This window comes from Humulus lupulus, chromosome 8 (genome assembly GCF_963169125.1).
Source record: "Humulus lupulus chromosome 8, drHumLupu1.1, whole genome shotgun sequence".
Taxonomy (NCBI): domain Eukaryota; kingdom Viridiplantae; phylum Streptophyta; class Magnoliopsida; order Rosales; family Cannabaceae; genus Humulus; species Humulus lupulus.
Genome location: NC_084800.1, coordinates 69769384 through 69841472, shown reverse-complemented (window position 1 = coordinate 69841472; position 72089 = coordinate 69769384). Strand labels below are relative to the sequence as shown.

Genomic DNA, 72089 nt, shown 5'->3' with positions numbered 1-72089 from the left:
ATTGCTTTATAGAAATATAATTGAAGCCAAATGTTATTTATTAACATTATTCATATTTGAGAATTTGCCGAAAGAAAAAAATTAAGAAAAATTCCAAACCCTTAAATTAATAAAATATACAAGAAAAACTTAATTATTAGTTAGGAAGGAAACTATGACATTTATATAAGTCTATATGCATGCTTTTTATTGCACAAAATACATGCATATAAGTGATTTTCATACAGAGATTCGTAAGTACAATAATAAAACCATTAAAGTACTTACAAGATGCATAGCGGAACAATAACTATACCATTTTGATTCCCTAACCTTATTATGTTCTTGTTGAATGCTAGATATTGTAAGGAATCCAAACCGCTTTGAAACAAGACCACAGTCTTCCAAGTCTTTTTTTTTTAAAACAATCTAGTGTTTGTGTGGGCAAGTCTCAATACATGAGAAGAAAATTCCTAGAGAGAAAACTAAAAGAGAGTGAGCGAGTAGTTATAGAATACTAGTAATAAATTTTTTACCTTGTCAAGTTCAGTTCTTTTAATGCATTTTATTTTAGAACACTAGGCAATTAGCTAGGAAATAAAATACGATTTAGTTTCCCATTTTAATTTAATTATTTAATAATTATAATTAATTAAATACTTGTCAAAATTAACCAAATATAATTTTGACATTTATTTAATTTATTTTATTAATATTAATATCAATCTATCAATATTAACAAAATTATCCCAATTGACTATAATACTATCTTTTTGAGACTTTGCAATAAAATCCTCAAAGTTTCTTCTATTTCTTTTCTCACAAAATATCAATAAATAATTTAACATTACTTATTTCCACTGAACTAGTCAATATGATATTTTTATAATTAATAATTAAATTAATTATTCAAGACTAATATGTTCATTTTGATAAGACATGATATGGGGACCATGGATCCATGAACTCAAGCTCCAATAAGTTACCGTTAGTTTATTTATAACAAATAAACTCACGACTTTATTAATTCCTCGTGACTCCACTATAAGCTTAGAATTGCACTCTTGAATTCATAGAACGCTTTACACCAAATGTAAATACATTATCCATTGTTTTAATCATAACCGTCATTCAATCCTCTATAGAGAATCTACTAATGAGACAGGTGCAAATTACTATTTTATCCTTCATTGGTATTTTATCCTTAACTCCCATTAAGTTCCTTGTAAATGATATTTTTGAAATTTAATTACAGAAATGAGTACTCTATCATTTAACACTTGAACCAAGCTATAAGGAAATCATCATTTCACTTCTTAAACAGAAGCTATAGATTTCATGTCTATGATAAATACTCCCACTCAATTATACTACTAGATCTCCAATATGTAAGTATGAACTAGTCTGTAGGGTAAGCTGGTAACGAACAAATCAAAACACTTGAATAATACAATTAACCGAATATTAATCACTCAGAATTAAGATTGAATTTACTCATGATCAATGTTGTGATATGATTAGATTAGATAATAATGATACTTACTTATCTTATCAATAATCAATATTGGTCCAGTCCAATGTAACAAAATATCTTATTAACTTGGTCAATTTTTGGATAAGACATCACACCCTGAATGTGTAAGTAGATCATATCGTAGATTACGAAATTAGTGAAAATCCAATACACTGACTTAATCTTATGACTAATTCTTTTGAACATATAATTACAATTATAATCACTTGTGACCTAGTCACTATAATTATAATTATTTATATGTTCGAGATTTTATAAATGTTTGTATTATTCCAATAATCATGTAATAAAATAAGCAAGCAATACGGTTGTTAAACTAAATAATTTCTATTTCTTTTATTGACAATATAAAATTGCGTTACATGTCCGACATAGTTTTGTAAGGGTATAAAACTCAATAGTTACTTTCCAACACCCCTTTCCTCTTATACTGACTCAAACTCAGCAGCATGAATTTTGGCATGGTATGAATAAATGCATATTACTCTGGTGGTACCATGCTCTTGAAATTATCTTCTTATTAAGTACTTTGTGTTCATGCTCTACCCCTTTCAACCACCCTAAGTAGGTCTATTTTGGAGCTGATTATTGTTGAAAATTTAAGTGTAGTGAAAATTTAATTTTTGGGGGCTAATAGCATTTTTATTATTTTAGGAGGCTTACTTATTGTTTTTTCCAAATTTTTAAACTAGAATGATAGAAGAGAGCAAAGATTTAAGGGTCAATGTTGCCAATTGTGTATACTAATTTGATATATTATTTTTATTAATAATTAATTGCATGTTAATGTGTGTCTTGTATAGGTTCAAGCTTGATGTGAGTTTTCTTTCTGAGAAATACTTGGGACACTCATAAATTAAACACAAAATTTTCACATAATGATATATTATTAGTTGTAATGACACAATTTAAAATAATGGATCTCACATAAAATTTTTAAATTGTTAAAATTGATGACATATCATTGTGCCTTATTTGAGTGTATGTCTAGCATTTAATAGATGAGTTATGTTAGACACAATAAAGTAGAATTAATTTTAACCATATAATTAAAAAATGCATTAGTCTAAACAAATTGCTACAGGGCACCACAACACCACCATATATTGATTGGTGTAATTAAGTAAGGTGTCCCACTTGTTTTATTTTAAATTAAAATATGTAGGATCCGATACTAAATTGCACCAATAACAATACACCATATCAAGTGATGTTGGACACTACCATGCTCCTTAGCAATACACATTTTGTTGTGTAGTAATTTAAAAATGATGATGAGAAATTTAAGCATATGTTTATCACAATTAAGATGTCATAGTTAAAATATATGCTGACATTAATAAACATTGAAAAAGTATGTATTTCTAATAATTTTGGACAAATTTGTCCCTCTCATTTCTCTCAAACCGTTTCTCATACATTTTCTCTCTTTAAACAACGATTGTTTCTCTCCCTCAAATCTGTGTGGTCGACGACGTCTGCAAATGAGGATAAATGGATTAGGGATTGAGAATGGGTTTGGCAGTATAGTGAGGGAGTGAGAAATATGTTAGAGAGTTTGAATGATAGGGGTATTTTTGTCCAATAATGTGTAGAGAGCATATTTTTTCAACTTTAAACTATGTTGACATATTTTTACAATAAAGCATACTAAGAAGCATAATAAAGTCTCTAAATTCCCATAACAATTAACATTTTAAAGAAGAAAATTTACTTGTCAAGTCGTCTCTAATTTTGTCTCACGATAGTTTCACAAACATGTGAACATTAATTTTGCAGCCGTGTATCATGGCTTTCGGTACTAGTTTATTTTATTATTTTCCAATTTAATTAAAAACTAAATTTTGAATTCAGTAGAGCTAAGCTTATTTGCTGGTTGAGAATGAGAAACAATTGTTGTAACAGTACAGTAATGGTTGTGTAATAGCTAAATACGAGTAACCGATAATTTATATTATTGCCAAACATCCTTTTAAAACGGAGTTAAGAATCATTAAAAATCAAAAACAGCTGAAACTATATTCTACCAGTCTTTAATCTTTATAATACACAACAATTATTGCTAAATGAAGTAATTTGCTAATTACTTCTATTTTCAAACTTCAGTCACTATTGTTTAATTTTTGGTATTTATATAATATATCTTTTGGTTAGACAATAAACTTATTTAGAAAGAATGAATGATTTTATTCTTTGTATTCTTTTTCATTTCTATCCTAATATCTTAATAGTAATATGGTTTATTGAAAAAAAAACTATCAGCATCTTCAATTCATCAAATATATATTTAAAATGTTATGTCTTTTTTCGCAATACATCATATCACCACATATATATGCATGGTATTTTCTACCAAGTTGCTCTATATATACTCTATAGTATAAAAGTCAAAACATATATAATTAATGTAAAATTCAAGAAGAAAATAAGAAGTAGTGGATACTCCTCAATATATATATTTTTATATAATAAATGTGTAGGTAACAGAAATTTTTGGTTTTAATGATTTTTTATTTTCTTAATGTTAAATTTAACGGACTATTCTTATATTTAACAGTAGTTTGTAAATACTTAAACTTAAATAAAATAACATAAATAATTAAAAAAAATTAAAATATGATATTTTTGAGATATTTTACCATGATAATTATTTAAAAATAATAAATAATTGAATAAATTTAAATATGATATTTTTTAGATATTTTACAATAATAATTATTTAAAAATAATAAAATCATACGTTTTATAACTTAAATAAAATTTAATTAAACTTAAACTCAACAAATTGCTTTTTCAAAAAAATTAGCAAGAAATTTAAATTTAAAATCCACTTATAATATTTAATATTACATTAAACATATAATATATATATAATCACTTCCAAATTCAAATTCTATAACAAACATAAACTTAAACAAAAATAAATAAATTATTTAATTAAAATAAGATATTTATTTGAAATTTATATTACATTAATATAAATTTAATAAAAATAATTAATAAATTCTATAAATAAAACTAAACAAACGTGCATATTGTACATATGAAATAAATATAATTATAAAAAAAGAAGAGACTTATTATTATTATTATTATTTTAAAGATAGAAACAAACATTAAAATGGAAGCTACATACACAAACAAGCCACCCATCGTATACAAACAAAAAATATATAGTTGTATTTTTCCTTTTTAGATACGAGAATCTGTCAAATAAAACGCTTATTCTCTTTGATCTTGCAGTACATAATTAAATTCCCAAATAACAAAAAATATCTCACTCTTATAAAACAACTTTATTCTATAGCCGTTGAGTATATCCATTTTAATATTATTATTTTGTTTTACTTATATTATTGATGACATAAGTGTATTAATAATAGCAATTAAAAACGTAATTAATTATCTCTTTCTCTAGAACTCCGATGTACCGATACAGTACACAATTTCAGTGGAAAATAAAAATAAAACTTGGTAAAGGAAAATCAATAAAATGTAATTATTAATTTTTTTATTTCTATCATATATCTTAATTTAACATGTTGTTTAGCAAAAATATCTTAATATTACCTGTGTCCGTATAATAATAAAAAGAAAATGTTAAAATTAACTGGTAAAATCAATAAAGGAAGTTATTGATAAATTTGAGATTTTTTTTTTCATTTTTCTACACCATTTTTTTTAATAAATGGTGGTTCATTACTCTTTTTATATGTTGCGTTGACCTTGGGTTGGGCAAAACAATATAAAAGAAACCAAACAAGTTGAGTTTATTAAAATATATATATACATAATTTCGTCGGAGAATACAGGTGAATCTCTTCTATTTAGGAAATGCCATTAGATTAGCCAAATAATATATATGATTATATCAACACTAATTTCATTCAAAATATCCGATTTGCAAATATATGATTAGTACCATAAAATTATTTTAATTTACATAAAAATAAAATATTTATCTATTTTTTTCTCACTTCTCAATTCATAACATTTAAACCCCCCGAAAAAAACGAAACCTAAGACACAGAATAGCAGACAGGGCATCATGAACAACAACACGTTGAGCACCGGCGACCAGGTTTCACCAAACCTCTTCAGGTACGGCATAGGAGTCTCAGTCGGAGTTTTGAGTCTAATCATAATCGTAAGCCTCTTATCCTATCACTGTACCCGAAGGACACGCTTATCCCGGCCCCCAAACAGAACCGCAGCCCTCGTCGTCATCACCAATAGTAGGGACTTCGATCGCCTTCATCTGGCCGAGCAGGGCTTAGACGACGCCGTTTTGAACAACTTCCCTGAGGTTATGTACGATCAGGCTAAGGTCCACGTGAATAAGGGATCCAACGGTCGAAATCATGAGTCGTCTACGACGGGTTCCAGTTGCTCCATATGCTTGGCTGATTATAACGACTCTGATTTGCTCCGGTTGTTGCCGGACTGCGGTCATCTCTTTCATTTGACTTGCGTTGACCCATGGCTACGTCAGCATCCCACGTGTCCTATTTGCCGGAACTCGCCGATTCCGACTCCGTTGACCACTCCCTTGGCCGAGGTCGCTCCCTTGGCCTCCCGTCGAGGTTGAAATTTGTCTATATAATAATTTCAAGGCTTACTTTTTCCTTTTTTACAATTTTTTTATTTTTATTCTTTTGCTAGAGTTTTATGTAAATGAATAGAGATTTGTTTCCAGTTTAATTTTCCATCAAAGATTTCTTTTTTTTAAATGTGAATGATTTTCTTAAAGAAATTGGAAAACATTTTGCAAATAATGAAAAGATGAGATAAGCACGCTTTTAGGTGACTTTGTCACGCTTATTAGGATTTTTTTTTTTCATGTAACTGTTACGGATCCAAATCGTGCTCCCGAATTTTTTAATTTCTTAAAATTTTCTCATGAATTATTCATTTTCGTCTAATTTCACTGACAGAATGGTGATATGGCAGTTTGGTGGCAGATGTGTCAATACCTCATTTATAATATAAAAAAATAAATAGGATTTTTGCCCCTGAACTATTACCATTACCAAATTGTGCCTCTGAATTTTAAAAATTTAAATTTAAACAATCTTTTGAATATTAAAAAAACAAGAAAAAAAACCATTAAAATAAAAAAAAAATTCCTGGTGACAAAAAATTGGCTTGTGTGTTGGACATGCATCAGAATGAGCTCAAAGTTGGTCGGGTAGCGACATCGTCGATAGACTAGGCTCATGTGGGTCCCTGGTAACATTCAGTTTTGGTGTCGCCTTAAGTTAAAATTTTGTATAATTTAATTTAATTTAAATGAATTTTTAGTTTAATGTATTTTATATTTTCTTTTTAATATTCAAAATCTATTTTAAATTTTAGAATTCAATGGGCATAATTTGGTAACGGTAAAAGTTTGGGGGGTAAAATCCTATCTATTTTTTAAATTATACACGTGGTAATCCACATCAGCAGTAATGTCGCCATATCACCATTCTATTAGCAAAATTGAACGGAAGTTTCACATTTTCAGTAACGTGAATAGTTCAGGGGGAATTTTAATAAGCCAAAAAATTCAGGGGACACAATTTAGTAGTGGTAATAGTTCAGGGAGAAAAAATCCTAATAAGCCTAAAAGAAAATGAAATTACATTATGGAGATGTCTAACTTCCTTTTAAAACTTAATCCCCTAAAGTTTGACTTGTCGACTTGTGCATTTGGTATTCATACTTCCTTCTTACACATTACGAATCGTTTATAGTTAGCTATAACACTTAAAATGACAAATGAACTCGTAATGAGCTTATTTCACACTGTGCGCAAGAAACTGATAGACTTAAGCATGAAAAGACCGAAAATGCTCATGTTGAACCTACCTCAAAGAGAAACAAGCGAAAGAGGTTTCATGATAAAGAAACTATAGTGAGAACTTCACAACCCAAAAAACAAAAGACTCAGGATGTTACCTGCTTCTTTTGCAAGAAATATAAGTATGTGATGAAAGAATGTTCCAAATACGTCGCATGAAGTATAAGAAAAAGTAGACTTTTTAATATTTGTTTGTTCTGAAGTTAATTTAACGTCAATACTTGGTTGGTAGATTCTGGTGTAACTAATCAAACTTATTTGAATAAATAAATTATTCTATGTTTTTGTAATAATTCTTTTCATTTCTATCTTCATAATGATCATGCTTGATGCTATTTGACACATTGAGATGTCCAACACCACATGAGGTGACACCCTATAATTGGTTAGCTATACTTCATAATACTTATTAAATTCAAATATGTGGGATCTGATATTAGATTGTACCAATAACAATATGCCATCTCTTTGTGGTGTTGAACACCAATAATACTCTTTAGCAATTCTCATATAATTAATCTAAAATTCAAGAGGAAAATAAGTAGTGGGTACTCAATATATATGGGAAATAAATATAATTATAAAAGAAGAAGAGATTTATTGTTATTTTTGTAAAGATTGAAACAAACATTAAAATGGGAAAAAAATTGAAAACGGAAACTTCATACACAAACAAGCCACCCACTGTATACAAACAAAAAAAATTTAGTTGTATTTTTCCTCTCAGAAACATTAATCTGGCAAATAAAACGCTTATTCTTTGGATATTGTAGTACATAATTAAATTCCCACATAACAAGAATATCTGGCTTATAAAACAACTTTGTTCTATGTCCCTTGATTACATCCATTATTATTATTATTATTATTAATAACAATAAAAAAAACATAATTATTTATATCTTTCTCTAGAACTCCGATGTAACGATACAGTGCACAATTTCAGTGGAAAATAAAAATAAAACATGGTCAAGGAAAACCATTAAAATGTAATTTTTATTTTTTCTTTCGTCATCTTAATTTAACACGTTTGGCAAAAATATCTTAATATAACATGTGTCCGTATAATAATAATAATAATAATAATAATAATAATAATAAAATTTAAACTAACTAGTGTTTTGAAAATTTTGAGATTTTTCTCGTTTTTCTACCACATATTTTTTCAATAAATAGTGGTTAATTACTCTTCATATGTTGAGTTACCTTGGGTTGGGCATAATAACAAAATAAATAGAAACCAAACAAGGCAAGTTTGTTAGAATATATATAATTTCGTCAGTTAGTAGGTGGCTAGCTACATTACGAAAAGGAAATGACATAAGATTAGCCAAATAATATGTATGATTATATTAACACTAATTTCATTTAAAATAATTCACTTGTAAATATATTATTAGTACCATAACTAAACAAGCAAATCACATTTTATTTTACACAGAACTTTTTCTAGTTACATACACGACGAGGGACACCCGGACAGGTGAGTTTTCCATATGGCTAGCTAGCAAGAAACTTTCACAAATATAAAATTATTTTAATTTACATATTTTTCTGTATCACATTTAATAATAATAAAATATTTATCTATTTTTTCCCACTTCTCAATTCATAACATTTAAACCCCAAAAAATAGTCAGAAAAAAAAAAAAAACAAACAAAGACACAGAATAGCAGACCCGCATCATGAACAACAACCCGCTGAGCCCGGACGACGACGTTTCACCAAATCTAGGCGGATTCAGGTACGGCATAGGAGTCTCAGTCGGAGTTTTGAGTCTAATCATAATCGTAACCCTCTTATCCTACTTCTGCACCCGAAGGACACGCTTATCCCGGCCCCCAAACAGAACCGCAGCCCTCGTCGTCATCACCAATAGTAGCGACTTCGATCAGGATCATCAGGCCGAGCAGGGCTTAGACGACGCCGTTTTGAACAGCTTCCCTAAGGTTATGTACGATCAGGCTAAGGTCCACATGAATAAGGGATCCAACGGTCGAAATCATCAGTCGTCTACGACGGGTTCCAGTTGCTCCATATGCTTGGCTGATTATAACGACTCTGATTTGCTCCGGTTGTTGCCGGACTGCGGTCATCTCTTTCATTTGACCTGCGTTGACCCCTGGCTACGTCGGAATCCCACGTGTCCTATTTGCCGGAACTCGCCGATTCCGACTCCGTTGACCACTCCCTTGGCTGAGGTTATTCCCTTGGCCTCCCGTCGAGGTTGAAATTTCTCTATATAATAATTTCAAGGCTTACTTTTTCTTTTTTTTTTTACAATTTTTTATTTTTATTCTTTTTACTAGAATTTTATGTAAATGAATAGAGATTTGTTTCCAGTTTAATTTTCCATCAAGGATATTTTTTTTAAATGTGTTTGCTTATGGGTCAAAATGATTTACATGCAGGGATGATCTTAATTTGAAGTAAATTTAATATCAATATTTGTTTTTTTTTGTGAATTAATTAAGATAGAAATAAATAAATAAAAAAACTCATACAGCTGCCATTTGCTATGGTTGACAACAGATCAAACTGCCGTCTACGCTCTTACATTTGGTATTTATTGCATTATTAATTAATTTTTATTAGAGTAAATTAAAAAAAAAGTAAATGTGATTAAATATAAATATGATTTAATTATTGCCTTTTTTTTTGTCAAGATTATCACCATTTTTCTTAAATAACATTATTTCAGTTTATATGCTTTATTAGAAGCCTACTGTATATAGAATCTTTTAGATGCAAGAGTGAAAAGATCAACCACAAATTTAAAATTAGATTACACAATTTAGATCAGTAATAATCGTTATATTCAATGTGTACTTAGTATACAAAACAAGTAGTGCAAATATACCACCTAATCCTATTATCTAAATCTCCTAAAAATACCTATTATCTAAACATTATCAATAGTTTTTACTTTATGGACAAATAGATATCCTATTAATAATAATAGGTAGAAAATTGACATATAATTAATATCACGTGACAAGTTGGTATCCCAACAGTCACAATGTTTTTAAAAAGTAAAAATACTGTTGGAAAATATATAGCTGTAGGTTAAAAATTAACCCATCGGCAGTACAGTCTCTTAATTGTTTGCCAATTATTTTAATAATTTTCTGAGCCCATATTATAATATCTTATGATCAGAGGTCTTTTATTAGTGAAATTAATTGTCCATAACATATAGAATCAGTATTTGTATTCAAAATACTTTTTAATGAACAAATAGAATAAAGAAAGGAAAAAAAATCTTGTGGGGAGAACTAGGCAGCAGGCAAAAGGTGGGGAAGAACTTATACACTATAATTACAAAATAAATTAGTTGATATATATAAATAAGTAAGGATATATGCATCCAAAATGTGGGCATTGCTTTTTAAAATTTAAACAAAGTGATGGTTATTACGTCGAGCATAAATCGCTGGAATAAGTTATGTCAAAAAATACTCAATGTAATTCAAAATTATTAAGTTGAGCTAAAAATCTCTAATTTCTTTTTTCTTAGGTATATCTCAAACCTTTGATGCTTGACATAAAAATATCTTTTTTAGTAGTGCACAAGTTAAAATAATACAAATATATTAGATTTTATTTATTTATTTTCTAAGTGAATGTGTTGTTATTGTGATGAGTTTCTAAGACATGGTATTTTCTAGCAGTGTGTGTGTTTTTTTCCATAAAGAAATTTAATTTATAAAAATTTCCAAATTACTAGTTGTTTTATATATAGATCACTCCTATTGCCAAAAGTTATTTAATTATATAGGTAACCTACGGAACTCAACTACGAGACATTACGTAATTTAACATAGTAGGTTACTCATTGTAATAAATAAGTGGATTTTGTAGTAAACTTAATTATGATATAATTTTTTTTTGAAAGGGGTAAACTTATGATATTATTATACTATAAATTACAAAATAACTTACTAATATGTGTCTTACTTTTCATGTAACCATTTCCCACTTACTTTATAATTTTTTTTTTGAATCACACTTACTTTATAATTCAAATGACAAATTAATGACATTTGGTTTACTTATATAATTGAGTCAAATTTAATTGTAATACCATAGACTATATATATATATAATATATATATATAACATGATCACCAAAATTGGATACTTGCAAATTGATGGGATATACCACTTTATTATCTTTTCTTGCTTCGGTATTAACTTACACCCTTCCCGTTTAATAAATACAAAATACTGCATATATTTAAAAAAATTAGTACAAAAATATTGGGATTTGTATTTTTTTGGATCCTATGTTTTATCTCATTACCTGTTCTGTGTTTAGTAAAATAATTCAAATAAGACTTTAAACTTTATTTTAATGAACAAAAAATTGAATAAAACAACACAGTTGTTAAGCAAAATAGTTGTGTTTTTGTTTTGAGTTGTTAGTTTGGTGAATTACACTACAACAAAATAGGCATTTAATGGCTATATGAGGGAGACATTGTAGACATTTAATGTCTCCCCCTAGGGGAGACGTTGTTGCAGGAGCCATCTAAAGTGCCCCTATGATGTCTCCCATGGGGAGACTTTGTAGACTTCCAACGTCTCCCCCTAGGAGACATCATAGGGTGTACGTGTACAACCTATGACAAGTCTACAAAGTCTCCCCATAGGAGACGTCATAGGTACCTACAACGTCTCCCCCTGGGAGACGTCATTGGTTTTTGTAATTTTTTTTAAAAAAATAATTAAATAATTATTTTCAGTATATTAATTAATAGAATTAAATATATTAATTTTTTTTTGAAATAGAATTAAATATATTAATTAAAAAATCTAAATTATATGCAAATTTAAATTGTGAATTTTCATTAATAAAACCGAAATGTGTATATAATATGTTTTTGCTAGCTAAATATACAAAATTGTAATATTTGTTGTTAAACATACAAAATTAACAAATATTACTCTAGCTAGCTAGACATATGGTAAGAAATAAAATGTAAAAAAAAACCTAATATGTGGGACGATGACTTTGAATTATCGGTAGCATATGGTTCGCCCAGTGTTGTCGCAGTTCATTAATATGTGCTGGTGTATATGGCATAGTGTTTAGCTACAAAAAAATACAAAGTAAAATATATTAGTTAATTATTATTTAATTATATATACTTTAATAATAAATAAATTATTAACTTTGCATAAATTTATATATACATACATCTTTCTTCAAGTAATATCCAGGTCGTGGATGTTCAATGTAATCCTTCAACATCCTTATCACATAATATCCAAATATCACTTGTCTGGTTGGTGTGGACACTAATATTTAAATAAAAATACTTAATATAAAGAATATTAGTAAAATTCAACTATAGATTGTCAAAATAATTAAAATTGTAGTTAGTTACTTTAGGTTGCACAATTTATATATTATTTGGAATCTCGGGATGTTTTGGTAGACTGGTGTTGCGATATTTTTGCTATGCAAGTGCACACAGTCGCAATTTGTAATAGAATGGTAAAAACCAAGTATCGTCCTCAAGGACCGATTTATCAATTACCAATCAATCAATCTTTTTTATTCTATTTGATTAAACAATTTTCAGAGATTTCAAATAAAGAAGAATACTAGCAAAGCACAATGAAAAATTAAACAAAATAACAGAGAAAATGAAATTAGGACAATTATGATCCTCTATTTTCCACCCTTTTATTTCCTAATGCAAGAATTATATCCCCTTCTCCCTATTCAACAAGTTGCAAAAACAATTCATAATCTGGTTAAGATTTACAAAATTCAATCTAAATGACAACTTCCTATATTTCTATGGTAAGTTGAATCATGAAGAAGGCATTAAACACGCAACTCAGAAAAATAGGCAAACAATTTAGATACTTTCGTTCTAAATTGAATTTGCATCCAAACAATCAAAACATATCAAATTTCACTTTTCAGATTTCAATTTGATTCATGAAATAACAATTAGAGGTGATCAATCAATAATTGCACAAGTAACACAGATTGTAAGGAATTGAAAGAGATGAAGAAGAACATCAATTTTGCATTAGACCATAAAAAGGGTTTCCAAAAGATTCACATAATAGCCCTAAAGAAGAAATTAGCCCATAATATTCATTCTAGCAATAAGAGAATTCAATTACAAACATAAAAATTGAAGAAGAAGATGAAAACACAGGAATGAATCCTCCAAAATAGTCTTCTCACTCCCAGCCGTCGTACCCTGTTTTGCCCTCTTTCTGTCGCACCCTATCTTTCTCAAGAATCCCTACCAAAATTCTCACGTGAAAAGACTCCATTGCCCATCAAAAAGTGATCAGATAAGTCAAAAATCGCGACACCAGCGCTGTAGCGCTAAAGTTAGAAACAAAATGGGGGAAAATTTGGGCACCAGCGCTGTAGCGCTCTTATCGTAGCGCTGTAGCGCTAAAGTCAGGAACAAACTTCCTGAAAACTGTGTCCAAGCGCTGTAGCGCTGATGTTGTAGCGCTGTAGCGCTAAAGTCAGAGCCGAGCTTCTTCAGAAATTCTTCCTAGCGCTACGGCGCTCCCTTAATGGCGTTGTAGCGCTACTTATAGAACCCAAAAAATTCACAAATCCGTCTCGATTTTGTTCCACTTTCGCTCCTTTTCATTATTTGTATCACTTTAGCATTAATCACCCTGAAACATGAACAAATGAGCATAATTCCGAAATAAAATAATCCTAACTAATGAAAAATAGCCTAAAAAATTAGACCATAAACGAGCCTAAAACTCGTTTATCAAACTCCCCCAAACTAAATATTTACTCGCCCTCGAGTAAATACCAAGTTAAACTAACAAAAAGAAACAAACACAAAACGAACAAGCTAAACAATCATTACCATCTACACTGCTTTGCCAAAACTCATTAAATCTCAATTGCAATAATAATAACCAGAATTTCAGCTCAATTGCCTTAAAGTCCAGTTTGTAAAGTTCAATTAGGGAAATCAATAATGTATCACGAAAATGACTGCAACACTTGGACTCTATCATATATGCTCAACTCATTCCAGACAATTCCACAAACCAATTTTTCAATATGCTTGCATTACTTAACCTTCTCCACTAATGTCAATAACACGTGTTTTGAAATCAAAAGGACTTTCACGGGTTATAGCGTTAGGCTTAGGCAATGGTAGATGAAATTGTCATTTAGGCTCAATCATTACCATAAGCATATAAACTTTACACCCAATCTTGATATTCACAACACAATTTAACACAACCCAAAGATCCTCTTTATTTCCAAAGATTGAGAAATTTAAACACTAGAGAGTTTTTTTTTTTTTTTTTATTTTATATAGACTACCTTTCCCCCAAACTTATGCATTTTAATGGGGACATCAAAAGAAAAGTAGTTTCTCTCAAATCTCTTCTTTTTTTTTTCTTTTTTTTTAAATTTCTCAATCTTTTCTTGAATTTTTTTTTTCTATTGCCAACACCAATATACAAGAGTAACACCCATTATAAATCAATCTCCTTTTATATTTTATAAGCTCATGGTACAAATCTAGGAATGGAAAAATAATAAGGTATTCAGTTAAGCTCAAAACAAGTGTTTAACAATAAAAGGTGAACTTTTAGGCTCAAAGAGAGTGTCTAGGGAAAATTAAGTCAAGGTTGGCTTGAAAAGCACAATCGATCCAATAAAATTGCCTAAATCACTTTTCAAAACGCATGTCATCAAGGATTTCGCCTCAAAGGCCAAATAATGCAAGTTCTATCAAATTCAAATTGTCATACCACCAAACCTAGTCAAACATATATAATAAAATCCAAAATGTTGCATTTTCAAAACATATTAAAAATTTCCCACAAAACCTTTAAATTAAACTCTAAAACAATTGAACCAAGCACACAGTTGAATTCAATTTTCTTTTCACGAGCAGAGACAAAGCAACAACAGACAAGAATGATGGCTTAACAGTTACAGTAAACAACCACAAAAACTAACACAAGAGACTAAAATTGCACAACTAAGCAACACACAAAAATAACCCCCCCCCCCCCCCCCCCCAAACTTAAGATGCACATTGTCCCCAATGTGATAAAGAAAAGAACAGAGGAAGAGAACTTACCTGACCAGCCACATCAGTATGGCGGTGGTGGTGGTTGGAACGAAGGACCTTCAAAAGGCTGAGACTGCAGAGGTTGAGGTTCAGGAAAACCAGCAAAGGACGGGGGTGGAGGCGGAGGGTAAAATGGAGAGTACGGTGGATAGGGCGGTGGTGGAGCAAAATAAGTGCGATCCGATTCATCTAGCGACCAGCGGCTCACCAAATTATTTAATTGAGCCACAAGACTCACTTCATAATCATATCGCTGGCCCAAATACTGATTCACTATATGTTGCTGTTGAACCACATATTGATTTTGTTGGATTAGATAATCCAACTTGTCATTAACTTGCTGCAAACTTGAATTGCTACTGCCACCCAATAATACTGGTTCAACTTCTTCCTCCACATCAGCTTCCACACGGCGCTTTCCCTTTTTTCTTGCCTGCGGCACATACAGAGCAGGCTCAGGATAGTCATTCATCAAATTGATGGACAATGGTTGTTGCAGCGACTGATAAATATCAGTAACAAATTCCGGAACACCAGCCTTACAGCACAACATCGTGATGACGGATCCATGGGCCAACCCTCCAGTGGTGTGCCCTTTTTCAATAAAATTAATGTTGGCCTTGATCCAAATTCCCGGATTAACACTCATGCCCATCATCAACGCGTACATCAATAAGACTCGATCTTTAGTCATATCAGACACATGACTAACCGGCATAAATTGAGCACACACAAAGAATGCCCAAAATCTCGCCTCAATGTTAAGTTGGCACGATGCTATACTCTTAGGGAGACTGCCAGATAAATTCCAGGGAGCACCTTCAAAGCATAGTTTATCAGCCACAGCCGCAAAATCTATAGATCCATTCAAGAACTGAGCATATTCCTCCTCCGCTTGTTTTATGTGCGGGGCTTTGAACATCTTATTAATCGCTTCAGCAGTGAAAGGCACACGCTTACCTCGAACAAAGACTGTATCATTGCGTTTATCTCTTAAGTTCGCATAAAACTCATATACCAATGATACATTAGCCTGTGCCAGTTTAGTTACAAAATCTCCCCATTTCCTATTCATAGGATTTGCCCGAACCCGTTCAAAAATCTGATGAGCAAAAGGTTCAGACTAAAATTCCACTTCACGCTCGGGAATAAAAGGCTTTCTGACAAATTTCTCATACCGCTCCTGAGCCTTGAAATTGATAAACCTAGTCTCATCGTACTCATGCTCAGAACTATCCTCCATTGGTTGAGACGCAGATGCTTGTCCCTTTCCTTTGTCCTTATTTCTACCCGCTCTACTCTTGGGAGCCATTATCTACACTATTACCAACCCACAAGACAGAATTTTGACAGCACCTCCCCTACTAATGGACCCTTTTCCTCTTCACAAACAGTTACAGAACTCACTCTTTCAAACAAATCAACTAAAATCCCCAAACCCAAGCCACAGATAGGATCCACCCTCTACAATCAATCAAAGCAAGCCAATCCCAAATACCACAAAAATCTGAGGATAAAAGGGTGAGAAACCACTTACCCAACCTTGCAATGGACTCCTTTATGCTTGAATTAGAACAACCCCTTGAAAATTTCCAACTCCATCAAGAAATTAAATCAGTAAATTTCTAGGGTTTCAAATGATTGGGGAAATTGGAATGGGTTGGAGAGGAAATCAAAGAAATGAGAGAAATAGAAGAAGAAATGAATGAAAGAGAGAGAAGCAGTGGTGAAATTTATGGGAAGAGGTTGAAAGGAAGAATCTATGGAGCTATGAAGGAGATGGGGGAGAGGCGATATGGGAGAGAGATGGGGGAGAGGCGAAATGAAGAAAAAAAAAAATAGAAGGAATGAGGGAAAAAAAAAACGAAACCCCTCTATAATTAAAAAAATAACTGGTCATAGCGCTGTAGCGCTAATACGCATCTGGGACTCTGGCCTCTGGAACCAGTGCTGGTATAACAGCGCTGTAGCGTTGGTAACCCCCCCCCCCCCCCCCCCCCTGAAAACTTATCTTCTCTGAGAATAATGCCATAGCGCTATCAGTATAGCGCTGTAGCGCTATGGCACCTCCAATCACCACATTTTTTTTTCACGATTTTCACGGTTCAACCAATACATTAAAATAAAAATAACAAATTTCCTTCATTGTTCAAAACAAAATAAAATGAATTGAAAATTGATAACTGCCTCCTCAAAGCGCTGTCTTTAACGTCATTTAGCCGGACGCTGGATCCCTCTTCAAAGAGGCTTCAGAAGGAGGATCGACTTTGCTTGATCAAAATTACCACCCAAATAGGGTTTCAATCTCAGGCGATTGACTTTAAAGGAATCACCTGAGTTACCCCGAACTTCTATAGAACCATATGGGAAGACCTGAACAACAGTGAATGGTCCTGACCATCTTGACTTCAATTTTCCAGGAAAAAGTCTCAATCTTGAATTAAAAAGAAGTACCTTCTGCCCTGGTTGGAACTCTTTCCTGACTAAGTTCTTGTCATGCCAAGCCTTTGTTCTCTCCTTATAAATCTTGGCATTTTCATAAGCCTCATTTCTGAACTCATCAAGTTCATTCAGTTGCAACGACCTTCGTTCACTGGCTGCACTCCAATCAAAATTTAATTTTTTCATAGCCCAGAATGCCCTGTGCTCCAACTCAACTGGTGGATGACACGCTTTACCAAACACCAACCTGTAAGGAGACATGCCTATTGGTGTTTTGAATGCAGTTCTGTATGCCCAAATCGCATCATCTAACTTCTTCGACCAATTTTTCCTCGAACTGTCAACGGTCTTCTCAAGGATGCTCTTGATTTCTCCGTTTGAAATTTCAGCTTGCCCATTTGATTGAGGATGGTAAGGCAAAGCTTTTCGATGATATACTCCATAACGAGCCAGCAATGCATCAAGTTGCTTATTCACAAAGTGTTTCCCTTCATCACTAATAAGAGCTCGGGGAGTGCCAAATCTAGTAAAAATATGTTTATGCAGAAAATTAAGCACAGTTTTACCGTCATTGGTTCTAGTTGCTGCAGCCTCCACCCATTTGGATACATAATCTACTGCCAATAGAATATATTCATTGTTGTAAGATGGTGGAAAAGGCCCCATGAAATCGATGCCCCATACATCAAACAGTTTCACTTCAAGAATCCCCTGTAAAGGCATTTCATTTCTCCTCGAGATATTACCAGTTCGCTGACATCTATCACATGCCTTGACAAAAACATTGGCATCCTTGAATAATGAAGGCCAATAGAAACCACTTTGTAATACCTTGGCCTCCGTTCTTGATGCTCCAAAGTGCCCTCCACATTGTTGAGTGTGACAGTGATTAAGAATGGACTGCATCTCTTCTTCAGGAACACACCTTCTGATAATCTGATCAACACAATGCCTATAGAGAATAGGCTCCTCCCAATAGTAATGTTTCACCTCAAAAAAGAATTTCTTTAATTGTTGCTTTGACATTTCAGGAGGCACAATCTTGGCAACCAAGAAGTTCACTATGTCAGCAAACCAAGGGACAGCTAAAGTCTCACTTACCCCAAACAACTGCTCATCAGGAAAGTGATCATTGATTTGCACTGCTTTCTTATTTTCAGTCTCCTCCACCTCAAGTCTAGAGAGATGATCAGCTACCACATTCTCACTGCCTTTCTTGTCACGAATTTCCATGTCAAATTCTTGAAGCAAAAGAATCCATCTAATCAGGCGGGGCTTGGCATCTTTCTTTGACATCAAGTATTTAATGGCAGAGTGATCAGTGTAGACAATCACTTTGTTACCAATCAGATATGGTCTAAATTTGTCACAAGCAAACACAATAGCTAGCAACTCTTTTTCTGTAGTAGCATAATTCAGCTGAGCATCATTTAGAGTCCGACTTGCATAATAAATAGACCTGAATACCTTGTCAATTCGCTGTCCCAAACCTGCCCCCACTGCGTAGTCACTGGCATCACACATCAACTCAAAAGGCAATTCCCAATTCGGAGCTATCACAATTGGAGCAGAAATAAGCTTTTCTTTCAAGAAATTGAAAGCCCTCAAACATTCATCATTAAAATCAAAGACAACTCCATTCATAAGCAGATTTGAGAGAGGCTTGGACACTTTAGAGAAATCTTTTATGAATCTTCAATAGAACCCAGTGTGACCAAGAAAACTTCTAACTCCTTTGACTGAAACTGGTGGAGGCAACTTTTCAATGGTAGAAATTTTTGCTCTATCTACCTCAATTCCCTCACTCGAAATTTTCTGGCCAAGAACAATCCCCTCTTTCACCATAAAATGACATTTCTCCCAATTCAGCACCAGATTTGCCTTCTCACAACGATTCAGCACGTTCTCCAAGTTGCCCAAACAGAGGTCAAATGATGACCCAAAAACAGAGAAATCATCCATGAATATCTCAATACACCATTCTACCATATCTGAAAATATGGCCATCATGCACCGTTGAAATGTTGCAGGGGCATTACATAGTCCAAATGGCATTCTCCTTAAAGCAAATATGCCATAGGGACATGTAAAAGTTGTTTTCTCTTGATCCTCTGGTGCAATAGCGATCTGATGATACCCAGAATACCCATCCAAGAAACAGTAGTAGTTATGTCCTGCCAATCTGTCAAGCATCTGATCAAGGAAAGGCAAAGGAAAATGATCCTTCCTTGTTGCCTTGTTGAGCTTGCGGTAATCTATACAAATCCGCCACCCTGTTACAGTTCTTATTGGAATGAGTTCATTGTTCTCATTTTTCACCACTGTCATACCACCCTTTTTAGGTACCACTTGCACAGGGCTCACCCATGTGCTATCAGAAATTGGGTAGATCACCCCAACATCCAACCATTTAAGAATTTGCTCCAATACGACTTCCTTCATGGCTGGGTTGAGTCTTCTCTGGGCCTCTATGGATGGCTTGCTATTCTCCTCCAATAAGATTTTATGCATTACTGTCGATGGGCTTATTCCTCTAATATCCGCCAAGGTCCACCCAATGCCCAATTTATGCTCCTGTAAAACCCTCAACAGTTTCTCCAATTCTATCTTTGACAGGTCAGCTAACACAATGACAGGTAAAGTTTCATTCTCCCCCAACTAAGCATACCGCAAGTGGTCTGGGAGAACCTTCAATTCCAGCTGTGGTGGCTGCTGAATGGATGTTATTGGTTTATCAAGCGCATCTGCTAATTCTTGAAACTTCTTCCAGTATGGCAAGAAGGAGTTGATCTAGTTCACACAATCTTTTATCTCAGCATCATCATCATCATCGACCTCATCACCCAATAATACTGCCTCTAAGGCATCACTACTCATCCTTCTCTTCGTAACTGCCTTTTCTATCACATCCACACTAAAGCAACTGCCACTAGCCACCGGATACTTCATAGACTTGAAGACATTAAAGACCACCTCATCTCCTTGAACTATAAGCTTAAGCTCTCCTTTGTGAACATCAATAAGAGCTTGGCCTGTGGCTATAAATGGCCTACCGAGAATAATTGGTACATCTGTATCCTCCTCCATGTCCAAAACGATAAAGTTAGCTGGAAATATGAACTTATCCACCTTCACAAGAACATCTTCAATAATACCCCGTGGATGTGTCAACGATCGGTCTGCGAGTTGTAAAGTGACAGTTGTTGGTTTTGCCTCCCCAAACCAAGTCTACTAAACACAGATAAGGGCATCAGATTAATACTCGCCCCCATATCACATAAAGCATGTTTGCATTCAAATGTTCCAATGGTGCAAGGTATGGTGAAGCTCCCCGGATCTCTCAGCTTTTGGGGTAGCTTTCTCTGTAATATCGCGCTGCACTCATCAGTGAGTGCTACAGTCTCATAGTCCTCCATCCTCCTTTTCTTTGACAGAATCTCCTTCATGAATTTCACATAGCTGGGCATCTGCTCCAAGGCCTCAGCAAAAGGAAAGTTTATGTGCAGCTTTTTAAACACCTCTAAAAACTTAGAAAACTGTTTATCTAGTGTAGTCTTTCTAAGCCTTTGAGGGTATGGAACTCGAACTGGCTGCTCAATAACAACTGGCAGACTCTTTTCTGGAGGCTGGTGGTCTTCAGTAACCCTTTCTGAATCAAACTGTTCACCCATCTCTTTATTCTGAACCACTGCATGTGGAGGTCTAGGCTGCTTAGTCTGCTTCCCACTCCTCAGAGTAATTGCATGAACTTGCTCCTTAGGGTTGACTTCAGTATTATTGGACAAATTTCCCTGCGGTCTGTTATTGAGCATATTGGCCAACTGCGCAACTTGTGTCTCAAGGTTTCGAATAGAGGATCTGGTCTCAGTCATAAATTGAGAGTATTAGTGAGGGTCAACAAGGCTGCTTGCAGTTCATTAGGCCTTTTGAGGTTGAGCTTGATTCATTGATTGTTGCGGCCTAGGCTGTTGTGATGACGAAGCTTGATACATAGGTGGCTGAGGCATGTTATTCTGAAATTGGCCCTGAAACTGAGGTTGTTGGCCTTGATTATTCTTCCAAGAAAAATTGGGATGATTTCGCCACCCAGGATTGTAAGTATTGGAGAATGGATTATTGAGTGGCCTTTGAAAGTTTCCCACTGCTTGAACTTGAGCATGATCCATCAGAGTGTTATTATTCATACTAATAGGGCACTGATCGACAGAATGAGAACCACCACACATTTCACACCTCACTGCCATCTGAACTGCATTAGCAGATACAGTGCTCTGTTGTAACTGTTTCGTCAAGGAAGCTACTTGTGTTATTAGAGCAGTGATTGCATCCAGCTCATGCACCCCAGCTACCTTTCTAACTCCTGATGATCTTTCCTCAGACCACTGATGATTATTGGTGGCCATGTCCTCCAGCAGCTCATAAGCACCAGTTGCACTCTTGCTGATAAAAGTACCACCCGCTGCAGCATCAATAATAGTTCTGGTTGTAGGACATAAACCATTGTAAAAATTATGTACTAGCATCCACTGTTCAATGCCATGATGAGGACATATTCTCAAGAGTTCCTTAAACCGTTCCCAAGCTTCATACAATGACTCTCCATCATTTTGGCAAAAATTATTGATCTCTCCCATCAATTTAGCAGCTTTGGACGGAGGGAAGAATTTTGACAAGAACTTCTGAGCAAGATCTTGCCAGGTGACAATAGAGTTTGGTTGCAGCGAGTTTAGCCAAATTTTAGCTCTGTCCCTCAGAGAGAATGGGAAAAGCCTAAGCTTAATTGCGTCATCACTCACCCCATTGTATCTGAAGGTTCCACACAATTCCAGAAAATTAGACAAATGGGTGTGAGGATCTTCAGAAGACAACCCATTAAATTGCACAGAGGATTGCACCATTTGTAGAATAACTCGCTTGATTTCAAAATTGTTGGCCTCTACAGTTGGTGGACGTATACTATTTTGTACTCCCGTCAGAGTGGGCAGTACATAATCTCTCAGGCTCCTCTCAGCATTATTCTGAGCCTGACCCCCTTGTACAATTCCATGAATTAGAACATTCCTGCCATCCCCATCATTCTGTGCCATCTTCACAGATTTCTGGGCCTCCCTCTTGTTCTTTCTGATTTGCTTGCAAGACTTTTCAATCTCAGGATTCAAAGGAACAAGACTGTCTTCTCCTCTTCTGCCACGCATATACCAAAATTCACCTGAGATAGACAAATTAAGCAACTAAACAGATTAGAAACAAGAGAAATTAAAATCAAATTAGAATAAAAATTAATTAGACTGATATTGATAATTATTTTCAGTCCCCGGCAACGGCGCCAAAAACTTGTTGCGATATTTTTGCTATGCAAGTGCACACAGTCACAATTTGTAATAGAATGGTAAAAACCAAGTATCGTCCTCAAATTACCAATCAATCAATCTTTTTGATTCTATTTGATTAAACAATTTTCAGAGATTTCAAATAAAGAAGAATACTAACAAAGCACAATGAAAAATTAAACAAAATAACAGAGAAAATAAAATTAGGACAATTATGATCCTCTATTTTCCACCCTTTTATTTCCTAATGCAAAAATTATGTCCCCTTCTTTCTATTCAAGAATAAGTTGCAAAAACACTTCATAATCTGGTTAAGATTTACAAAATTCAATCTAAATGACAACTTCCTATATTTCTATGGTAAGTTGAATCATGAAGAAGACATTAAACACGCAACTCAGAAAAATAGGCAAACAATTTAGATACTTTCGTTCTAAATTGAATTTGCATCCAAACAATCAAAATATATCAAATTTCACTTTTCAGATTTCAATTTGATTCATGAAATAACAATTAGAGGTGATCAATCAATAATTGCACAAGTAACACAGATTGTAAGGAATTGAAAGAGATGAAGAAGAACATCAATTTTGCATTAGACCATAAAAAGGGTTTCCAAAATATTCACATAATAGCCCTAAAGAAGAAATTAGCCCATAATATTCATTCTAGCAATAAGAGAACTCAATTACAAACATAAAAATTGAAGAAGAAGATGAAAACACAGGAATGAATCCTCCAAAATAGTCTTCTCACTCCCAGCCGTCGTACCCTATTTTGCCCTCTTTCTGTCGCACCCTATCTTTCTCAAGAATCCCTACGAAAATTCCCACGTGAAAAGACTCCATTGCCCATCAAAAAGTAACCAGATAAGTCAAAAATCGCGACACCAGCGCTGTAGCGCTGTCATTGTAGCGCTGTAGCGCTAAAGTCAGAAACAAAATAGGGGAAAATCTGGGCACCAGCGCTGTAGCGCTAAAGTCAGGAACGAACTTCCTGAAAACTGTGTCCAAGCGTTGTAGCACTGATGTTGTAGCGCTGTAGCGCTAAAGTCAGAGCCGAGCTTCTTCATAAATTCTTCCTAGCGCTATGGCGCTCCCTTAATGGCGCTGTAGCGCTACTTACAGAACCCAAAAAATTCACAAATTCGTCCCGATTTTGTTCCACTTTCGCTCCTTTTCATTATTTGTATCACTTTAGCATTAATCACCCTGAAACATGAACAAATGAGCATAATTCCGAAATAAAATAATCCTAACTAATGAAAAATAGCCTAAAAACTTAGACCATAAATGAGCCTAAAACTCGTTTATCAACTGGTCAGAAAAAGGTTGACCCCGTTTTTATATTCCACGGATAACATATTCGTTGACATCCATTTTCTATCCATATCATCTCATATGTCTATGAAAAATTAAACTAAAAAAAAAATACTAAATAAGCATACGAAAAATTAGGCAGCATTTCCCCTATATTAGTAACCTAACCATCTGTCAATCTAATCAAATCCAATCGAATAAGCACAACACAATACAAATATAATAATATAATAATAAAATACATAATTCTAGACAGAATCGAGCAACATTTCCCCTATAATAGTGATCTAACCATCTGTGAACAACAAGTCAAAAAATTCAAATAACACACAATAAGTTTCTTCCTTATAGCTCCGCAGCACACAAACAAATTTTCCAGAACCTACTTCACTAAAACACACAGTTCTCAACCTTCTGTTATCACCGAAACACACAATTTTAATCTCAGAACCTACTTCATTATGGATGAATATTTAAGATATTTAAACCCCTCTAACAAAAGTTTAATAATACTAAAACAAGAAAGAAGATAATGTATGTACCACTTGCAATTAATAGTCCTTGCTAACAAATTTACTTCACTTTGCAAAGAGCGCACTTTGCTATTAAAATCACAACTTACAAAACTAAATTAATTAATAAATAAAATATTAATAAAAAAACTTCATTAAAAAATTAGATTAACAATAATTTATTATTGAAATTTTAGAAACTTAAAAACCTCAAATGTGTGCTTGAAATCGAAAATTTGAGGCAAAAATCTCAGTTAAAACCACAACTTAAAAATTTTAATTAATTAATTAATAAAAGATTACTAAATCAATAAAATAACATAACTATATATAAATAACCTACTTAAATTTTAATAAAGATTACAAATATATATAATTTTCTAATTAAATTGTAATGCCCCAAATTTCCTAATAAGGTTTAGAACCTTGATTAGGAGGCCGGGAGGGCCATAATTGATTTATTATGGTATTTAATGATTATATGCATGTTTACGTGAATTATATTATTATATGATGGTGGATGCATGCATATGGGTTCATATTTTCATTATGAGGGCATTTTGGTAATTTGGCCACTGTAGGCGTAATTGTGTATTTTGGGTGCATGATTGTGATTAATTAATATAGCCACATTATAAGGTGGATTGGTTTGAGCTAATCGGCATGAGACGATCATGAGAAGTAAGTGTTCGGTCTAGTCATAACAGGTTTAAGCTCGGGGCTTGGGGTGAGTCTCGGGGTGTTTTAATGATTAGAGCGTTACCGGGAGTAACAGGGTAACGTGATTTGAATTATGGGTGTCTGATAGTATTGAGATTAGCGGGAATTGGGAAGCGTTAATTATGATTAATGGGATAAGTGGGAAGTACCAATTTTACCCTTGAAGTGGTTTTAGAGGCTTTAAGTGACTTAAGGGTATTTTGGTCATTTAGGTTTGGATTTGTATGACTTAAATTGGCTGTTGGCTGTAGAAGCATGTGGAATTAAAATAGAGCCAAAACATGGGTTTTCTTCTTCAACCCGTACACCATCCCTCACCATCTCTTCTTTGGAGTTTTTGAGCTCAAGGTGGAGAAGCAAGCTAGGGAGTCAAAGCTTGGGGGTTATAGATTGAGTTCAGCCACTGGGAAGGATTCAAATCAGTTTGAGGTAAGGAATTGAACTTGAGTTTGAGCCATACTCTGTTTTCTTTTAGTTTTCAGCCTATGTTCTTGTTGGGGATAGTTTGGATTCAAGGTGGTTTTGCTTGATGCTTGACTTGTGTTTTGGTGAGGGTGAGTTGTGGGTGATGTTTAGAGGTTTAATTGGGTGTTAGGTTGAGGTATGGGACAGGTTTGAAGGGCTTGGTTCCTAGGGAAAACGCAGGGGGGTCGAGCTGGTGCGTTGCTAGTTTTTGGCTGAACAGGGTAATGAGCCGCGGCATGGCTGTGGTGCGCCACGGCTCAAGGCGTCTGGCAGAGAGGGTTGTCTCTGTCTGGGGGGGGGGGCCCGCCGCGGACCTTAGTGACCTTTTTGACCAAAATGGTGTTTCTAGCTTGGGGATTCAAGCCTTAGGCCTCGGGGTTGAACCTAGTACCCGGTTAAGTGGGGATTGATGTCCCGGAGGCTAGATATTGGTTCGGGAACTTATGTTGATCATTTTTATTGATGGTATCCTATATTTGGTTATGACTAGGTGACCGCTAAAGGACTAAAAGTTTATCGTTCTCAAGGGTCGTTCTTTAAATCATTCTAGCTCAAATCTGAGGTAAGAAAACTGCACCTATCCTGATGCATGTGGGTTGATTATTAAGTATGACATGCATGGCTATTCTTGATGCATGTTGGTTAATTGTTGAACGTGACATGCATGGCGGTTATTGGTGCATGTTGGATTGTTAAGTATGATGCATGTGATGCACGAGAAACATGTGATTAGGACATGCTTTGTATACTGTGTATGATGTTGTTCAGAGCTTGAGCCTCTGTGTTGTGCATGGACCTAAATGTACTAGTACCTGTTAAGTAAGCATGCTGAATGCCTTGTTTACAGATATTGGACATGTGATATATGTTTGGTGGCATGGCTTACCTGTGTATGGCGCTGGCTTATTAGTCAGAATCGGCAATGGTGCTAGATCCATCTGTGAAGCTGTGACTTATTAGTTAAGTTCACCACGGGCTGAGCACTGGTCGTGTTTCATCGACCCAAGAATCAAAAGTGGCAGTGCGTTGTGAACGTCGGGCCAAATGAAGATTAGATCTAATCGAGGCTAGCATTGAATGACCCATATAGGGTATTAATGCTAGACCGACCGAAAGGTCAATGAGAACTATAAGCGCTTACCTGGTCTAAGACCAGATGTTTCAGCCAAGGTATATGACCCCAGTGATTGTTTGTCACATGGCTGGGGGACGCTGTCCTTAGTTACGACTCTAGAGTCGGGAGGATGGTTATGTTGGTGACCTATCACCATGCATCTATCCTGATCAAACTTATGAAGGAACCACTTATCAATTAAGCCCAGGTGACCCTATCATCACATGGCCAGAGGGAGCTGTACCCACTTCTGTGACTTTTGGCTACTGTTACCTATCTGCTTTGGACCGTTGGTCCTGAATGGCTATTATGATTATTGTTGATATTATATCATGCTTTATTGGGTTTTCTTGTTGGGCTTCAGCTCACGGGTGCTATGTGGTACAGGTAAAGGCAAGAGGAAGCTGGACCATCCTTGAGTTGGAGAGCTTAGGTGATGATGTGTACATATGCAGCTGCTCGTCCGCCACGGCCGAGGTTTAAAATGGAACTAGGGTTAAACCCTGTTTTGCCGCTTAGAACGGCCTGTTGTAAACATTTTCTGTAACATACTCTGAAACTATATTTTCGGGATCCCAATATATATATTAAACGTTCTAGTGAAACGTTACATCTTAACCAAAATATTTAATCCCTAAACCGCTGATCATACTTAGTTACACGTTTTTGGCCAAATGACTCGATTAGCGAGTTTAGCATTGTTTACAAGGCACACCGTAACGGTCCCTGGAGTTGGGGCGTTACATAAATAATAATATAAATTAAAAAAAATTATAAACATTATAAACTCGAATTACTATTTTTTATGTGAAATTAAAATTAAATTATTTTTCTTATTTTAGACAATTATTAAATACATTTTAGCATAACATATTTACATATATATACTTAACAAATATTAAAAATTAATTAAAATGTATAATTTTCGGATTAAATAGTAATAAAAATTTAAAAATAGTAAATAATGTGGTATCATCTTAAAATTAAACAATATAGTATCTCAAATATACATAAAAATTATTTTTCATACTTTAAATTAATATTTCTAATAAAACCCACAAATCATATAAAAAATGCACAAAAATAATTTTTTCTACCATTCTAACTATAATACATTGTTTAATCTTGAAATCCTATCTCAAATATGCTTTAAATCCACTTTGTTGAGCCAAAAATCACCAAAAACCGCAACTCATAAACCCTAAAATCCCAATATCAATTCCTTAATAACTAGAGACAATAAGCATAAAAATTATCCTAACTATTATACAACACTTATAAATAATAAAAACTTACCTTAAATGAGATTTTATAGCCTAAAATTGGCCAAAATCATCAAAAAATGGCCCTGAAATCGCCCAGAAAATTGCCCTTCTCCGCCTCTGGTTTGTGCGCTCGAGAAAGAAGAAAGAAAGGCTGAATATATATATTAGGTCAAACATTTAACGTCTCCCCTGGGAAGACGTGCCAGACATCTAACGTCTCCCCTGGGGAGACGTCCCATGTGGCACGTCTCCCCAAGGGAGACGTTAGATGTCTGGCACGTCTTCCCAAGGGAGACGTCAGATGCTCTTATATGTCTGATATTTTATAAATAAATAATTTTATATTTATATTTTTAAATTAACGCCTCCCACCACTTTTAATGACTTACCTTGGTAGTCATCAACAAGACTTTTAATGACTTACACCATTAGACTTTAAATATCCCTGAATACTTTTAATGACTTACACTATTGGTGAAAGTCATTATAGAAAGTCATTAAAAGTGAAAATTGTTGTAGTGTTATTTGTGATTTTAGTTTAAATTTTTTTTATCAAAATCGAGTTTAGAAGTATATTTGCACTATTTTAATTTAAAAACTATTTGAACCAGGAGTTCTAGGATTGACGCATCACTCATTCGAGAGAGAGAGAGAAATTCTTTAGAATTTTGTTTTCTTAGTAACTAGTAAAATAAGAAAGAATATTTTTCATTTTTAAACATAGATTTTAACTTTCAGAAAGTTAATATTAAAAATTGAAATTTTTAATATTTTATATAATTAAAATAAAAATGGTTTAGTAATATCAAAAATAAATTTGATTAAAATTATTTTTATTGGTATATATTTTTGTACGGATCGATTTGTCATGAAATAGAAGATAGAATTTTGATATTTATTAAACAAGAATGATATAAACTGGTACTGACACAAATAAGGGTAGTAAAATAGTCTAATTTAATTTCTTTTAATTATAACTTGAAAATTTGAAAGATACAATTCTAACCCTTGAATAAAAAGAAGATCTCCAAGCAAACTTCAATTCTACTGTGGCTAAAATTCTTATTAAAGTCAAAATAATTATTAGCAATATTTCTATTAACTTTTAATTTGTTCTCAACACTAACTATATGTATAAATTAACTTGGAATCCCTCACCAGTAACGAAATTGAAAATTTAGAAAACAAATGCGGTGGGTATGAAAAGAAAATAAACCTAGGAAAAAGAAAGAACTATACTTATTATTAAAATTTTGAGTTGACATTTGTTTGGATATATGTATGGAAATTTCTGCAATGGAGATAGTTATGAGAGGAGTGGAGAAGTCATTGTCCAACATGTCCAGAATAAGGAATGGGTCAATATGTTGCTCTTTGGGTGTGGATATAATTAATTGGTATGTAGTATTCATCTTTAAATTTAGAGAACTTTACAAAAATATGGAAAAAAATAAACTAATTTCTGCATTAAAGTTATGCCACAAAATATGATAATTCCAACAAAAAAAAAGTTTAAAATATGAGAATCCCACAAAATACTATGAACAAAATACTATAAAAAAATACTCTCTCTCTCTCTCTTACTTTCCTCTTTCTCTCCATCTCTCCTCTTTCTCTTCATCCCTCACGTATTCCTCACTTACTCTCCCCATTTTTCTCACAACAATGACAGCCAACCATTTTCTCTCACAACAATAAGAGCTATCTCACACCGGCAAATGGACGACGTGTCTCCGGTCACCGCCGACGCCATCTCCGATTCATATTCCTCTTCGCATTCTTCTTCGTTTTCGCGTTCTTCTTCTTCTTCTTTTTTACGTTCTTCTACGTCTTCTTTGTTGTTTTAGATCTGTTTTTTCTTTTCTTTTTTTAGATCTGGTTTTCTTTTACAAATCTGATTTTTTTTTCTAAATCTATCTAAGTAACCAGTTACTGTCATGATTCTGTTTTGTTTTCAGATCTGAGTTTTTTGTTTACTTTATTTAATTTCCTTATTCATTGTTGTTTTTAAATCTGATTTTGTTTTTTAGATATGGTTTAAGTAACCAGTTACTGTCACGATTTTATTTTTCAGATTTGAGTTTTTTTGTGGTCCTAGTTGTAACCATTACCTTATTTAATCTCCTTCTTCATGTGTTATTTTTAAATCTTATTTTATTTTTCAAATTTGATTTTCTTTATAAAACTACCTAAGTAACCAGTTACATTCTTCGATCTTCTTCTTCTTAGTTATTTTTATATCTGATTTTGTTTTTCAGATGTAGTTGTTTTTTTTTGTTTTAAAGATTTGGCTAAGTAATTAGTTACTAATTAATTATTATTTTGATAGCGCTAACCAGTTACCACCTTCTTCTTCTCCTACTACTACTTCTCAGATTAATTTTTTATTTTCTAAGTTTTTTTTTTTTTTTTTTAAGTTTGGCTCAGTAAATAGTTATCAATCAGTTATTTTAATAGGGGTAACCGGTTACCTTCTTCTTCTTTACTGGATGTAAACTGATTTGTTTTTTTTTCTTCCAAATCTGTTAGTAGTCAGTTACAATTCACTCGAGTACTTGCCATGACAGTTAAAATTGATAGTAGTAACCGGTTACTGCCACATTACTAAAAAATCTAAATTTATTTTTATAGTGGTAATAATTTATTATTTAAAATGATATTAAATTACATATATACATCTCCAACAATAATCCAAAACATACATATCTATAATGACATAACCCAGACATCATCATCATCACCACAATTAGTGAAAGTCATTCTCATCACCTCATATTTGAATGTATATATAAAATTAATATAATAACAATAATAATACATCCATATATATATATATGTGTACTATTTTATAATCTTATATGTATATACATATAAAAATAATAATAGCAATAATATATGTATATATAGAATGGAAAAAATTATATGGTTTAATGTATACTATATTTATATATATGTATATATATTATTAACTTAAATATGATTAAAATATATATAGTAATAAAAATATATCTATAATTAAAAAAAAATTAATATTGAAATTATATGGTATATTTTAATAAAATTACAAAAATATGGGAAAAAATCCCATAAAAATGTAAATAAATAAATTATGCCATACAAAACTTAAGGGAAAAAAATGCCATATTTATAAAAAAAATTTAAAAAATCCCATATTTCATGTAATTTCCTCTTAAATTTATCCCATTTGAACACTAACATTCTCAATTTTTATTGTAAGCATGCTCGTAATTGAGTATAGGCGGGCTAGGCCTACGCATAAGGCCCCTACTTTAAATTTTAGAAAACTATCAATTTTTACCTACAAAATGTCTTTAAATTTTAGAAAAATATCAATTTATGTGTAGAAATAACTTTTTTTTTCTTTATTTGTCTTGGGTCTCACTCATTGCACGCCCCTGATTGTAAGTTCCAGTTTTGGATTTGGGTTAATTTGTATATTACAAACAATTTATTTCCCTCAAAAAGGCAACAAGTGCATGCAAAATTAATCCAAGATGTGTACCTCTAATAATGAAATGTTTCTTAAAACAATCTTTTTGTAATACTGTATGTAGTCTTGTATTTACACTTAAATTTTGCTTTCCATGAGTTTTGATAATATTGCAGGGTGTTTCAAATTTAATCATTTACATTTAAGACTACTTTTATGCCTGTTGTAAATTTTTGTCTTGTTTTGCTTTGAAAGTTTATTAATTTATATAAAAGTGTGTCTCATGACAATTTAGAATAATATTGAGATAAGCTTTTACACTGATCAGTTACAATACACAATTTGGACTAAAATTAAATAACACTCCACTGACGTCCTACTAAATTATTATTATTATATCTAGGATTATTTGTTCCTGCAAGTAACATATATATATATTTATTTGTACAAAATGTATCTTTCTGCCGAATTATTAATTAATTTTCAACACGGCATTTTCTATTATTTTATTCTTTCTCCTTCAATACAATCAAAATATCATTCCAAATATAATTAATTAATTATCTAAATCAAACATTTGATATTAATTGTATCGTACTTGGCTGGAATTTTTTTTGTAAATATAGTCATCATATGAAAATATTAAACAAAATATAATTTGACCAAAACATATTTTCACAATATATCATTGATTCATATTCATTTCCAAAACATCCCAATTATCTATCTGAAACATGAATTCTATTACAGCAGCATCTTCCCCATCTTCGACCGGTGGTGCAAGCTCATCAAACATCATCGGCGAAACCGTTTACATCATAATATTCTCCATAGGCCTTACCATAGTTCTCCTAACCATCATTGTGGCTTTTTACTACTTCTGCAGAACCCATGTTTGGTCCCCCACCAGCAACCTCAACCACCAAAGAGCTTCCCCCATCGCCGCCGTCCCAAACCCATCTCAGCCGCAGCAGCCGGTGGCCGGTGCTACTAAAGAAGCAGGCTTATTAGATAATGAAGCTCTTCTTTCCACTTATCCAAAGCTAAGCTATTCTCAAGTGAAGCAGCAGCAGCAAGGAAACTTAACGGGTTCATCAGGAGGCCTAGGGTCGTGTTGCTGCTCAATATGTTTGGTTGATTATAAGGACGATGATACGCTTCTAGTGTTGCCGTATTGTGCTCATTTCTACCATGTCAAGTGTGGTTTACAGTGGCTTCGACTGCATCCCACGTGCCCGGTGTGTCGGAACTTGGCTAGTCCAGCTTCGGTTCATCGGCAAGTTTCTCAGTTAGAATTATTAGCCCCTCCTTTGCCAATTCCAGAAGATGATTATGTGATTCATGTGGTATAGCTTTAATTTATTCCTTCTTTGAATTTGTTTTTTATTTTCTTGGTGGGGATAGATGGAGTAGGTGGGAGTTATATATTTAAAAAATTATGTAAATACTAAATAGACTTTTTTTTTTTTTTTGTTGAAGTTGGCTCATGTATTAAAATAGATTTTTCATGTACACGTGACTTTCATCTAGCTGGTAGCTAGAGTTTATTTATTATTTACATATATACAGGAGCGGTATTTCAATTTATATATTTGGTATCTCCTATCAATATTAAATTTAAGAGAATTGTTATATCATGCAAATATCAGATTCTATTTATTTAAATTTAATAAGTATTATTGGATATCACTAATCAATCATAAAGTGTCACTTCATGTGATGTTGGTCACCCTAAGAATACCACCAATCTTGATGCTAGAGGTATTGCTATAGCCAGATGTGAATCCCTGAATCAGAATGTGGCCGAGAGAGAGAGGTTGCCAAATTTTGGCAATGTTGACTTCTTGTTTTTTATTTTTATAAAAATATTTTTGTGTAGATAGATGAAAGAGAATGTAAAAATATTTATTGTGGATGCTACAAGGGGCCGAATACCAACCATCTAAATTTAATATATAAAATAAAATAACAATGTTTAGTAGAATTTTTGTATTATAATATAGAACAAACTTGTCCAAGTGGATAATGTGTCGGAATCTAATGGGATGGAATGGATATTAAACAAAATGTCCTCTATAACTATAAAGATATATTTAATTTAACCATAGGCCGTACGTTATATTAACATGATTGAACGTTCCCATATAACAAAATGTATTCTGCTATTCTTTTTTCTTTTTTTCATTTGGTAATGCACACATTAGAGACAATATATATATATATATAATATAAACGACGTTCTTAAATTATGAGTTATAATCTGCTGGTTTTATCCGTTTGTTCTCAATTAAAGTAGGTCAAAAAAGGGTGCATGCTTATAAGATTAGAGAGTTGCTGTTTGGAAAATTACACAGTTATATATTTTAGTCTTTTAGTACTAAAGAATATTGTTGTTTTAATTGAATTATAATAAGGATGTTTTATCAAATTATCGGCATATATATGAATAATATTTATTTATATATATATGGGTTATCAGCGTGATTCTGAAGAGTTTGTATTGTTTATCAAATTATAAACTTGATTGATCATGGTATATTATCATAAGGGTACATATTTCTAATTAATTGGATCCCATAACTTGCTTAAGCTTAAAAATGATTTTACCATTTATAGAACTGGCAATACACTCTGAATGTTTCAAATACAATTGGCACTCGCAATATTAGGCGTATACACGATCTTTAACTGAATTCTTTGACTATACATTATATATAATATATATATTTATTTATTAATTGGGGAGTACTTTATTGTATTGACTTAATTTGTCTATAAATTAGTTATGGTTTTCAAGGAAAATAATATAATACGCTTTTCTTTCTTTTAGAAAATAAAAATGCAAAGATTATATTATTTCTTTATGTAATCAAATCCACAACTAATATAGGATCGAACAAAAATTAAGATTGCACTCCAAAAGTAAGCATGTGTAATATATATATATTTTTTTAAAACTATTCTATATGTAGGTAGATTTTAAAAACACAAAAATAGTGCATTATTTTTATTAGTATAATTTAATATCAGGTTCTACTTATTTGAATTTAATATAAATATTATCAAATATTCCTAATTAATAATGAGATGTGAACTCAGTATGATGTTAGACAATTTAAAGTGATAAACAACGACACTGTAATATAAAGTGCTTGACAAATAAATTACATATGTGAATTAGAAATTGATTTAAAAATAATAGTAATAATTAATAAATCACTTTTTTTTTTTTTTTCATTTTCTTCCTAATGCAAAATAAACTTCACTACAATATAATTCATCAATCTAACCTCTAGTCTAGACACCAAACGAGTTATTCTCCTACATATATCCCGAAAAGCAAACTAATACCATCATACATAATCCTAAACCAAACTTTCCTCCACTCATAATAGCGGCAGACTTCTCCGACTTCGGCCCATTATTCTCCGGCGAGTGGCGGCCTTCTCCAGTCGGTGATGGAACTACTGGACTTGGAACCGGAACATAAGGTTCATCATGAGATCCATTATTATATGGTGGCGGCGAAGACGGCGGGCTTCTGACAGTCGTTGGAGCCGGAGAAGGTGGCGACGCCGGTCGTACTGGCGCCGGCGACGGAGGATAGGTTACAGGACAATTATGTACGGCAATGGCGATCTTCTGGCCGAGGTTGCAGTAGTTTGACAAATTGCAGATGAAGTAAAGCACACCTGGCTCTGTCAGCGAAACGATTGCTGGTCCGCCATAGTAGATCTTGATAGGGCTCCAAGAGGTGCAGCTCTCGTACTCTTGTCTCGTCACTTGGATCACGTTGTAACGCCCCGTTTCGAAGTCAAAAACTGTAAAGAAAATATATCAATGCATATATATGGTTTGAATATGATGATGAAGATAGCGAAAAAGGGAGATACCGAGAGAGTCGCCGAGTTTGAAGAAGTGGGTGGAAGACCAGTTTGAGTAGTAATCAGAGAATGGAGGGATGGTCCAGAGCGAATCTCCGACCCAGTATTGTAGCCCAGAAGGTGGTGGGAGTGGTGGCGGTGGTGGTGATGAGGAGCAACCGAACGATGGAACTACAGCTGCTATGATGATCGTGATTGTCACTACAACCGGAGTGAACAAAACGACGTAGTTTTGATGAAGCACAGCCATATGTTGCAACTTAAAGTGATCGAATTGGCTAGCTGCAGAGAGATCGATGGAGGTTTCTTTTTTGGTGGGTTGATGAAGAAATTTCATGTAATGGGAGATGATCTTATATAATTGGTCAAACGTACTACGGTTTTAACAAAATTAATGCAGATATATATGTTACTTGGAATTTTGGTCAATGTAAGTGTACGTTATATCATATGTTATTGCTATTTTAAGGTTAGTCTACTTAAATTTTGAAGGATTTGAAACCATTATATTTACTTTTCCGGTAAAAAAGTACCCTTATAAAAATTCAAATTATGAATGAGTTTAGGTGTACAACAAATTCTATATTGATGGGGCCAATTCCCCTGTTAAAAAAAAACCCATATTGTGATCAATGATCGGTCATAACTAGTGATATATCGAGTTTTACGTTTTAGATCTAGAAAATTCTGAAGAAAAAAAAAACATCATACTTTTATTCTAGATGTGTAAATTAGTTTATTAAACTTTTAAGAGTTTAAGTTTTATATCATAAAAAACTATCTATCACTCATTTGATTTTAGTTTTTATAGATACTTTAAAAAAAAAAGAAAAAATATGTCAAAGTTAGGAAAGTTTTTTTAAAAATATTTAGTGGTGATGATGGTTTTGTAGTAGCTACAATAACCCTCAAAATCAAAGAATGACCCAAACAAGAAGAGTAATGAATGCTAAAAAAAATAAGAATGATACTTTTAGCAATCAAACAAATATTATTTGGAAATATGATCCTAGCCATAAACATCCAAAATTTCTTTTTTATTTGTAAAATTAATACGAAGGGAAAAGAAAAGTATGAAATTTTAATTATATTTTAAATTATTTTTGCTTCTTTATTTTTCTTTAAAAAATAAAAGTTCTAATCAAATATTTAACAAAAATTTGGGAGAATCTAAAGTCTTATTGTCGTGAAGAGTATCCCGGCAAATTTGTAAAAAAAAGGGCTACCATTCTTCCAACTGTGCCGGCCTCAACCGCAACAACCGACAATCGGCGACAGGGACGGCAGACATTCTCTCGTCTCGCGTCTCGAACGCCTCGACCTCTCCCTATCGCACAGGCAGCCGTAGCAACCCTCTCTCGTTTCCGCCCCTCTCTGGTAACGCTGACTTGCAAATTTGATTCTTTGTATTTATGTAAATGTATGCGTATGTATATATAACACGATAGAACTGCTATGAGTTGTTTGTATTCATTAAATTAGATCAGAGGTGGCCGTGATTGTCCACAAATGTCGAACCACTGCTTAATTTTGAAATATTGTATTGGCTGTAGATGACCACTTTGTTGAAATATCTGTCTTTCTTTGACTGTGATGCCCAATTAGTTGTTGTGTTTCTTTCATTTGGGTTGTAGGAATGAAGTTTTTTCTGACTATGATGTTGTTATAGTTAAGGTGTTTGGTTTAATGTTTGAATGAAAAAATGAAAGCTAATGTTATTGTTTTGGCAACTTTACACGTGAGAAAATTGAATGTGTATTCTTAATTTGGATCATGAATTATAACTATACATGTAATATGACTTATTAATTTTAGATTGTGGTTTTTTTTTCTTAATATATTAATAATTTTTTTAGTTTACCAAATGGGCCAGCAGATTCCCGTCCCAGTCCTCACCTTGGGGAATATGTGGGGACAGGATCGCAGGGATGGGGAATGCAATCCCTGCACATTTTCCATCCCTTTGACATCACTAATAAGTGAAGTGAGTTGTGTGGAATGTTGCATACCAGATGTTTGATTAAAGTACTCTGAATATCCTTTTGTTTTTCTCAAACCCAATCCTTTCTCTTTTGTTTTGTTTAATGGTAAAACAACACGTATTGTCGGGTGGGATGTCGTTGTCCTTTTTATTTAGCTTTGCCTGCTTTTCAATTTTCCAGGGAAAATTAAATTGTGTACAGCTTAGTTGAGTTGAAACTCCGTTTTTACTAGTTTTCCGCTGGTTTCGATATCTAACATAATTTTACAATTTCTATGTGAGAAAATGGGTTGTTACTGTTTTAAAGATTAGTCTGTTTAATAAGCCGACAATGTTATTGGATGCTACTTTGTTTTTGAGTCTGCTGTCTAGTTGATTTAGAAAGTGATACAATTTGCGATTTAAACTGCTTATGATTTTAGGTGATTGAATGCTTTCTGTTCAATAGGGAAAATTGTTTCCGAAGCTATTTAGAGATGGAAACTGAAGTTTGAGTGCTATTTCTAGATCATGTTGTATGATTAATGACTACTTGAGACAATCATTTCATTCCGCGACTGTATATCCTCTAGCAAGAATATTTTCCCTTTTTTAGTAAATGATAAAAAGTGGTGTTTGAGTACAATTCCAGCTCATGTAATTTGGTGATATAGATGAATACTTTAAGATTTTATTCTCATTATGCAATTTCAATGATAAAGATGACTTTTTATTGTGTTTTTCATCGAGAGTTATAGTGGAAGCATCGAAGTAACACTTCATTCTTATTGTCTCAGAGAGATCACAATCAAGTTTGTGAACTATGTTACCACCGCGGATGAAGCAGGCCATCACAGATAACCCAAAGAAGCTGGCAAACTTGATTGATCTTGTAAATCTTCCTACGCCATTAAGGGAGTTTATGGGTCAGTCTCAGACTTCTCGTCTTGGTTGTTTCATGCGTGTCTGGTCATATATCAAGGAGAACAATCTTCAGGTTCTTCTATTCTGCACTTCTTTTCTTTTTCTGTTCGTAGTGTCTTGGTGTAAACCGTGTAATGATGGGCAACAAAGAAAATGTTTATGTTCTATTATCAACTAATAATTTTATGAATTTTCATTTTTCCTTCGTTTCAGGAACAAAAGCTTTATCTAACATATGCTTCTCTTAGCATACATGTGTCGTGTTACTCTAAACTAATTGATCTTTGAGCGCCTGTAAATTTTCAAAATATGGATTCTTGTAAAATGAAAGATGGGGTTGTCTGGTTTATAGCGTTTTGTCAAAATCTTTTTGTATCAACCGTTAATGGGTAGTTTAGATAGAGTCTAATCATTAGTGTGCGACTGAGTAGTTTTCGTTTCTGTTAAATATATATCAGACACTTGGAATTTCTCTACACATTCATTTGATTCAATTTACAATGATGTATTAGGATGAGAATTTTATATAAAAGAAGCTAAACTCAATTTTTCTTCTTAGGATCCCAACAACAAGAATGTGGTGAATTGTGATCAAAAGCTGAGGAGTATTTTATTGGGCAAGCCTCAAGTTGAGTTAGTTGAGCTTCCTTCACTGATCAAGCTCCATTTTCCAAAGAAATCAAGCTAAATTGTCTATTTACTATTACGTGCCTTCTCCACACTCCCCAAAGGTGTCTCTCAAGCAAGAAGCTTCCGATAACCCTCAAATTTTGCATGTTGTAATAAGATTTGTATTTTGTTTTCATTCTTAGTTTTGTAAGAAATTAAAATTAGTAATTCGCTACTTTATTTTCACCACTTTTGTAATGAAAACAAGTCAAACCTTTTTTTTTTTAAAAATACTTATCAAGGAAAAAGTACAGTTTCTTTAAGGGGCTAAAACCAAATGTCTTAGGGAAACTTTGTCATGTAAAAAAAAAGAGAAAAAACTCTTAAATTCTAGTAGGCCAATCTAATCAATTATGACCGTTACCCTTAAACTTTCCCAAGCCTAGCTATTTCGATCAACATTTGAGCCATTATGTATTTTCAAGCAACCTCTAGAAATCACACGTGTGTTATAAATATTCACTCATTTATATACTTCTATTTATTTTTTACTTTTTTGCCTACTTGGCTGTATTCTAAAATGTTTACGTAATGCTTATCCTGATTCGCATCTCATAGGATTCCTCCTCTGTCCCAAAAACACTACGCCTTGGAGTTTTAAATTGCCTCTGGCTAAGTTTCTAGCCGTTGGAACCAAAATTTGGACAGCACAGAACTGCGTCTCTTCTTCTTCTTCTCCAAAGAATCGAATTTTACTTTCGTCCGATCTTGTTGGTATTTCACGAAAAGAAAGGGCATTTTTTCAGCACTGAGTTTCCCTTGCCAAGTTTAGATTTTGAAATCTATAGTTGGGGTTTGTGGCCAAGAAAATGAAGGGGGTGAAAGGAAAATTGCTCAAGAAAATCAAATCAATCAAACCCGCTGACTATCTTAAGCTCCAAGATCGAATTCTTCAGGTGAGTTTCTCAAATGGGTACGTAGATTCTTCTCCCAACGATGTCAATGTTCAAGCTCAGAGCAGGTTGAGTTTCGAAGGAACAGAGGAGAAGAAAATTAACCGGAGTTGCGTGGCAGTACAAGAGCCCGATGTTATCGATGTGGAAGAGCTGATGAAAGACCTTGAAGAAGAAGAAGATATGGATTTTGATGAAGATACAGACGACAAGGAGAACATCAGGCCACATTTGTCTACGAAGAACCCGTTTTATCTCAAACCCAATCCAGAGATTTCGATAAGAACAGAGCAGGGATTAAGAGAGAGAAGGGTTTCGAAAGATTCAGAACTGTCGACACCAGAGCCTGGTAATCACAGACAAACTGAAACAACCCCTTTATCGGAGATGGACATCTCGTCTTTCCGGCGGCCGGATTTGAACTCGCATAGCCTATTTGATCCGAGACTGCTCGCCGCATTTCATCAAGCGGTGTTGGAACATATCAGAATGAGCGAAGCGGAGAGAAAAAACAGAACTGAAGAAAAGAGCAAAGAAGAAGAAGAAGAAGAAGAACACGAGCCACCTTCGAAAGCTCCACGAATCGAAAAAGATGGTGATGGGGATGATGACCCTTTGCTAGAATTCGAAGAGAAGTGTCCACCGGGTGGTTCAGAGTCAATAATCTTCTACACAACAACACTGAGAGGGATTCGAAAGACTTTCGAAGGCTGCAGCAGCATACGCTTTCTTCTCGAGAGCTTTCGGGTACTGTATTACGAAAGAGATGTTTCGATGCACTTAGAATTCAGGGAAGAGTTGAGGATGATCTTGGATGGAAGAGCACTTCCTCCAAAGCTTTTCATTAGAGGAAGATACATTGGTGGAGCAGAGGAGGTGCTGGGACTACATGAGCAAGGAAAGCTTAGGCCACTCTTCAAAAGTGTCCCCATTGATAGGAGTGATGGCCCTTGTGAAGGGTGTGGAGGAGTAAGGTTCGTGGTTTGCTTCAATTGCAATGGCAGCCATAAGGTCATTAGTGAAGAAGATGATGGTAATGGTCAGTACCAAATTTGTCCCAAGTGTAATGAGAATGGATTGATTATATGCCCTCTTTGCTGCTGAAACACTTGGCTTTTTTTGTTCATTTTCTTCCTTTGTATCTACGATTTTCTTTTTCTCTTTTTTCCTGAGTTATTTTTCTATTCATATTCTTTTGATTCTTTCTGTGCTGGTTGGAGTACAATTTCTGGGGCATTATTTGGCTATATATATATACCTGTTTCTGTGGATTAAAGTCAGCTTCTTCCTTGTTCAATATGTAAAATTCAGAGTGAGCAATAAATGGAGAAGATTCCTTAAATTCTTTCTTCAGGGCTGAAAATGCAAATTTTTCCTTTACATCTGTATCTTTTTCTTTATCCATGAATAAAGGAGAAGTATATTAAGTGGGCAGGTGAGCTTTTCTGAGCTTCTATAGTGTGGAACCAATGTAGAATCTCTGCATAACGATCTACCAGAATCTCATTAGGGAAAAAACTCTTATAACACTTTCTCCTCGGCAATGAATACATTCAGGTAACCAAACCTTTCCATCCCTAAATCGTTAGTATCATTTTCCACATTCTTAGCACTAAATATTCTTTGTGAGGATTAGATATTGATACTTGCAACTTCTTAGAGCTAACTTCAACCAAAATTCTAATAAAAATCTAACTTTTGCATTATATTAGTTCAATTTTCATATTCTCTATTTTTCTCATCTCCAATTTAACACTAGAATTTCTCTTTTATTAAGAATAATTTGTACAAAAAAAATGTTAGATTGAAGTAAAATTTAAAAGAATATTTTAAAATTGTGTCTTAGTGTTTCATCAAATATAATGCAACACTATTTACATCCATTAATATATCACAATATTTAAAATTTCATTAGAGTGTGATTTAGTACAATTTTTGCACTTAGATACAAATTTAAAATATTATTAAAGATAACCTTAGTGTTTAACTATTTATTGAGATTAAATACACTTTATCTCAGAGAAAATAACAAATTGAACTTGCAGATTAATTAGCTCTAAAATTTAACTATTTATTTTCTAGTCTAGTTGTGATCTCTCTCTCTCTAAATATATCTTCTATATAATAAGTGTAGATAATGAGAATTTTTTGTTTTAACGATTTTTTATTTTTTTCAATGGTAATTTTAACGGAATATTCTTATATTGAACATAATATTCTTATATTTAACGATATTCTTATATTGAACAGAATATTCTTATATTTAACGGTAGTTTATAAACCATTAAACTTAAACTTAAATAAAATAAAATAAATAATTAAAAAAATTAAAATAAGATATTTTTGAGATATTTTACAATGATAATTATTTAAAAATAATAAATAATTAAACAAATTAAAATATTATATTTTTAAGATATTTTACAATGATAATTATTTAAAAATAACAAAATCATATGTTTTACAAGTTAAATAAAATTTAATTAAACTTAAACTCACTTATTAAAATAATAATATAATCTAATGTCGATTAGCAACAAATTTTTTTTAAAAAAAAAACTAGCAAGAAATTTAAATTTAAAATACATGTATAATATTTAATATTACATTAAACATATAATATATAATCTCTTGTTTTCACTCCCAAATTAAAAAACTAGAACAAATATAAACTTAAACAAAAATAAATAAATTATTTAATTAAAATATAATATGTATTTGAAATTGTTGACGCGGTTCTTCGCCAACAGGTAATTAAAAGAAGAAGAGAAATGAATTAGTGCTAAAAGTGAACCGAAACAGATATATGATCTTAGAGGATGAAAGAGGTGACCCAAGACACGTTTTTTAAGTGGTTCAAAGGTTAAAATCATTCTACTCCACTAGTCAATATTATTGATCTATACTGAGTATTTGATTACAGAGTATTTCTTACAAGAGATTATTTTTCCAACCCCTATCAACTCTCAGGGTCTCCATATTTATAGGAGAAGGCACCTAGAAGTTGGTAAGAAGGTCATCCCGTGACCTTCTTACTTGTCGTATCAATTCTGTGACATTCATGATTAATTCCTAAACCTGACACATAAGTGTGGTCAAATCAATAGGTAATGGGCCGCACGGGCCAACCCAGTCGTGGGTGTCTGAACACGCACGTTCCTGCTGCGTGTCCGAGAAGTCAGGGGGATATCAGACACGTGATGCCTGATATATGCACGTTTACCTTGCGTGTGTTGACTTCACAAAGGGTCACAGCCTCCATATCCAGCTCGTACCACGAGCTTCATACTTAGCTCGGTCTTCGACCTTCGGAATCCCTGCCCCGGCCTTGGGCGGTGAAGGCGAGCTCTTGGGGCTTCCTCGAGCTAAGAAGGCACGACACTACGACAGAAGCTCCGACCCTGGGGATGATCATGAGGTAATCATGGTTAGGCCGCAACTCGGCTTACTAATCAGCCCGTGGGAAAATCAGGGCGTACAGAAATTAATATAAATTTAATAAAAATAATTAATAAATTCTACCCACAAAATTAAACATGCATAATGCACATTACTTATATCTAGTATATATATATATCAACCAATAATCATATGAAAATTGATCTCAATGAGTAATGGACACGTATTTGGCTTATTAAATAAGGTATAATAATTTTACAAATAGCCTTATATGAGAAGTATTTTTATTAAAATAAAAGAATTATTAAAGAAATTATTTTTATTAATAATAATAAATGAAGGAGAGTGCATAAAAAAATGTTTTTAATACATGTTAGTGAAAGGAAGAGAATATGAGTATTTTTGTCCATTAATAATCATAATGATTTAGGCTATTTTGCTAAAAAAAAATTATTGGGATAATTTTTTAATCTTTAAAACAAAATGGGGCTATTTTACTCCTAGGCCCAATATTGCATAATATTAGTATGGCCTAAGAAAGGATTATTTATAAAATTGAATAGTTGGCATAGATAACAATCTAAATAATCCTAGAATTTAACACGAGTAATGATTTGTATGCATAAAATATACCAAAATATTACATATAGTTATATGACAATTTTTTTTTTATTCTAATCACATTTATTTAAATTAAAATTCATTGAATTAAAAATACTAACTATATTACTATTTATAATATTTTGATGCATATTTTGCTTTATATAAGTAAGATGCACATTTTATATTCTATTCTCCGTGTGACCTCATCTTAGTAATTAGTAAATGATTCCATAACAAGTTAATCATGACCAATATTGATTTTACTAGGGAACTAACTTAATCATGTCGACAAAAACTTAATAATGCAAAAACATGACTTTTATGAAAAGAATGACTCTATTGCTTGTATGATATAAGTTGTTGCAACTTTGACTAATATTTGCTGGTAAAGTCAAAAAATAGTTGACGCTAGAAACTCTAAAATTGCGACCCCTAAAATAAACTCTAAAATTGTGATACTATACCAAATATTTCAAGACTATATGTAGGTGAAGAATCTTATAGAAAAAATAAAATATTATTCAAATTCATAGGTAGACATAAGAATGTCCTGAACATACAATATAATACTTATAAAAATACATGAAAAACACAAATAAATGAGATTCATTTTAGAATTTGAACATGTGAATAAATTTTAGTTACTCTTTTACTCTATTATTTGTTGTTGTATTAGCTTAATTTCAATAAAAATACTTTTATTTTACTTTGTTAAAGAAACCCACATTACTTTGATTTAAAATGTTTGAATATAAAAAGAGAGAGAACAAGTGATTGGAAGGAAGAGAAAAGTTGAGTTGAAAAAGGAATAAAAGAATAAAAATTGATTGGAAAAAAAGGATGGGTTGACAGTAAAATGAATTATCATCTTCAAGGCTTCTTCAAAACTCTTCCCGTCAGCCTCAGCGCCGTACGGAACCACCGTTGCTTTTCAGTCCAATTCAGAACCAGGTTCCCCCTTTCACCACTCACCTATACTCACACTTTTGTCTTCTTCTTCTTATTATTCTAAATTTTAACCGAGAAAAAAAAAGAAAAGAAAAAAGATCTTGGTTAATAAAACTTAATACTAATCAATGTTGTATTTGTGTGTGTGTGTGTGTGTGTGTATATACACACAAATATATGCTTTTCTGGGTGCCATAGAATTTGTCTTGATAAGATAGAAATGGAGGAAAATTGTCTCTCTGGTGGTTCTGAGGTGGTGGTAGCTGACCCTGACATGTTAGCAAACAAAATCTCTGCTATTCGGATTGCTGGTTCTGCAAAACTCCAAGTAGTACCTTCTTGCATTCCCTTTACTATTTTGTGTTTTTGGGGTCCAAGATGTTTCATGAACATAGCTCATCTACAGGCAAAACAATGTTATAAGGAATATACATGTACATTTATATATTTAGAACATGCTGCATACTTTCTTGAATCCCATTTGTGTGGATTTGTAGATATAGATAGTCTTTTATCGATTCCTTTTCATAAGTAATTTGCTGTCTGAAGGTGAGAGTAGTTAATACAATGTTCATAATTGATTGGTTTTTCTTGTTAGTGAAAAATCTCCCAAACTATATGAATCTTATGATGGCTATTTTTTGGTGACTTTCTTATATTGTTGATATTTACTTATGGTACATTCATACCAGGTAATTGCAGATTTTGATGCCACACTAACCAAGTATTGGGTCAATGGTCGTCGTGGGACAAGTGAGTCACCCTTGTACTTAAATGGTTTACAATTCTCTATATGTTTGATTTGTTTCAGTTTTATTGATAACAACCATAGGCAGTCATGGCCTTTTGCGACAGGTGAATCCAGAATATGATATGAAGAGGAGGGAGTTGTATTATTACTATCATCCATTAGAATTTTCACCAACAATTCCAATTGAGGAGAAAACAAAGCTCATGGAAGAGTGGTACGCATCTCTACACACTCACCATTCTAAACAAAATAACCAAATTGCTTGTGTGCATGATGCAACTACAATAGCAGTATGGTTCAATAAGTCCACTAGGGTAAGCTTATAGTTACATTTTTTCATGAAGTATGCTGCATAAAAGTTCATGTTCCTTGAATGATAGATTAAATTAAATTTGGACAATCAAATTCAAAAGATTGAAATTGTCAATAGTATTGATGCAGGTGGGGAAAAACACATGCTCTTTTGATCGAGGGAGGCGTTACATATGATGCAATAAAGCAATCTGTTGCTGATTCTACAATTGCTTTTAGGGAAGGTGTTGCCGAACTACTTGAACTTTTGGAGGTAAAGCTTATTTTATGTGCACCATGTTTTCTGGATGGATATATATGCATCATAGTGAGGCATTACAACAGCAATTTGATCCTCTGATTTAATTGAGACTATATTTTGAAGAGTATATGTTGGCTACCCAAGGCATGATTATGAATCTCCAAAACAATGAGTCTCGTTTTATTTTTTCCCTCCTTATATGTTTACTGGTATTTGCTATCCCAGGAAAGAGACATTCCCGTACTTATATTTTCAGCTGGACTAGCAGATATAATTGAAGAAGTGAGTGATAAATTTTTCGCTTCTCAAACTTATAAACATTATATGTTTTAATCATGGACTGACTTGCAATTTGCTTTGCTGTCACTTATATTTCATAATATCAGGTCATGAGGCAGAAGCTTCACAGATCTTTCAAAAATGTGAAGATTGTCTCAAACCGAATGGTATTTGATGAAAATGGTTGTCTGGTATCTTTTAAAGGTATCAAATTCTTTAAAAAAATGATTAAAAGAGTTAATAATAGCGTTCCCCTTCCTTTGTGCACAAATTGTTTACACCGCAAGAAGTTTTACTTGGCCCAGCGTTCTGTTTAATAAATTATTACATACAATTTTCATTTTTTTCTGGCATGATACCAGCAAAATGTAAGAGTCAAATGAGAATAATATTGTTGGCGCTGTATTTGTGGCCTAATCAGTAGTGCTTACATTCATGATCTTTGTAACGATAGAAACATAGCACTGGCCTAACCTTCTCTTTCTAATGCTAGTATTTCTTATTTCTATCTATGCTCATTCCATTCATTATTAAGTGGTAAAAGATTAAGAGGGAGCTCATGATTTGTTCTCACTAATTTTATGTACAGGGAAGACAATTCATACTTTAAATAAGAATGAACACGCTCTTGGAATGGCTGCTCCTCTTCACAAAAAACTGGGTGATGTAGATGAACAAACTTCTGACAATTCCTCAGTTAAGACGAGAACCAACGTGCTGCTTCTCGGTGATCACCTTGGGGACCTGGGAATGTCTGATGGCTTGAACTATGTGACCAGAATTGCCGTGGGATTTCTGTGAGTAAATTTGATTATCCTATACTAAGCTATTTAAGTCTCTTCTTTTTCAGTTACATGCAATATGTTTTACTCCTTTATTGAGTTATAAAATTTCTACAATGTGAGACAGTCCATCAGCGAACCAGAAACGCTGGTTGTTTATTTTCCTTGAACAAAGAAAATGAGCAGAATTCATTACTCAAAACATATTTCCAGTTTTATTTTGGTATTTATAACTGCATCTGTTGAGAGCTCTTATAACACCTGTCTTTGCTCTTATAACCACTACTGACATTCAAAGACAACATGGGCATGCATAACTTTGGCTTTATATGACTAAGCTGTGTTCTGTCTGTCCTTTTTACCGTTTTGAGAATTTCAACAAATTAGAACTACTTTGTACTTTTACATAACATTGATTCTTAAAAAAACAAAATCATTGCTGAACCCTGTTACTTGGTGCTTCAGGAATGATAACGTTGAGAGCTCTCTGGATACCTACCGCAATGCCTTTGATGTTGTTTACTTGGTAAGTTAAACATCATTGCTTAGATCGTGTGCTTGTCTTAAAGAACTCACTTGCCGTGAGGGATGCAATAATGATGTTTTATATAACAAACTTGATTATGTTAATGTTACTACTCTACCTAGCAAGATAATACACATTAATTTGTAACAACCTGATAAACTTTTAGGCAAATGTTTTATGAGGTGAGCTTTATCAATCCGTGATCTTTTTTATCCTGTTTAATACATGGTCCAGTGCTTACTTTTCTACTATCTACACATTTTTTGTTAGCTAAAGTTCCACAATCAGCTACAATTTCTAATTTTATGAATACTTTGATTGCAGAATGATGCACCTATGTCCGGGGTTGTCAAACTTGTTTCTCAGCTGTGCTAAATTTGATGATGTACAAAAAGGTTCAACCAACCCTATGACCCCCAAGTGAAATAGCTTTTTTTTTCTTCCCTTTTTTCAATCCAATGTGACATTGGCGCACAGCTCATTTCGATGGGAACTTTGGCTTGCCCTATCCAATCAGAATGTTTGGGTTAATATTATTAATAAGTAATCTTAGTTATATAAGTTGAGTAACTATTTTTATATTTCGTCTTCGTAAGCACAGTCAAAAAAATGTTAAGAGTACCAAAATTACAACCTAAACCAGCAATGATTGCAAATATGAGGTTTAAAGAAACTAATGATCTGAAAATCTTTTAATTTAAGTTATCATCCCACATTAGAGATGGTAAATTCCAAAGAGAACGAAGTACAAACACAAAACTACCCTATTTACCTAAACTTAAAAAAGAAAGGCTTACTTACGCTTCTTCCCATTCTTACAAACAGAAGTGGGGAAGCCCCTGTACACTTGCTCAAAAATAAGCTTCTCACTTTTGACCCGTTTGCCTCAAAGACAGCAGGACAAACAGACAAACAAATGAATTAGGAATGCAGAGTTATTCTCGATAAGTTAAAGGGTCAACCCACCTCCTATGCAACAACCATTGCCATTGGTATTGTTGGAGCTGTGACTTCATTGGCGGAAGATTCAGCAGCTGTGGCCTGTTGTAACTTAGTGTAGTGAAATTCAATCTGTAACCGGTGATGAATCGGTGTCGATGCCATTAAACCCTTCTTGAGATCAACCTGCAATTCCCTTATTGGGATGGCAGCCAAGAAGCTCTTGATATACTCCTTACATGATTCTTTGCCTCTGCATACAACTTCAACTTCTTTATTGTCATTCCCCATCTCATTCATTCTCTCCGGCTGACTCTTTTCAACTTTAGGTTCCTTGGAGTTTTTTGAGTGTCCCTTAAAGCTGCCAGGTTTTCCATCTAATTGTTTCTTCTCTTGAGGTAGTCTTTGGATGGTTGTGTCTTTATCAAATTTCAGAACATAAGCCTGATTACACCCCTCAAAAAGCCTCTCACCCAAAGTGTCGATTATGTAGTAAGTGTCATGCTCTACCTTTAGGACAAAGAAATGGTCATTCCAGCTTATGATATAGATGCTGGAAGACTCACCATTGCATGGTAAGTCTGATGCCAAGCGACTGATCTCGTCCCACATGCTATCAAAGGACATAACACCATTAAGGAAGTCAAGTTCCCCTTCTTCAAGTCCTTCAGGATGGAAGAAACCAATAAATGATTTCTCTGGAACAACAGTGAGAGGCCGAACTTTAGCTTGCAGGACTGTCTCGAGATCAAAGTGTCTGTCTGGGAACCGTTCAATGTAGTCCTTGTTCTCACAAAGATTTCTCCATTCTGATGATCCATCTCTAATCAAGCTATTGAAATCAGACTTAATGGGCATTTCATCTTGGTTGGACTGCAACCAATCAGCAATGACAGCAACCAGGGCTGTACATGCACTCTCTCCTGCAGCACGTTCACTTCTTTGATCAATTGAAGCAAAAAATACTTGGGTCTGGAGCTTCATTAGCCCATCACGACTAGTTACTTCCTTGTTCTCCCAACTGCCCACAGCAAAACTATCCTCCCCAAATTCAGAAAATGATGATCGATTAGTTGTAGAACCACCTTCTGTTCTGTGCCACTGCAAGAAAGTTGTCATTTAACATATTAGAATCCTAGAAACATGTTATTGCGAAAGTTGAACAGCAAAAAAAGGACATGAATTACAAAAAGAAAAGACAATAAAAAGTTGTTAAGTACCCCTAAACTGGATTCATCAGAGGAGCTAAGCTGCCTGCGATCAAAATCAATATCATCCCCGCCCTCTTCTCCATAATGCTTTTTCAAAAGCGGCTCTCCCTTGGCTTTAGGAGATTTGCTAAGGTTCATTTTCCTCTTCTTCCAAGGCAGGATTCTACGCTTTGAACTCCCCTGTGATATCTGTTCAGAGACTGTCGCACTAGAGTTTTCAATACTTGAGCGAAAGGTATCAGGCTTACGATTACTGAAGTAAATTAAACACTCGTCTTCACCATTGACATTAGAATTGGAGTAAAATGATCCTTGAGCACAGTTTGCAAGCGCCAAAGTTTCATAACTGACTGACTGCCTGACACCAAAATCCTCGCTCTCCTCTGTTTCTCCACCAGCATCATCATCAAACGAATCTGTGTCAAATGGAGAATGGCTAGCAGTATCTTCACTTCTAATAGAGCTCCTGCCATCACTCCCATCTTCTTCACGGCGCGTCTTTTTGGCTTTTCCAGCCGACACATATTCTTTAAAAGTTTTCACCTTTCGCAGACCTGCCTTGAGTGCAGAGAACTCATCTCTTGCTGTTGTGAAAACTTCCAAAGAACGGGGAGACATAGGAAGAGGTGATGTTGGTCCTTGCGCTGCCCCGGAATGCTCTTGAGCAGTTCCTAGTTCTAGTAGGATAAGAGATAGCTGCATTGTGGGACTAGACTCAGAAGAACAACCAGGGACATTAAGAGGTATTTTGAGCCCAAACTCCTTTCCCTCGGTAGTAGAAGCATAATCTGCAAGGTTCAGTGATGAAGTTCCAAAAACAGGGGCCCTGTTTTTCAATCCTTGGTTCACACCCTAATGTATTATAAAAACAAATTAGTGATACTATCAAAGAAAGTAATGAAGACAAATTATATGAGCCTTATTAAACAAAAGATTGCTGAACAGGTCCATGGGAAGATTAAAAGTTTACAATCGACAAGAGGCTTAAGTTTAAAAGTGCCCCAGTGTTCAAATGAACACTTGTTTTAATTAATAATATTAAAGCAAAGAATATGCAAGATTATAGAAAACATAAAATAAAATAAATTATGCAAGATTACTAGCTTTAAGCCTTGAGCAATTACAGATAGCGATTGGGATAAAATATTTTTAACAGAAAAAAAAGTCCTTGTTTAGTCTAACATTCTTTTTTTTTTATAGATACTCTAATACTCTTCAAATGAATAGGTGTAATAATTCATACACTGAAAACAAGAAAGCTAACAATGTTACTATACTAGAGTAAATTAATATTAGATTCTTTTTTACTCTGTCAACCTCCATTACAGTGAAATCACTATTTTTCCAAATTTCTCGTCATAATCCTCAACTGATTCTTAAAAGATAATTATCATATGGGAAATTTTTTTTACAGAATCATATTCCAACCATATTTCCGATCATCTTGATATGTACCCAAAGCTACCATGCTCAAAATATTCCATGGGTACAAACAGAAGTTGAAAAAAAAATCAAAGAAATTTCGTCATCAATAATCAATATCATGAATATATCAGAAGAAACTAGCCCAGATGGTATGAACAATAAATCAGAAAAACCATATCAAAAACTCAGTTGTTAAAAAAAAAAGAGAAAAAAAGCAGATTCAAACCAACAGTCAAGACATAAAAAAAATCAAATATAACAAAATATGTGATCATATAATTTCAATATAGGGACTCACGTTAAAGAGATTAAAGGAGAGCTCCCATGGATAAAACACACCCTCTTTAGGACCCGAAAAGTTACAGACAGTCCGAAACTCCTCATCAAATTCCACGACTCCATTGTCGCTAACAGAGCCTTCTTTGCTCAAATTCTTCTTCGTTGAGCGCCTCAGAGACCCCAAAGCCATACCCTTTGGACCCTTCCACTGAACCTCAACGAAGACCCTTTTCTCTTCCCCATCCAACTTCACCAAATCAAGACCTTCAATCCGGCGAAACGACACCACTACTTCAAATTTCTTGGACCAAAAGAGCGGTGGCCATGGCGGCCATTTCATCATCTTCACCACCATTTTTGCCGAAAAATGAAAATAAGAAAACCAGACTTCTTCAATCTAAAATAACAAAATATAAAAACTACCTTTTGAGAAAAAAAAAATGACCGAGATAAAGGCGTTAACTGAATCAGAATCCGAAATTTGAAAATGGGTTTCTCACAAAATTTAAGGTTTATAATATAATGATCTCGGGAGAAGATGGTGTCAAAGAAGTTGATATGTGAATTGAGTGTATTATATGTGTGTATATATATAGTATGGATCAGATGATACCGTTCGTTCAGTGAGAAAGAAACAAGCACTTTAAAGAGAGAGGAGAGAGAAAGAAAGGCCGGCATTAAAAATGGACCTAATTAACCAACGTCTCTTTCTCTCTCTCTCTCTTAGACTAGGAGAGCACTATTTTGTGTTTTGCAGTTTGGTCCTTTAACTATTATTTATTCTATTATTTACCAACCCCTCTTTACTAGGCGGAGAAATTTGCGAAATATAAGTATATGGCCCACGATTCTTTCAGAATACTGTTTGGATTAAGACCTTTCAATTTTCAAACACTTTTGTAGCATATTATAAGATCTGGAATTCTCCTATAAATAGTAAGGTTATTAGTTAGTAAAAGATATGATTTTTTTTAAGATCTGATTTTTTTTTAATTTGCTGCATTCATTTTTTATTACATTTAATTTGAGATATTTTCTTTTGTTGTATGTATAAACATTTAATTTAATTTAATTTAAGACATCTTCTTTTATTGTATGTAAAATATTAATATTTTTACTAACGTTGTTAATGTTAACTATGATGAACTTATATATTTTTATTTTATTTTGTATTTTTGTGGTAATTTTACTTGCTATTTTAATTAAATAAGAATATATATATAAAATAAAAAGATAAATGGTATTTAATATTTAAAACAAAGTAAAACAAATTTGGAGTTCATCTATTCCATATGGTACTTATGGTAATTGTTTTACTCCGCAATTAATACAAACAATATCACACCACACACATGAGAATTTAATATTATAATATGTTATGGTTTTATCAATAGGGTGGAAGTAATCAAAATACCCGGTAAGATTCTACATTTTACATGGAGAGAGTGCCATAAAATTCTGCCTATTATTGGGTCTTTCCCCTCATATCATGTAAAGAAGAAGACATTTCTTTTTAAAGACATTATTATTTGTGCTTGTGAAATATTAGAAAAGGAACCCTTTCAAAACATGTTAATTGTAGTATGGATCATATGGTTTAAGAGGAAATAAGATAACTCATGGACAATCAGCAAAAGAGGCTAACTAAGTGTTTCAATGGGTAACTCGCTACTGTGAATCAATAAAAGTACACTAACAAAGACTGAGCAATCTTTACCAACTGTTCGAGCTCAGTATTACATAAAAGAGGAACAAGGGCCCCCCACCCATAACTTTAATAGTTGATGTTGTAATATCTACCCAGGCAGAAGCAGTGGAATTAAATTCTTACTCAGGATTTAAAAAACTTACGTATATTTTTTAAGGGTGCCTAGGAACCCTAACCATTCCCTTGTGTCAGGGTTGTTGTGTTTGGATGGGGACTTTACTTAAATCTTTTCTTTTTTCTTATTTATTTCTGTTAAATTTTATATATTAAACTCTTTTGGTTGTCATGCAGGAGTTTTATCAGCTTTTCAAGCAGAAGATTTGGTGCTACTAGTAGCACTTAACTGGTCTCAAAGATTAGGTCTTCAATTTGATGTAGTTTCTTCTTACTTGCTATCTCTTGTAATGACGCTGTATAACAACTCAGCTTACTAGAATGAACTAAAAATAATTTGTTCCGATATAAAAACTTCATTATCTAATTCTTCGATGACATCTTTATCTTATGTTGGTCGTAAATTTAACATAGCAGCCCATGAATTAGCTAAGCATGTCCTTTGGCTAGACAATAAATTTTGTTGATTAGAGGAAATCTTTTTTCCAATTTGTACTATCTCTTCATTGCAATTTGAATAAAAATAAAATCTATTCTCGACGAAAAAAAAAAGTATTATTCAACATCAATAATATTTTTTACCGTGTCCTATAACCAAAAACACATTCAAGAGTGAGATTTTTAATTTTTTAGTTTTTTTTTTTTTACAAAAGATTAACCATCTGTCAATGTTTAATTTCTTTTTCCCATGGTTGGTGTATGCTTTTAAGGGATTTCTTTCCAAATACGTTCAATATATATTGAATATTTCATATCACAACCAGCTGTAAAAGAACAGTGCTTGTGGAGCTCTAATGTTATTGTTAATTAAATAGTTGGTTGGATTTATATTATTATTATGGATAATGAGTAATTTAATGAGGACAATACTTTGTATACACACAAAATAATATACTCAAACAAACTTAAAAGTACTCACCATTCTGAGTGGGGTTATGAGTTTCAAGCATTTCATTTTACTTGTAAATTTGTTTTTTTTTTTACCAATATTAGTCATTGAATTTGCGATTGTATCCCTTCAAAAATACTATTTTTCAAAAATATATATATAGTCATAGTCATTGATTTGAAAAGAAATTAATATTAAAAAAGTAGCGTTTAACAACCATATCATATACAATTTGATGAGCATCTAAGAAAGGATAATGGAGTGTAACTTATAGTGTGAGACCTATTTTGATGTTCACATTAATTGGGAAAAGATATTATTATTTCATTTTCGACACGAAATAGTCATAAAAGAAAAAGTAGTGCGTTGGTGAGTAAATAAAGAATATGAGTTACACGTGCACAACACAACAGAGAATAGAGTTGACCGAATTTTATGAACGGAAATGAGAAAACAAAACAAAACTCATCATCATCATCAATTAGAAGAAGAATAAAGCTCACTTCCAAAAAACTTGTGTGGCTATTATAATTCTGTCAGCTGCACCTATTCAAAAAAAAAAAAATCTACTCATCTCCCAAAATTGTCGACACGCACAAGTCTTACCACTTTCTAAATTTGACATCTTTGCAGTGTGGAAAATTTGATTGTGCTGCTCATTCCAAATATTTCAAGCTCTTTAAAACCTCACATTTGTTAAATCCACTAACAACAATGTCCAAAACGCATAAATATATAATGTAATGTTGGATTATAATTATCTAAACAAGCATAATTTCAAGACTCCTATCCAAGATACTTTTATCACGAACACGCGTGGGTGTTTGGTATGAGTTTTGAGTGTGTGGGATTAGAGTTAGAGGAGTTTTAGATTAAGAAATGTGAAACTGAAGTGTTCAAAGGATTAAGATTATCCTCGAATCAAGAGAATTAAGATTACCCTCAAATCAATCTAAAAATAATTAAGATTACCCTCAAATTAAGCTAAAAAAATGAGACTCAGTTAAAAACGCAAACCATCAAACTAAAAAATAGGAGTCACTTCAAAACACAAACCATCAGGCCATCAAAAATAAATTTAAATAGATTTGACATTATCATTCACACCAATCCAAATCCTCATACCAAACACCCTATAATTAGATTTTTTTTTTCTTTTTTGAACTGAAAAAGTTGTTATTTTCATACAGTATCTACGGAAAATGCTTTTTTTATATATAAAAAAATGATAATATATGTAAAAAAAAATTCTTAAAAAAAATCATTATAGATTTAAACTTGAGAATGAAGAATTTGTTGTGTTAGATTTGAATTGGTTCATTAAAGAGAAAATATGGAATATATGGAAGCTATACTGGAGCAGACTTTGGTAGAATATTATTAATTATTAGAATTACCAAAAATCATAATTCTAATTGATTCTAATTAAAGTCAATATTGGTATATAAAACATAAATTACTTATTGGTGAGTTTCAACAATCTAATGATTTTCTCTAGTAATTTATAAGAACAACAATTATTCCAATAGTTTCAATATTCTAATGATTTTGATTAAAGAAACTACTTAATTATTTTTATGAAGATAATTTAACTCATAGAAATGTATCATGAATTTAAAGTTGGCTTGATAAGATAATCATCTAATTTTTGTACTCATTTTTATACTCTATTTTGTACTTTCATTTATTATTGTTGGAGGAAGTATTTGTCTGAGGATCATTACCAGATGAAGACGTTAGGAAAGACAGAGAACAAATTTACTAATAATTAAGCTTAAAAAATCAATTAATATAACTCAATTTAATCTTGCAAAATTAAACACTCACTATTGAAAGTTCAAACAATCATACTAACAAATTAACCAATAATCAGTTATAACAAATATCTAATTCTTACTTATTTTTTTACTGATTTTTTTAAATAAGAATATTATTCAAATATTTTACATCATAAGCTATTTATAAAATTCATACAATAAATAATAAATTAAGAAAATGTAAAAAAATTAATTTAAAAATATGCATTTAATATTTCTCAAATTTTAATAACCTTATTATTTTGCTTCCCATGATATTTTATAGACTTATTTGAACTTAGAAAATTTACTCTCTTTTTTTAACTCACAAAGTCCGAAAGAACCTATCCTCTTTGAATTTTTGTTTTCAATTTTAATAATACTTTAATATTTTTACTTTACTCATCTGATATGAAAATTTTATTATTTTTTATGAGAAATTCATTCATTTGGTAGCTTGTGTTTTTACAAAATATTATTTTTGTATTATTTTTTTTTAATAATGCTCATATAATATCATGCATTTTAAAATTATACATATTTAGTACCTTAAACTCAGATTTGATAAATACAATTTTATCAATATGAATAAACTGTCATAGATTACATGTAATTAGGTAATTAAATTTGAATTTAGAACTCATATAATTGAGTGTAGATGATTAAATTGGTAAAATTTTATTAATTAAATTGAGTTTATAGTACTAAATATGTATGATTTAAAAATACAAAGTACCAAATATGTACGATTTAAAAATATAAAGTACCAAATATGTACGATTTCAAAATACATGATATTAAATGAGTATTATTGTAATCACACGAGACCAAAACAATACTTAACAAAAAAATATATGGTGGCAAATGGTTAGCTGCTTTTTTTTTTCTTATCTCCATATACATTGTGCATCTCTTTTTCGAGGTGTCTCTATTACCACTGATCATCCAAATATTCATTGTAAAGAAACACATGCAGAATATTGGTAGATATATCATCTTGGAAAGTACATTGACTAAGAATATACTGTGACAAATGTTAAGTGACAGCCATGTCTGTGACCACATACAAATAAGAATAGGTGACCACTCCCCTCAAGAAATCAAGAAAATGCAATTTGCATGGCAATCCACTCCCCCCAAAACCCTTGCAAGTAAATCCCTCCAAGTGTTTCTTTTATATATATACAAATAACACGTGCTTAGATTTAACACGTGTGTCACAAGGCACACATGCAGGTCCCATTCACACATGGATTTGAGTTGGAGTATAGCAAAGGGATTTGAAAGCGAGTTTATCTACTCAACTCGGTTGAGAGAGAGAGTCCTCTCCTCTCATCTATAACAATAACAGCTAAGAATTTAGTCATCAATGAAATTTTAGTATTATTTGTTTGATAGCCAAAACAAATTTTGTACGAAGATTGTGTAACTTGTTTTATTTTCCAAAACAAAACTAAGATATCCCATCAACATAATCATGTAATTGTAAGCTTTAACGTGCCCTAAAAGGAAAATCCAAACCCCTTCTTCCTCGTGATGTATAAAAATATTTGAATACATTTGAATTGAGTGTGAATCTCTCACACACAAACACAACCAACCTCATCCACAAAATCAAACCACTTGCTAATTTTTTTCGAATTTAGTTTATGAAACAGACCAACTTTATTATTTGTATGGACGAGATGAGATTAGACTTGGTAGTATTTCTATGTTGTTTAATTTTTTTTTTTATTGTGCAACTATATTTATAATAATAACAAAAGAAAAGTAGTAAGACTTTTCATAATGGTATTTTCCTCTATATTTAAATTTGTCATGAATTATTGTCGATGTATATATACCCATACAATAATTCAAAAATCCTTAGTTGTAACTAGGGTGCACCGTTGGCGGATTAGGCGGGTTTTAGAAAAATGTAACCCATAATTGTTTAACAAGTGTGCGGTTTGGACAGTTTTTTTATGGATTGATTTATGCGGTTTTATGGGCGAGTTTGGTTAATTTAAAGCTCGAAATTATCAACTTATGATATTTAAAAAAAAAAACTATAGACTATAAAATTCAAACTTATATCATCTTTACTCATTAATGTCATCATGAATAATAAATTTATAAATATATTATTGTATCTCAAACTTGAATTTAAAATTCCACAAAAAAATTCTAATAATTAGTATAATAATTATCTAAATTATAAATGGTATTAAACTCATAAATTCATACATTAATAATTTCAACAATTTGAGTTTTATTTTCAGTAATATTTAACCATCAATACAAGTAATACTATTTCTTTTTTCATCTATTTCTAAACAAGATTTTATACACAATTCATAAGTTAGCACCAATAATCTCATAGTAACGAAAGCTTTCATTAAAAAAATTTAAATCTCTGGACTACTATAAATATAAAGAATATAATAATTCACATCCAAAAATCCAATATCTCCTTCAAATAAATTAAAATAGTCACACACTTTATAAATTTCAATGAACCATTTATGGGTTGTATTTTTAAGTTTAGATTATTACTAAATATATATATATATATACAAAAAAAAAAGTAGCGCATACAGGTTGGACCCTCCTTATATTATTGCAACCTGTACCCAACTCATCTTGTAGCAGGTTGCGTTCAACCCAACCAAATTTTAGCGCATACAGGTTGGACCCTCCTTATATTATTGCAACCCGTACCCAACTCAAATTTCAGCGAATTTTTTATTAGACGTGTTCAAAGCAGACAGATTTTAATGGATTAAACGAGTAGGACGGATTAGCAGTTTTTTTTTTGTGGTGTAGTGGTAGAAATAGTCTTTTGGATAAGAGGCTTAAATACACGAAAGGGGCTCACAGATTTTTCTCTGTTTGTAGGGATTTTGATTGACTTATTTTTTTTAGGTAGCTAATTTATCTATGTAAACGATTTAGCTAATTAGCTAATGTGGGTACTTGGGGAGATTTATAATACCTTTTGAACTTTATTAACTTGTATTATTCCTCCCCTTAGTAGGTAGGCCATGGCCTAAGGTCTTCAATTTTAGGGGTATCTAATATTTTAAAATATATTTTATTAATTTTTTTAGTTTAAAAATAAAAAATAAAAAAATATTTTTCAGAAGAAATTTAACATTAATTATTTTTAATTATTTATTTATGATAAAAATATATAAATAGAAAAGTTAACTAGTATTTAATATTACATAAAACTAAAAAAAAAATCAAATTTGGCATTATCAAAATGCATGAAAATTTATTAAGAAACAATTTTTTTTTAATAACTTTTTTACATTTTTACTCTAAAAAATGACATTCTTCTTTAATATTTTTATCATTTTTTAATAATATATTAAATAAAATCGTAGTCTAAGACCCCCGGAAAATTTGGGACCACGATATAGTGCATCATGATTTGATATTTAAAAAACTAAATTAAATTTTTATAATTTTATTTTTAATAGAAATTTTACCCGAAAGGTGTAAAAGTGGAATTAGTGATTTTTCTCTTTTTTAGGTCGAGGGAGGCAAAGAAAAAGTAGTAGGCCACCCTTTAAAATGGCGTAGAATGATATAGTAGAATGAGTCAAAACCAAAACCAAAGCCAAAACGAGTCTAGTCTAGTCTAGTCATGTGTTGTGTTCTGTTGTTCAATCAATGTGTGTCTTTACTCTTTACTCTTTACTTGATTAAAAAGGCCTACTTTTTAAAACAATTAAGAAAAAGTTTAATATCTGTTATATATAACTGTGTGGCTTATGAAAATAAGAATAATAATAATAATAATGTATGGTCAGTTACATTGTCTTTAGACCAGCTTCTACAAGGAATAAGATTGCATTTTATTTTCATAATGTATAGGACAAGATCGAAGAAACTGCTTCACCATCAACAACCTTTCAAACTTGGAATACGTTTTGTTGAAACTGAAATATAACCCTTCCATATAATTTTGCGAATTTTACACTTTTATTTTTTTCATTTATTTATATCCAAAAAATATTATTTATTTTATGCTTCACTGGTATTATTTTATCCTTAATTTATCCAAAAAAATATATATTTATATATATATATATTTATTAAGCTATTATTAAAGTTAGGGTTTATATTTTTTTGGACCATGTGTTTTTTCTCATTACCTGTTTAGACTCTGTGTTTTGACAAATTATTTTTTGGACCCTATGTTTTGTAAAATGGTTAAAATAGGACCCTAAAACCGATTTTGGTCTATGTTTTCTCAACTAAAATCACAAATAATTTACCAAACTAACAATTCAGAACAAAAATAAAATCATTCTGCTTAAAAACCGTGTTGTTATATTTAATTTTTTCTTCATCAAAATTGAGTTTAGGGTTTTATTTTAATAATTTTACAAAACATAGGATCCAAAAAGTAATTTATCAAAATACAATGTCTAAACAGACAATGAAAAAAATCACATAGTCCAAAATAGTATAAACCTTTAAAGTTATAAAGGGTTGGGAATTTACAAGCTAAACGACTACATTGTTTTCATTTTAATTGAATTGTGTCTGACGCAAAGTTTTGTTTTAGGTATATGCGTGTATAAACAGGGAATATTTTTTCTTTTTCTTTAAAAGATAACACCGAAGTTTTCAAAATTGGCAAGAAATATCTCGTATATTTTCACTTTTTTTTCAAAAAATATCTTATGAACATAGTTATTAACGAGGATTGTTATTTGATATTTTAAGGTGTCCAACAACACATGAGATGGTACATTATGGTTGGTTAGCGATATTCCATAATAGTTATTAAATTCTAATATGTGGAACCTGATATTTGATTACACCTATAGCAGTATGTCACCTCCTTATGATGTTGGACATCAATGATGCCCCTTAGCAATTCTCGTTATTAATATTACCTTTCATTCAATTGTTTCCTGCTTAACTTAATTATTAACAAATTTCAACTTACTTCCCCGTGAAATTTGTTAATGCTTAACTTACAAAATATTTCTTGGGAGTGAATATTTAGGATAATATAATGCTTATTTTAAATAAGGATTTATATTTTTTTGGAACATGTATTTTGCCTCATTATCTATTTGAACTCTATATTTTGAAAAATTATTTTTTGTACCTTGTGTTTTGTAAAATTGTTCAAATAGACCTCTGAACCCGATTTCGGTCAAAGTTTTTTGAACTAAAATTACAAATAATTCACCAAACTAATAAAAATTTAAAACAAAAGCACAATCATTCTGCATAAGTATTGTATTGTCATATTCAATTTTTTTTCTTCATCAAAATTGGGCTTATGTGTCTATTTGAACAATTTTACAAAACACATCCTCGAAAAAATAATTTGTCAAAACATAGGATCAAAACAGGTAATGAGACAAAACATAGAGTCAAAAAATGTATAAACTCAATATAAGAGAGTTTATCCTATAATATTTAAGAACATACAAAATATAATCCTTTCATATATACTATACTATACAAGTATTAAAATTTCATTTCTCCAAAAGTAATGTTTACAACATGTTCTTACAATAAAATATCTTGAAGTTATATCATTCGGTGAAAAAATCTCTTGAAGTTGTATTATTTAGTGAAAATTTTCCATAATAAATAAAATAAAATCTTATGAAGTCAGATTAATTAGTAGAAAACCTTATTATTTAGTACAATCAAATCATTTCAGTAATTTTTTTTGAAATTTTGATTAATTAAACTACTCTAAAATTATATCTATAAAGTCAAACAAATAATAAGTAATTTTTTTAATAAAAATACATCTTTTTTAAAATCATTTCCTAAATAGACTTATTTTCCATAATGCAACACTAGACTGTATCATGTTCAATAGTCAACCTCATACTAAGAGCTAGTTTATTGTAGTTGTGTTGTGTAGAAAAGTATTGTAGCTGTGCTGTAGGGAAAAGCAGCTACAGTTTTGCTGTGGGAAAAAACTGTTGAGTATTTGATAAATTATAGATTTTAAAGTGGTGTGAGGTAGAAAAGTCGTAGTAGAATATTTAGTAAACTATATGATTAAAGTGCTATAAAATATTAAAATACCAAAATAGATGTCATATTTATTTTATTTTATTAAAATAAATTCACACATATTAAATAGATTTTAATATAAATATTGTTAAATATTGACTTTTTGTGTAAATATAACACAATATTTGCATCTCTCCTTCGAGATGATCTAAGATCTAGTAAAATAATAACTTGATTTTTTTTTCATTTGATGTCTCTCTGAAGAGGATTGTTTTAGCTTCCTAAACTCCTTTCTATCAGTTTTTTTTAATAAAACATTTATATTAGTCATCCATTTTTTTAAAGGTCAGTCATCAAAATTCAAAAGTATATATCCAATAAACTCATTTCTCTAATTTCTTACTACTATATCCTCTATCTTTTTTTCCAAACAATCTAAAATAAACATTACAATAAATTATTTCCTACATCCAAAACCTTTAAAACTAACAACCTTGATCATATGACAAAAATGTGATTTGAGAGAAAGAAAAATTATTCAAATGCTAAAGAAGAATAAGGACCTAATTTTAATAAGTTGGAAAAAATGAGGCACAGCTCAAAATAATCCCAAAAGAAACTATTGAAGACAATATATAAACCCTAGCTAGTGCGAACATGTCACGTTTGTAATTACTTGCCGCCACAATCTTTATTAATTGAAATTTGAAATAGACCACAGTCCAAAAAATGAGTTTGTTATATATATATAAAATATATATTTAAAATGGAGTTTGTTAGATGATTATGTGTAAAATATATCCATATATAATGGAGATTGGAGAGAACCCTTCAAATGCATGTACACCCATTTTTTATTAATTGTGTTTAGATATGATGGTACATAACATTTTGTTGGTTACACCACCTCATTATATATATATATATATTTATTTAGTGTATACATTGCTTTATTAAATTCTATGACGATTCATTTGTTAAAATATGATCTAATTTGTTAGCTAGTGGTGATTATATAATTTATATCGCTATAGAATATTTACAATAAGAATTCATCTATATAAATTGCATGTCAAACTATATATGCATACGTACATACTCTTATCGACTTAATTATATATGATTCATTTGGCTGTGTTTCAAAATGTCTTAGGGTAGGAAAATTATACTTAATTTTTTGCTAATCCTTGTAAGCTAGAATAGTTGTATAGTTGAGTATAAATGATGTTAAGTGTGATTGAACAGAGTCCAAAAAACTTTTTTTTTTTTTAAATTTGAAAACAAAAATATTTTATTAAAATACTTCCAAATGGGTTTGTTTATTTTATTTGAGAGATTCTCCTTAAATTACTTGAAAGCAAACTCTTACAAACTCTCAATATGCTAAAATCCTAAATCCCACAAATGATGACAATACTAATTAACAACAATCCAATCATAGAATTAATGCTATCTAATTGGAAAACAATGAAAATAAATAAATAATACGCCTTAAAGTGATATAACCTAAAATCTGATTAAGACAAACAAGTACAATGTAATAAACGAGATAGTTAGGTGGATTTTTTTTGTTTTGGCATTAAGTGAATCTTAGTCTTCATTTTAATCCCATTTTTTTATATATATAATTATACTAACAATATATTATTGATGATATATATGCAAAGAAAGAATAATTGAGTGCATGAATACAAATATAATATAATTAAATTAACCACCTAATCTTTGGTCGAGCCTCCAAATGTATGACAGTTTGCCACATAATATATTAAACTGATCATTAGTAGGCCTTAATAATTTATATGAAAATTTAGGTAATGACAAAGATAATATATAATGAACAGAAATCAACTAAGCATATGATGATGATGATGACTGCGACCAACTCTCACCACTTAATGGCCACATATTAATGAATGAATATATAATAAAAATGAGAACTTTTATAATAATAATAATCTCATGCTTGCTTTGCTTTGGTCGACTTTTTAGTCGTGTGACCAAAAATGATCTCCTTTATGGGAATTCATTTCCCCTATACTTTTTAATATAATGCATTAATTCAGGCCAAGTAATTGTTGAGTGGATATAATACTAAGAGATGATAGGTATATATATGTATTGCACTGAGTGTTGTGATGAAACAAGTACAAAAATATTATTTAAAAATAAATAAATAAAAACATATATCTTGTGGCAACTGAGGCTTGGAATTTATTTTTTCTTTGGTAGTATTGATTTATTGAGCTTTTTTTTTAAATGGTTGATTTATTTGAGCTTGTTGAGTTGAGTTTTATTAATGTTAAGAGCCTATTATTCGATATCTTGTATTGGGTACGTAGGGAGCTATGCTTAAAATTTTCATGAATTAGGTTCGGTTTTAGGAGTCTCCCACTAACAAAAAGTTGAGTCCCATTTTTTTTAGGTCAAGAAGTGAATGGAGTGTGGAGTTGAATTATGTGTATTTATCTATTGACTAGTCTTATAGGTTTGGACAATACAGTGAAAATGAATAATAGGATTCTCATTGAATAAGCATTACTACATCAGAAGAATTGTGAGGCTCTATCTAAAAACCAATTGGTAATTAGTAGAGTTACACATGTTCTTATTAATGGTTTAATATTCTTACACTTATTCCATGTGAGACACAATAGTCTAATATCCTCTCTAAAGATGGTGATGATTTTTCGCTCACCAATCTTGAATCACCTGATCACAAGTGGCCCATCTTTTTTTTTCAGCTCATTTATTTTTTTTTTTTGGATCTCAAGTGTCTTTTCGCACTATACGAATCTCATATCTCAAGTGTCTTTTTGCACTATGCAGATCTCGTGCGGCTTGGCTCACTCTTTTTGGATCAGTATGGATCGAATGCTCGCGAGGGAGTTGGCTCTTGATACCATGACAAGAATCATGAGGTTCCATCTAAAAATCAATTGGTGATTAGTGGAGTTACACATGTTCTTATAAATGGTTCAATATTCTTACATTTATTCCACGTGGGACACAATAGTCTAATACTACACAGAAGTGAATATATATACAACTCTGAAACAGAATTAACAAATTAAGTAACTAACTATAGTTGTACAAAACAGAAAACTCAACAAAATAACTAACAACTAACTGTATCTCTAACACCCCCTCAAACTTAGTGTGGATAATGAAGCCATAGTAAGTTTGTCTCTTACGTGCAGAAAATGTGTAATGCCCCAAAATCCCTAATGCGGTTTAATGGCTGGATTAGTAGGCCGGGAGGGCCATGACTGTTTAATTATGTCATTAAATGATTATGTGCATGTTTATGTGAATTATATTATAATATGATGTTAAATGCATGCATGTGGGTCCACATTTCATTACACCGGTGTTTTGGTAATTTGGCTCGTTAAGGGCATAATTGTATATGTGTATGCATGTCGGTGATATATTGTTGAGACCACATTACAATGTGGGTTTGTTCGAGCTATTCGGCATGAGACGATCTTGGAATATTGATTAGCGGTCTAATCATACCAGGTTTAAGTTCGGGGCTCGGGGTGAGTCTCGGGGGGATTTTAATGATTAGAGTGTTGCTGGGAATTAAAGGGTAACGGGATGTGAATTATTGGTGTTGAGAATATCGAGAATAACGGGAATTGAAGAGCGTTAATTATGATTAACGAGATAGCACTACTACAAATATAGGCTTTCTCTGCGCTTTTTTTCTAGCATTAAATTTAAAACGCCGAGAGAAGGTTCAAATGAGTCTGAAACACGAAGTGGGAAAAAAATAGACTTTTCTTCGCGCTTCCATAAAGAAAACCACAAAGAAAAGTGGTACCTTTCTCTGCGGTTTTGTTTATGGAACCGCGGAGAAAAGTGGTACACTTTTCTCTGCGATTTTCTTTATGGAACCGCGAAGAAAGCCCTCACCCTATATAAAACCCTCGACTCACAGCCTTACTCATTCTTCTAATTTCTTCTACTTTGGCAGACCCGAGAGGAACGACGCAACCCTTCTTCCCCAGCCACGGTTAGTGCTCTTTTCACCTTTTTTTTAGTTTTTTTTTTCATTTTCTTCCATATTTAGGCTACAGCTAATGTAAATATACATATATATATTGATTTGTTTTGATGTTTTAGGGCAAAAATGAAGATATATTGATCGATTATAATGTGTTTTGAATGTATGTTTATTGGGTAATTTTCAAGCTTTTTTCCAACGTTTTTGAACGTTTGTGAAGGATTAAAAGACATTTTTATTGTTCAAATCAGGTATTGATTACTAAAACTTGACTTTTTTTTTGTTTTTTTTTCATTATTTTAGTTTTTTATTATTTTATATTATTTATCTAGTTTATATGTATTTTGATAATGTTAATATTAATTATGTTTACTCCTTAAAATGTATTGTATTTGACATAATTTTTTATATTTTTTATGAAATGTATATATATATAATATTGAAAATTAGTTATCAAATTAGGTTATAATATTGAATATATATATAATCGGAATTGAAAATAATTATATATAATCGAAATTGAATTTTTTTTTTTATTAAAATGGCTTTCTCTGCGGTTGTGTTGAATGAACCGCAGAGAAAAGGGTACCTTTCTCCGCGGTTTTTTCAACACAACCGCAGAGAAAAGTGTGGCTTTTCTCTGCGGTTTTCATACCACTTTTCTCTGCAGTCGAATACACTGCACTTTTCAATACTCTCGAAAACCGCAATGTATTAAGTAAAAAAACCGCAGAGAAAGACCTTTTTTGTAGTAGTGTAGTTGGAAAATACCAATTTTGCCCTTGGGAGCCTTTAGAAACCCTTAATTGACCTAGGGGTATTTTGGTCTTTTCACGCCTAGGATAGATATAAGCCATTGAAGGTTGTAGAAAGGTAGTGAAAACAGAGCATCTTCTAAAGCTTCTCTCGTACCTTTTCTCCTTCTATTTTCTTTGTGATTTTTGAGCCATTCTTGAGGATTCAAGCTTGGGAAGTAAGTCTTGGGAGTTTGGGAGTGTGTTCCACCATTGAAGAGCATCATAATCTGAGCTTGAGGTAAGTTTCTAGCCATTAAAATCCTTGCTTTGCTCTGTTTTAGTTTTGGTTTTCAGTTGGGATTTCTAGGTTGGATGATTGGTTTTGTTGGGAGTTTTGGCTAGGGTTCTTGTGGTTGTGATGCTTGGGGCATGTGAGGATGGTTTTTGGGTTCATTTGTCACCAAAAATGAGGTTTGGAAGCATTGGAATCAGGTTGGAATTGAAGGAGTCGAAGAAGGAGATTTCAGGGGAGATCTGTTCTGGGGGTAGTGCTACAACGCCCATCAGAGGGCGCTATAGCGCTTCACAGGATTGCTGATGGGCGGTTTGGGGTTCTGAGTATAGCACTGGGGCACTATTGAGCAGCGCTGTAGCGCTACTCTGTTCCTCCAGAATCCCGTTTTGAGTATTTTAAAGGGTTTTTGGTTCGGGGTTTCAATCCTTAAGGCCCGGGATCGAATCTACTCACCGTGTGGGCATGTTTTGAGGTCCCGATAGTGGGGTTTATGTTAAGACCCTTTCATTGTTGATTTTCCTTAATGGAGGTTATAATTGGTTGTGATTAGGAAACCGTTAAGGAGTCAAAAGGTCGATCGTTCTCAGGAGCCATTCTTATTATATTTCTCGCTCGAACCAGAGGTAAGAAAACTGCACCCTGTGTATATGACATGCATGATTGTTGTTGAGGAATGTTGGTTGATAAATGTGGACATTGATTGCATATTAAATGCTAGCATATGTTGTTTATTTGTGTATGGCAATGATTAGTCAGGGACGACACTGGTTGCGTATCACTGACCTAAGAGTCAGAAACGGCATAAGCGTCTTGAATGCAGAGCCGAATGAAGATTAGATCTAATCGATATCAGTGTTGAATGACTCTAAGGCATTAATGCTGGACCGACCCTAAGGTCGATGACACTTATAAGCGCTTGGCTAGTCTAGGACTAGTTACTCAGAGCCAGGGCCTAAGGCCTAGGTGACTGCTTGTCACATGGCTAGGGAACGGTGTTCCATGGTTATGACTCTATGGTCATGAGGTAGCTTGTGTTGACGACTAGTCATCATGCACCTAACCTATTTAAGCTAGTGAAATGATCACTTATCTTTAAAGCCCCGGTGACCCTATCGTCACATGGCTATTGGGAACTGAACCCACCTTAGTGACTTTTCCAATTGTCACTTCTCTATTTTGGACTGAAAATCCTGGATGATTATTATGATCATTGTTGATATTATATTCATGTTATATTGTGTTTTCTTGTTGGGCCTTGGCTCATGGGTGCTATGTGGTGCAGGTAAAGGGAAAGAGAAGCTCACCCAACCTTGAGTGGAGAGCTTAGGTGGTGATGTGTACATGTGCGGTCACTTAACCACCACGGCCAGGGAGTTCTCAGAGGAACTAGGGGGTTTACCCTATTTTTGCCGCTTAGGCCGACGGGTTGTAAATTTGAAACAGTAGTGACCACTTTGAGTTGTAAATAACTTGTAAATGTTTTTATGGGCCCATGAACAGTCTTATGTATTAAATAAAATATATCATTTCCTTTTTATTGGTTTTCCACCTTAGCCTATTAATAACACTTAGAAGCACATTTTTAACCAAAGGACTCAGGTAGCGAGTCAAATTTCCAGTTCACCGTTCACCGTAACTGTTATGAGGTAACCAGGGCATTACACTTCTGTCCGTGCTGATCAATCTTTGTTCATTCCCATAACACCAGCTCATACTTCTTTCCTTCTGGTTTATGTCGATGACATAATATTAATAGGAAGTTCTTTGGAAACTCTTACTCAACTAATTAGGCAGCTAAACAAGGTCTTTGCCTTAAAGGATCTTGGTGACCTGAACTACTTCCTTGGAATTCAAGCCAGTCATACAACTACAGGTTTACATTTATGTCAAAAGAAATATATTCCTGATTTTCTATGTCGATCTAAGATGCAATTCGCCAATTCTTTGAATACACCTATGTTGGGAGGTGAGAAGTTGTCTGCACATGCCAGTGATCCTTTTATGTGTCCTCATTTCTATAGAAGTGTGGTTAATGTCCTTCAATATGCAACCATCACTAGACCTGGAATCACATATGTTGCGAATAGGGTCTCTCAAGTTATGCAGACTCCACTTGAATCACATTGGAAAGTTGCTAAAAAGATATTAAGATATCTTAAAGGTATGTTGGATCATGGATTGCTATTGCCGCTTGTTCAACTTTGAGTTTGACAGGATTTTGTGATCCCGACTGGGCATCTGACCCTGATGATCGCTGGTCTACCACTGGTTTTTGCATCTACCTGGGTTCAAATCTGGTGCCTTGGACTTCAAAGAAACAACGGACAGTGTCTCGATCGAGTACGGAAGCTTAATACTGCAGCCTTGCAAATGTCAATGCCGAGGTTACTTGGATTCATTCTCTCTTGTCTGGAGTTGAAGCATCTCCTCATAGTATTCCTCTGATTTTGTGTGAGAATCAAAGCATTATCCTCATGTCTGCTAATTCGGTCCTCCATGCTCGAACAAAGCATATTGAACTAAACTTGCATTTTGTTCGTGAATGGATTCTCAATAAGAAACTTCAAGCGAAACACACTCCTACTTCAGATCAGATAGCTGATATACTAACTAAACCTCTCTCTTCAACTCATTTTGTAACGCCCTGGTTACCCTAGAACAGTTACGATGAACCAGAAATTTGACTCACTACCCGAGTCCTTTGGTTAAAAACGTGTTTCTAGGTGTTATTAATAGGCTAAGGTGGAAAACCAATAAAAAGAAAAGGATATATTTTATTTAATACATAAAACTATTCATGGGCCCATAAAAACATTTACAAGTTATTTACAACTCAAAGTGGTCACTACTGTTTCAAATTTACAACCCGCCGGCCTAAGCGGCAAAAATAGGGTAAACCCCCTAGTTCCTCTGAGAACTCCTTGGCCGTGGTGGTCAAGCGGCCGCACATGTACACATCACCACCTAAGCTCTCCACTCAAGGTTGGGTGAGCTTCTCTTTCCCTTTACCTGCACCACATAGCACCCATGAGCCAAGGCCCAACAAGAAAACACAATATAGCATGAATATAATATCAACAATGATCATAATAATCATCCAGGACTTTCAGTCCAAAATAGAGAAGTGACAATTGGAAAAGTCACTAAGGTGGGTTCAGTTCCCAATAGCCATGTGACGATAGGGTCACCGGGGCTTTAAAGATAAGTGATCATTTCACTAGCTTAAATAGGTTAGGTGCATGATGACTAGTCATCAACAAAACCTACCTCATGACCATAGAGTCATAACCATGGAATACCGTTCCCTAGCCATGTGACAAGCAGTCACCTAGGCCTTAGGCCCTGGCTCTGAGTAACTAGTCTTAGACTAGCCAAGCGCTTATAAGTTTCATCGACCTTAGGGTCGGTCCAGCATTAATGCCTTCGAGTCATTCAACGCTGATATCGATTAGATATAATCTTCATTCGGCTCTGCATTCAGGACGCTTATGCCGTTTCTGACTCTTAGGTCAGTGATACGCAACCAGTGCCTTCCCTGACTAATCAGTGCCATACACAAATAAACAACATCCACTAGCATTTAATATGCAATCAATGTCCACATTTATCAACCAACATGCCTCAACAACAATCATGCATGTCATATACACAAGGTGTAGTTTTCTTACCTCTGGTTTGAGCGAGAAATATAATAAGAACGACTCCTGAGAACTATCGACGTTTTGACTCCTTAGCGGTTACCTAATCACAACCAATTATAACCTCCATTAAGGAAAATCAACAATGAAAGGGTCTTAACCTAAACCCCACTATCGGGACCTGGAAACATGCCTACACGGTGAGTAGATTCGATCCCGAGCCTTAAGGATTGAAACCCCGAACCAAAAACTCTTAAAAACACTCAAAATGGGATTCTGGAGGAACAGAGTAGCGCTACAACGCTACTCAATAGTGCCCTAGCACTATACTCAGAACCCCAAACCGTTCATCAAACCAGGGCATTACAAGAAGTAAAACCAAAAGATATAAGTGCAGTGCACAATTTTTCGAACCAAGAACGGGGAGCTTGACGTAATCCATATATTTCTTTATGAAGTTTACACAGCAATGAAGGAGAAGTAGGATCTTGAAAACCCGGAGGCTGCTTCATAAACACCTCCTCAGTTAACTCACCATTTAAAAATGCGTTATTTACATCGAGCTACTTATTTGGCCAGCTTCTATAGAGTGCAATGGTGAGGATTATACGTATAGTTGTAGGTTTAAATACTAACTAAATGTCTCAGTAAAATCAAATATGTACTGTTGTAGGAAACCTTGAGCCACCAGCCTCTCTTTATGCTTGTGTACAGTACCATCAGCATTTTCTTTAAGTTTAAAATCCCAACGACAGCCAATGGCCTTCCTTCCAGGAGGTAAGGACACTAAAGACCATGTTTCATTTCTTTTTAATGCTGCAATTTC

The 72089-nt window shown here is 32.9% G+C and overlaps 8 protein-coding genes and 1 non-coding gene across 9 annotated transcripts; 8 read left to right on the top strand and 1 right to left on the bottom strand.

The window, feature by feature from the left end:
- Positions 1–5320: 5320 nt before the first annotated feature.
- LOC133793865 (RING-H2 finger protein ATL70-like) lies at positions 5321–6214 on the top strand. Its single transcript, XM_062231115.1, has one exon. The coding sequence runs from the start codon at positions 5562–5564 to the stop codon at positions 6099–6101; it is 540 nt and encodes a 179-aa protein (XP_062087099.1). The 5' UTR covers positions 5321–5561; the 3' UTR covers positions 6102–6214.
- Positions 6215–8755: 2541 nt separating this feature from the next.
- On the top strand, positions 8756–9775 carry LOC133793864 (RING-H2 finger protein ATL70-like). The gene has a single exon (XM_062231114.1). The coding sequence runs from the start codon at positions 9042–9044 to the stop codon at positions 9585–9587; it is 546 nt and encodes a 181-aa protein (XP_062087098.1). The 5' UTR covers positions 8756–9041; the 3' UTR covers positions 9588–9775.
- Positions 9776–22427: 12652 nt separating this feature from the next.
- Positions 22428–22534, top strand: LOC133798882 (small nucleolar RNA R71). Its single transcript, XR_009876098.1, has one exon. It is a non-coding gene; the product is annotated as a small nucleolar RNA R71 (small nucleolar RNA).
- Positions 22535–32574: 10040 nt separating this feature from the next.
- On the top strand, positions 32575–33585 carry LOC133793863 (putative RING-H2 finger protein ATL71). The gene has a single exon (XM_062231113.1). The coding sequence runs from the start codon at positions 32805–32807 to the stop codon at positions 33420–33422; it is 618 nt and encodes a 205-aa protein (XP_062087097.1). The 5' UTR covers positions 32575–32804; the 3' UTR covers positions 33423–33585.
- Positions 33586–37144: 3559 nt separating this feature from the next.
- LOC133797713 (upstream activation factor subunit UAF30) lies at positions 37145–39727 on the top strand. Its single transcript, XM_062235726.1, has 3 exons — positions 37145–37331; positions 38712–38911; positions 39398–39727. Exons 2-3 carry the CDS (start codon positions 38738–38740, stop codon positions 39524–39526), a joined length of 303 nt encoding a protein of 100 aa, XP_062091710.1. The 5' UTR covers positions 37145–37331; positions 38712–38737; the 3' UTR covers positions 39527–39727.
- Positions 39728–39848: 121 nt separating this feature from the next.
- On the top strand, positions 39849–41746 carry LOC133797712 (uncharacterized protein At5g39865-like). The gene has a single exon (XM_062235725.1). It carries the CDS (start codon positions 40317–40319, stop codon positions 41502–41504), a length of 1188 nt encoding a protein of 395 aa, XP_062091709.1. The 5' UTR covers positions 39849–40316; the 3' UTR covers positions 41505–41746.
- A 3450-nt stretch (positions 41747–45196) lies between these two features.
- On the top strand, positions 45197–48802 carry LOC133797711 (uncharacterized). Its single transcript, XM_062235724.1, has 10 exons — positions 45197–45353; positions 45549–45678; positions 46043–46103; positions 46183–46315; positions 46543–46666; positions 46880–46936; positions 47041–47137; positions 47523–47730; positions 48181–48241; positions 48566–48802. The coding sequence occupies exons 1-10, from the start codon at positions 45259–45261 to the stop codon at positions 48614–48616; spliced, it is 1017 nt and encodes a 338-aa protein (XP_062091708.1). The 5' UTR covers positions 45197–45258; the 3' UTR covers positions 48617–48802.
- Positions 48803–48918: 116 nt separating this feature from the next.
- LOC133797710 (uncharacterized) lies at positions 48919–52719 on the bottom strand. Its single transcript, XM_062235723.1, has 3 exons — positions 52115–52719; positions 50401–51243; positions 48919–50281 (listed from the first exon to the last, which is right to left on the bottom strand). Exons 1-3 carry the CDS (start codon positions 52448–52450, stop codon positions 49211–49213), a joined length of 2250 nt encoding a protein of 749 aa, XP_062091707.1. The 5' UTR covers positions 52451–52719; the 3' UTR covers positions 48919–49210.
- Positions 52720–69551: 16832 nt separating this feature from the next.
- Positions 69552–69979, top strand: LOC133795573 (uncharacterized mitochondrial protein AtMg00810-like). The gene is made up of 2 exons (XM_062233026.1): positions 69552–69786; positions 69840–69979. The coding sequence occupies exons 1-2, from the start codon at positions 69552–69554 to the stop codon at positions 69977–69979; spliced, it is 375 nt and encodes a 124-aa protein (XP_062089010.1).
- The last annotated feature ends 2110 nt before the right edge of the window (positions 69980–72089 follow it).

Coding starts and splice junctions, on each gene's coding strand:
- LOC133797711 (XM_062235724.1), top strand. CDS start 45,259: ATGAATTATCATCTTCAAGGCTTCTTCAAAACTCTTCCCGTCAGCCTC. Junction 46,316..46,542: donor ACAAAGCTCATGGAAGAGTG/GTACGCATCTCT, acceptor GTATTGATGCAG/GTGGGGAAAAACACATGCTC. Junction 47,138..47,522: donor TTGTCTGGTATCTTTTAAAG/GTATCAAATTCT, acceptor TTTTATGTACAG/GGAAGACAATTCATACTTTA.
- LOC133797710 (XM_062235723.1), bottom strand. CDS start 52,450: ATGGTGGTGAAGATGATGAAATGGCCGCCATGGCCACCGCTCTTTTGG. Junction 51,244..52,114: donor TCTCCTTTAATCTCTTTAAC/GTGAGTCCCTAT, acceptor ATAATACATTAG/GGTGTGAACCAAGGATTGAA. Junction 50,282..50,400: donor CTGATGAATCCAGTTTAGGG/GTACTTAACAAC, acceptor ACTTTCTTGCAG/TGGCACAGAACAGAAGGTGG.
- LOC133797712 (XM_062235725.1), top strand. CDS start 40,317: ATGAAGGGGGTGAAAGGAAAATTGCTCAAGAAAATCAAATCAATCAAA.
- LOC133797713 (XM_062235726.1), top strand. CDS start 38,738: ATGTTACCACCGCGGATGAAGCAGGCCATCACAGATAACCCAAAGAAG. Junction 38,912..39,397: donor TCAAGGAGAACAATCTTCAG/GTTCTTCTATTC, acceptor TTTTCTTCTTAG/GATCCCAACAACAAGAATGT.
- LOC133793865 (XM_062231115.1), top strand. CDS start 5,562: ATGAACAACAACACGTTGAGCACCGGCGACCAGGTTTCACCAAACCTC.
- LOC133793864 (XM_062231114.1), top strand. CDS start 9,042: ATGAACAACAACCCGCTGAGCCCGGACGACGACGTTTCACCAAATCTA.
- LOC133795573 (XM_062233026.1), top strand. CDS start 69,552: ATGCAATTCGCCAATTCTTTGAATACACCTATGTTGGGAGGTGAGAAG. Junction 69,787..69,839: donor GATATTAAGATATCTTAAAG/GTATGTTGGATC, acceptor TGAGTTTGACAG/GATTTTGTGATCCCGACTGG.
- LOC133793863 (XM_062231113.1), top strand. CDS start 32,805: ATGAATTCTATTACAGCAGCATCTTCCCCATCTTCGACCGGTGGTGCA.